The 57,500-nt window shown below is 35.4% G+C and overlaps 3 protein-coding genes and 1 pseudogene across 3 annotated transcripts; 2 read left to right on the top strand and 2 right to left on the bottom strand.

Annotated features, from left to right (window-relative positions):
- Positions 1–311: 311 nt before the first annotated feature.
- Positions 312–7,041, top strand: LOC113078343 (1,25-dihydroxyvitamin D(3) 24-hydroxylase, mitochondrial-like; the record flags this gene model as incomplete). Its single annotated transcript, XM_026250668.1, has 12 exons — positions 312–548; positions 1,197–1,387; positions 1,470–1,563; positions 1,648–1,741; positions 1,823–1,914; positions 2,070–2,181; positions 3,297–3,442; positions 3,694–3,860; positions 5,120–5,198; positions 6,005–6,202; positions 6,296–6,407; positions 6,527–7,041. Coding segments are annotated over 11 exons (1,521 nt in total), but the record flags the coding sequence as incomplete, so codon positions are not given.
- Positions 7,042–15,803: 8,762 nt separating this feature from the next.
- LOC113078344 (probable N-acetyltransferase camello) lies at positions 15,804–20,394 on the bottom strand. The gene is made up of 2 exons (XM_026250669.1): positions 20,352–20,394; positions 15,804–16,582 (listed from the first exon to the last, which is right to left on the bottom strand). The coding sequence occupies exons 1-2, from the start codon at positions 20,365–20,367 to the stop codon at positions 15,906–15,908; spliced, it is 693 nt and encodes a 230-aa protein (XP_026106454.1). The 5' UTR covers positions 20,368–20,394; the 3' UTR covers positions 15,804–15,905.
- Positions 20,395–26,752: 6,358 nt separating this feature from the next.
- Positions 26,753–29,241, bottom strand: LOC113078346 (probable N-acetyltransferase camello). Its single transcript, XM_026250670.1, has 2 exons — positions 29,135–29,241; positions 26,753–27,561 (listed from the first exon to the last, which is right to left on the bottom strand). Exons 1-2 carry the CDS (start codon positions 29,148–29,150, stop codon positions 26,885–26,887), a joined length of 693 nt encoding a protein of 230 aa, XP_026106455.1. The 5' UTR covers positions 29,151–29,241; the 3' UTR covers positions 26,753–26,884.
- A 3,313-nt stretch (positions 29,242–32,554) lies between these two features.
- The window catches only part of LOC113078345 (solute carrier family 12 member 5-like), a 120,388-nt pseudogene continuing 95,442 nt past the window's right edge, over positions 32,555–57,500 (top strand).

Genomic DNA, 57,500 nt, shown 5'->3' on the forward strand with positions numbered 1-57,500 from the left:
CGCGGCGTCGCGTGGTCTCAGTGTTTACTCAGAGAGAGGAGTTGAGGGCAGCTCAAAGCGAACCGCGTTACCTCCGTTATGTTTATTTATAAAGCGCGTTTGAGGGCATTCCTCGGTCTAATGGGGGTCATGGGCGGTCCTCACCAAAGCGGATCCATAAATGAATGGTGGGCTCGACTTCCACACACGATTCCTGATTGTCGCCGCGTCCGAGCGAGATAAACACAGCCGCTAGTATATATAGTGGCATTTAAGAGAAACTTCACGAACACTTTTACGCACGTCGTTTTACGCACTCGTCAAGATGAGAGGCACATATCCAGAAAGGTCCTCAGATTCTGGAGCTGCTGAAGAAGAAGTCTATCGGGCTTCAGCACTGCAAGCCCACATCCTCCGTGTGTGTGTTGGACTCGAAGGATGCTGCAGGGAGCGCGCAGCCCTGCGCGCACAGTCTCGACTCCATCCCTGGACCAACCAACTGGCCGCTGTTCGGAAGCCTCATCGAGCTGCTCCGGAAAGGAGGTCTTAAAAGACAACATGAGGCGTTGGTATGAACCTCTTTATTATTATACATTATGCAAAAAAAAAAAAAAAATCAACATACTAATTTTTTTTTGTAACTTTTTTTTATTATATTATATTTTTTTCTATTTACAATTGAAAAAAAAAACTACATTTATAATTACTTTAAAGTTTATTTCATAGTTAAATTTTGTTTGAAATACGGTATAGTATATAACAGTATGCCTTTATTTAATTTATTATAAAATTTATTCTTTTATTTGAATTCATGTTGGATTTTCATTTATATTTTTCTTATATATGCACTATACATTAACTTAGTTAATTTATAAATTAACTAAGTTAACAGAAGATTATTTAAACATTAATGTTTTATGGTTATTAAAATAAAATATAAATGCATGATTTTTAGGCTTTTTAGTCATGGATTTCAGTCATGTAGGCTTTTCATTATATATGCACACCATTATATAACTTATAGTGAAATTTACAGCTTTAGTTTTTTTAATAAACAAATGCATGTATATATTTAAATTATATATATAGACAGAGTTAATTTAGCTTACCTTCAAATTAGTTATTTTAGTGTCATTTTTTTTTTATTCATTCATTCATTCCTGTACATTTTTTCAGTTTTAAGGGTTTTTTCTCTGCTACTCTGTTTTCAATCTCAGATTAATTACCATAAGAAGTTTGGGAAGATCTTCCAGATGAAGCTGGGCTCTTTTGAATCGGTTCACATTGGGGCTCCGTGTTTATTGGAGGCTCTTTACAGGAAGGAGGGCAGCTATCCTCAGAGACTGGAGATCAAACCATGGAAAGCCTACAGAGACATGCGAGATGAAGCATATGGGCTGCTTATACTGTAAATATTATAGTTCAGTTATGCATGTGAGATTTATTGGTTATTTCATTATATTCTATAATGTAAACTAATGCATTTGCAGGGAAGGAAAAGACTGGCAGCGTGTGCGCAGCGCTTTCCAGCAGAAACTCATGAAACCAACCGAAGTCATGAAACTGGACGGGAAAATCAATGAAGTGAGTTCTGCTTGAGAAACATCAAGTATAATTCACATATATGCATAGATTATATGAATGACCACTTGTTGTCTTCATGAAAAGGTTTCAGCCGATCTGATAAAGAGGATCGGAAAAGCCCAAGTCAACGGGAAGATCGACGATTTGTATTTTGAACTGAACAAGTGGTCCTTTGAAAGTGAGTTTTCTTGTCACAGTTGCAACATACTGACTTGGTATAATGAACTGCATTACATTTCTTTCTCTTTTGGTCTTTTAGCTATTTGTTATGTGCTTTATGACAAACGCTTTGGACTCTTGCAAGACAATGTCAGCCAGGAGGCCATGGATTTCATCACGTCAGTAAAAACGGTAAATCGACTATCTTTTTGAACCGATTGATAGTGCAAACAGTGAGTAACACACTAAGTGCATAAGCTTTATCTAAATCTCTTCTGATGCAATGCAAAGATGCAAAGTGTTTCATAGTTCAAAAACAGATCTACATGGTGTTTTCTCACTTTCAGATGATGAGCACCTTTGGGCTGATGATGGTGACGCCCGTGGAGCTCCACAAGACCTTCAATACGAAAACATGGCAAGATCACACAGCGGCCTGGGACCGTATTTTTAACACAGGTACTAAAGAGCTCCTTAATCAGTTGAAATGTGACCCATAAAGCATTCATTTCCAGTCAGGTGATGACACATGAATTTATGGCTTTCTGCACCAACGGTAGCAGATTGGGCTCACAGCAGGAAAGAGAGAGAGAGAGAGAGAGAGAGAGTAAACCATAGTAGTAAATGCAGTGACCTGCATTACAGTGCATGAGAATCCAGCCAAATATTTGTAGTAGCAGGAGCGGAGGGAGGGAGGGAGGGAGGGAGGAATGTTGATGTGAGACTGAATTACTCCCAGTATGTTATGCTCCTTTGGCTCCATTAACAGCAGCTCACTCACAGCACCTGTCACACATTCACAAACACTTCACTTTCCCTGCAGCTAAACAACAGCAGCACGTGCTGTACCTGACTACAAGAACGGCATTCCCCACGTAGGCCATTAGCACAAAAGTGGTAACACCTTAACAGTTTTTAAGTTATTGAATAGAATAGTTACACTCGTGTACTTGGCAGATGCTTTCATCCAATATGCATTCAAGGTATACACACGGAATGCTGAAAAAACAAAACAAAAATCTCTCTCTCTCTCTCTATATATATATATATATATATATGTGTGTGTGTGTGTGTGTGTGTGTGTGTGTGTGGAATTTTCTTTTTTTTTTAGATTTCAAACATTACTAATAATCAGAAATGTTTCTTGAGCAGTAAATCAAAACATTAGAATGATTTCTGAAGGACGACACTGAAGACTGCACTAATGATATGATGCTGAAAACTCAGCTTTGATCACAGAACTATATTATGTTTGTAAATATATTACAATAAAAAAAAAACATTTACTTTAATTTGCAGTAATATTTCACAATCATACACCTTTTTACCATCTTTTTAATGAATTGCATTGGTGAGCAAATGAGATTTAATTTCAAAAACATATCAGATCAACCCCAATGGTAGTGTGTTTATATAAATAGAATGTATTTAAATAAAATTGTGCATTTATTGTTAAAAAACAAAAACAAAAACATTTATTTACTTCTATTTTCATAAAATACCACTCAAGATGTCATGTTTTAAAACTTTCAAAACGATCCAAAAACTAATCAAGTAATCCATCATTTTAACAGCAAAACTTTACATTGACAAGAATCTGAAGAAGCACTCAAACGGCAGCACAGGGAGCTTTCTCGGCGACATCTACCACCAGAGCCACCTGACCAAGAAGGAGCTGTACGCCGCCACAACCGAACTCCAGGTCGGAGGAGTGGAGACGGTACGCACTTTCATGACCCCACACAAACCCACTTGTATTTCAGCAAGCTTGTTTTTGAGTCACACGCGAGTGAGCTAAAAAAACAGTTGATTTAACTCGTCTTTGTTCTGCTCTTATCCAGGCTTAGATTGAACAACACACAGCTTAGCTCAATCAAGCACATAAGTCAGAAGAATGAGGCAGGGCAGAAGTAGCGCGCATGTACACTGTGGCCCGACTGACCATGCAAACTTCTTGTTTTCCTCTTGCAGACCGCTAACACAATGTTGTGGGTTATTTTCAACCTCTCACGTAACCCCTGCGCCCAAGCTAAACTTCTGAAGGAGATCCAGGATGTGGTGCCTGCAGGAGAAACACCGTGTGCTGAGCACATCAAGAACATGCCTTACCTCAAAGCCTGCCTGAAGGAGTCCATGAGGTGGGCAAAATATACTAGATAGTAGAACAACTGAAATTAACTGGAACTAGGAAAAACATGGATCTTTAAGGATCTGTTTATTGAAAAGTTATTTGGGCATTGACGATTCCATGAAGGATCTTTAACACAAATGGAATTTAAAAAAAGTAAAGGTTGCAAAGCATGTTATGCATTGAGCAGTTATTAAAAGAACCATTATTTCTTTTGTGGAATGGAAAGGTTCCATGGATGTTGAAGGTTTTTCATGGAACCATCAATGCCAAATAAAGAACCTTTATTTTTAAAAGTGAAGAATCGTTCCATTCCAAGAAATATTCTTTATAAACAGTTCTCAGGATAATTCAAATCTTCTTCAAGACTCTGAAAAATGAAGATTCCAAAAGAATGTTTTCACGGATTTGTCATAGAAGAACCATTTTGGGTTCCCCAAATATCCTTTCACTGGACAATTGAAATAAATAAATAAATAAATAATCTAAAGAACCATTTTCTACCATAAACAACCTTTAGTGTGTCATGGATGTTGGAGGTTCTTCATTGAATCATCAATGCCAATATTATTATTTTTAAGAGATGGAAATTAGCGAGGAAAGTCAGGAAATTAGGGAAAATGGTTCTTTTAAGTCTCTCACACACACACACACACACACACACACACACACACACACACAAATATATATATATATATTGGAACCAATTATTCCATGAAAGAAACTTTAATGTATCTTTCATGTACCTTTTGGAACCTTCGAAGGTTCTTTCGATTCTTACAATTTTTTAAGAACTGTTTGATGTAAAGAAAAATTTTAGAGGAACTAAAACATTTTCATTTATTACACTGTTGCAAAATAAAACCCCTTTAGAGTGTCTCTGTATCAGCTGTAAAAAGTTCATATGAGGTGAATCATTTCTAATAGAATAGCACTGAATTAGGCTGGTCGTTCCCAGATCCAGTCAGCTGATATAATAGTCCAGACTGGAATCCGAAAGCGCATGGAAGCTTGCTTACGCCTCATATGCTTTCATGTTTCAGGCGACAGTCATGCGTTACAGGAAGACACGGACATTAAAGCAGGATAATGCTGAAGCATGTGCTGGGAATGTTGATGGTGTATTTGTGGGATTATCTAGCCTTGACTTGCATTAGCAGCATAACGTGCCTCATACCTTTCAGCTTACGCGCTCATGCATGCAAAAAATAGGACATTTATAAGAATTCTTAAAAGTGTGAGGTTCATTGTTGTCTTTTTTCCCCGCAGAGTTTCACCGTCTGTGCCGTTCACCAGCCGTACCTTAGACAAAGACACCGTTCTGGGCGATTATACTCTGTCCAAAGGAGTGAGTATCTCATCATTAGACCTGCTCTCTACTGCCCCCATATGAACTCTGATTCAAAACCTAGTGAGCAACCTCGAAGTCTGCTGTCCAACTGGCAGCTCCCTTCTCAGACAGCATCCTAACTGAAATAAGAGCGATTTCCAAAACTATAAATTGGCAGCAAAAAATGCTCCTCTCATGATAGCACAATAGATTCCAATAGAATTTAACGTATTTCAATTTTAGCAATGTGATACTCTAAAAAATATTTAGCATAAAATATAAAATATTTAAATAGTCAGTATTTAATTAGACACTGGTTTTGGAGTTTCTAAATTATATTTAGATTTAAAAACAAAAAAAGAAAAAAAGAAGAAATATATATATATATATATATATATATATATATATATATATATATATATATATATATATATATATATATATATATAGTAATAAAAATAATAATTAATATAATTAGAATTAGAATTAACATATATTATATAACAGTAATTAATAATAATAATATTAATTATTATTAATACACATTTTCATTATAAATGTATTTTAGAATATAATTATTCATATATTAATTTGCTGTATATAATGGAAAATATATATATAAATTAATATAATACATTGAAATAAATATAAAGTATAATATACAGTTATACCTAATATTAAACTCTCATTAGAATACCAAGTATAATATATTTGTGTGTTTTATCTAAAAAGTCTCACTAGATTTTGCAAAAGAGCCACAAGACTGTAACTAGGTTGTGTTTCGTTCATCACTTATTCATCCCTATTTCTCATGATGTTCCCAGACCGTCCTGATGATCAACACTCAGGCTATTGGTTTGAACGAGGAGTATTTTGACAACGGGAAGCAGTTCAGACCAGAGCGCTGGATTCAGGAGAAAAGCTCCATCAATCCTTTCGCACACGTGCCGTTTGGGGTCGGAAAGAGGATGTGCATCGGCCGGCGACTTGCTGAGCTTCAGATCCAACTCAGCCTCTGCTGGGTACGTTTGCTAGACAATAGAAGCTTACGCAATACTTCTAGGTCTTAATATGAGTAGATTGATGTCATTTTTCATACTCTTCATCATCTTCAGATACTACGTGACTATGAGATTGTGGCCACAGATCATGAGCCGGTGGACGCGCATCATTCAGGAACTCTGGTTCCCAGTCGAGAGCTTCCTGTGGCTTTTGTCCGACGATGAGGTATGAAAATTACTTCTCATTCAAGGCCATAAGGATATTAGCAAAGATTTGATGCTCCTGTGTGCTTTCTAAAGCTCTTCTCCTTTGTGATTTGAAACCCTCTTTTTTATTCTTTGCAGATAATAACCTGAACTCCATATTAATGGATCGGACACATTGCGAGGCCTTTATCCTGCTGCTAAACTATCGAATAAATCAAGCCTACACTTATACCTCAAACTATTATATTTAGTTTTATGATACTAGTAAATAATTCTTCTATTTATTACTATTAAAATGAGCTTAAATGAAATATTTAAGTTGTTCTCATAATAGCTGCTACCTATATATTACTATAGTAAATATATATTTTACTAAAATGTTAAAATTGTTCTATGCAATATTATTTAGCACTGAAATCATTCCATGTACAGTATTATGTAAAATCTTTTTTTTTTAATACAAAAAGTTGTACATACATAAATGTAACATTCTATTTATGTACTCATTAATAAATATGTGTAATATTTTTAATGTATGTCTGTATGAGTGATGAAAAAACAATGAGTGATTGTTGAAAAGAAAATCACGAGAGTCTAGAAATTCACTGGATATTGTTCACCACTTTTTTTCTTAATAAAACTTTTAAATGCAATACTGTGGTCTAGATGTTGTAATCATTCCATTCTATAGTGGTTTACCATGGTTTTAATTTATATATATATATATATATATATATATGTGTGTGTGTGTGTGTGTGTGTGTGTATGTATATGTATAGCAGCACTATCATCAGAAATTAAGATACTACGACAAAGATATCGCTTTCTTCAGCAGACACTCAAACTCATGTTTTATATATGATATATATATATATATATATATATATATGATATATATATATATATATATATATATATATATATATATATATATATATATATATATATATGAGCTGAAGAAGGAATGCTCTATCAGATGCAAGTAATCACACTCGCTCAGTCCATCTTTCCGTCATAATACTCGACTCTACATAGTACAGTGAACTTTTAATACAGTGATACAATAAGCTTACAATGAAGAAACTCAACATCCATTTGTTACTAATGTTCTAAAGTAAGGTTTTCTAATTATTAAGAGATCTTGAGCTCAGCTGTTAAACCGTCAAACTGAGATTTGAATCCGTGGCGGAAGGAAGTTGTTCCATGCAAAAGAAGGTTTTTAAAGACACTCCATCGTTGTCTTTTTTTATTTTTTTATTTTTTTTTTATGAGATGCATAAGAAGTTAAAGCTGCAGTTGGTAACTTTTGTAAAAATGTATTTTTTACATATTTGTTAAACCTGTCATTATGTCCTGACAGTAGAATATGAGACAGATGATCTGTAAAAAAAATCAAGCTTCTCTGGCTCCTCCCAGTGTCCTATTGCCATTTGCAGAAATACATCGCTCCCGGTAAGAAAACAACCAATCAGAGCTGAGGTCCGTAACTTTTTTTTGTGTCCAAAGTATACAAAATGTATATAATAAGCGAGTACACCATGAATCCATTTTCCAAACCGTGTTTTTAGCCTGTCCTGAATCACTGGGGTACATCTATAATAAGTGTTTATATTCGGACTATTTTAGATTGCTTCGGGGGTACCGCTGTGACTCTTCATAGACATAAACAGAGAGAAGTAGTTCCGGCTACGATGTTCTTCCGCAAGACGCAAGCAGTTCTGTTTATTAACCGCTAGAGCGTCAAAGGTTCCCTACTGCAGCTTTAAGGAAACACTTTAGAATAGGGAACATATATTCACTATCTCAACAAACTTCTAATTTGCTGCTTATTATTAGTCAGTAAGTAGTTGTTAGGGGTAGGATTTCATCATCTAAAATATGTTTCAACCACGCACAATAAGGCATTAATATGTGCTAATAACCTTTATAACTACTAATAATATAATAGTAATATGCATGCTAATAAGTAACTAGTTAATTTTAAGAATTGTTACCAAACTTAATCCAACACAAAATAGTGATTAAAGGACAAAAAACGATGAGTGTCTTTAAATAAAGCATCTGATCAATATTTGAGATGTGGTCGCTATAGAATAAGTGGAATAATTGGTGAAGGGCCTTTGAATTACAAGAAAATTTTCAATAAAATTACAAGAATTTTCATTATCATTAATCCACACTTCAGTGTCACAAGATCTTTAGAAATCATTTTAATATGATTATTTGCAGCTCAAGAAACGGTTATTATTATTATTATTTTTTTTTTAAATTTAATCATTTATCATTTAATCATTTTTTTTTTTTTGATTGAACAAAAATCAGTGTTTCTTTAAAATTAGTTTGTTTTTATTTTTATTTTTTAACAATCTTACCCCAAAGGTTTGAATTGTAATGTGACACAGTTCCAACAAAAATTTTCAACACCGATAATAAGAAATGTTTCTTTTACTTTTTTTTTCTTCTGTATCTATCATCTTATTCTGTAAGGTAAAATATATATTATATATGTAAATAAGGTTATTAAAACACCATTTCAACATTTAAATCAATATGTTTTTGTTGTTGTTGTTTCCCAGTAAGTATAATGTTTGCGCTCTGTGTGAGGTGTTGACCCGTTCTCAGGGGTTTATGGGGTGTTTGGGTTAATTGGCCACTCTGAGCCTGTCAGCTGACACTGGATTGACACAGATTCAGTAATGTCATCATGTTCTGGTATTTCACAAGCTATGAACCTGATGTTTTGACAGAAAGGCACACAAAAACACTGCCAAGTGATATAACAGCAAATACTGTAACTTTAACCCCAGTTTCTCAACGTCCCTTTGCTTTGGCCTGATGCCAGTGTCGTTCACCTCGTGTCATGTAGGTTTAGAGCAAAAACAAACTCACTACACCAATAAAGCTATGCAATAAAGCCAAATGCCTGATTGCCGCCAGTGTTTATAGTAGTATAAGAAAACCGCAACTAAAGTCAAGCAGTGACTGAATCATCCAAACCTAACGTTTATTTCTTTTTCTGACTTGATCTATACTGTAAGTGTGATGGAATGGCATTACTGTAATTAAGTTGTCATGTTCTTGCCTTATTAGTTTTTCTGTGAGTTATTGTAGGATGTGTTTATCCCATAGTAGAGCTGCTTACGCAAGATTGGATTCCTGTTTGATCAATGGCAAACTAAAACTACACGTTCAACACTGAGATTATTAAAATCCTGAGATTGGCATAAATTCCAGTTCACCTACAGTATATGATGAAAAATACAGAATTCAAATACGCTGCATTAATCAACAACTCTTGAGTTTTTTGTACAATTAAATAATAATAATAAAATTATAATAATAATAATAATACTGATAATATATAATTTTAACATACATTCAGAATTTTGTTTATATATTAATTTAACATACATTCATGTATGTAATATTTAAATTAAATTAAATTAAATTAAATTAAATTAAATTAAATTAAATTAAATTAATGCATTTAACAGATGCTTTTATCCAAGCGACTTTGTGCATTCAGGCTATCAATTTTTACCTATCATGGAGATATATAAATTTTTATTAATAATTAATTCATAATAATTAATAATAATAATTAACTTTATAACATTATTTTAAATTTAGTTTTCATTTAACTGTAGATGACAGTAGAATTGGAAATTTGAGATTGTATTTTCCTGCCTTTTTTACTGTATTTTTAATCAAATAAATGCAGAATACAGAAGAGACTTCATTCAAAAACATACTGACTCCAAACTTTGAATGGTATCATAAATTACTATAACCTTTACACACACACACACACACACAAGCTGAATGAAATTAGTTTAACCTGTAGAAACCTTAAACATACCAACCTATATCCATGTTTTATATGTATTATCAGCGGTCTCCTTATCATCCGTGTTGTTTTACTGTATACAACTGCAATCAATGTGGTCTTTACTCAGAGGCGGATCTCTGTACGAGCAGGCCATTACTTCATCTAGTAGTAGGAGAAGTGTTCAAAACCATTGTGTATTTGGTTTATTCTACTATATGGTGAATTAAGATCAATCTTTCTACTTTCAGTGTCAAAAATGATCCTGTAGCCTTGAAATCATCACTGCTCTTGGAGAAACCTAATACTTTCAAATGCTTTCTGACAGGTGTGATTTTTTTGTAAAATCATTGTGAGACTGTAAAATATCAATATGTAGCTTTAAAAAAGATTTTTCTGATGTGATACGATGACTTATGATGTAACAAAACGTAATGTTTTGAGGAAGTGTAAAAGGAACATCTCTTATATTGTATTAAAACTGCTGTAACAAAGTTTTCATGAAATGATGTGCAAAAACATATTCAAGTATAGGAAAACCACTAAATGCATTACAATGCATTATTCACAGGTACCAAATGATCTAACATGCAATTTGGATAGAAAATATCCCTCTGATCCATATGAGGTCTTGTAAGCTAATAGCGCAGCAATGGATATTTTTAAGGTGGATGCCGCCCTCTAGTGTCTGTCTAGAAGCAGTACAACAGTAGAGCGTCTATTGTAGAAGCCTTGTTACTTTTACTAAAGCACACTTTAACATGATATAACTTTAAAATATGTAATATATCCTATTATGTATATATTTATATATATTTGATATGTTAATGAGGAAGCGTTAATATAAGTTATACATAAGGTAATATATTATTCTAATATGATTATTTATTTTATGTCTAAATTCTAAATACAAATACATTTCTGATATGACTTAATATATAATTGGCATAAAACAACAATATAATTCACATTCTCAAGGATTGGGGGGGGGGTGAAATGCTATTTCATGCATACTGAGTTTTTTACACTGTTTAAGAGTTGGATTCCCATTCTAAACATGGACAAAGTTTCAAAAATTAAGTTGTAAGTTTCTGGTTTGTCACATGTTTCGGAAAGTTTTTTTCGAGTATGGCTCTGTGTGACGTTAGATGGAGCGGAATTTCCTTATATGGGTGCTAAGGGCGCGTCTGCCGGAAGAGCGCGCGCTCCCGTATAGCAGAGCACTGAGAGCAAAACAGACTTCACTCATCAGAGCGAGAGCGTCGTGAAATGTCACAAAAGGAGTGTGTTTTTGGTTGCCAGGGCAAGACAACCCTGCACAGATTACCAAAGAAAAAAAAACATTAAGGGACCAGTGGATGGAGTTTATTTCTACAGAGCATCAACGGAGTTGTGCAAGTGTTTGTTCCCTGCATTTCGAAGATGCTTGTTTTACAAACAAGGCCCAGTTTGATGGCGGATTTGCACATCGTTTATTTCTTAAGGATAATGCAATCTCAACGAAAAAGGGTCACGATCGTGTGTTGGAACCGCAGGCGGTGAGTAAAACTGCTCAAAATATCTCTGTGTTGTTAACTTAGCTGTCGGCGCTTAAGCACATCAAGTAAACAACATGCGATGTTGTCATCAAACTGCACTTTCCACATGTACAGCTTAAAAAAAAAAAAAAAGAAAACATAAAGTGGAACTTAGTCATTTTCCAAAACCGCTAAGCAAATATATACAGTTTCAGTACACACCACATAGAGAAGCCTTTGCTGATGCTGCTCTTGTTAAATTTCAGCCTCTGGATCTGATTCTGGATCATAAATAAACGGCTGAATCTGACTGTTAGCCATGGTTTGTTTTGGATGTTTTTTCCTCATGGTAATGTCACAGCTTCCAAAAGCTCTCAACGCAAAAGCCTATTCGCGCTTGTGATTCTTTAGCTCCGCCCACACGTCACGCCTCCAGCCGGTCGTGTTTTTCCGGGAAAAAATTGGTACAGACTATCTTTCTCTTATGAATATAATAAAACTAAAAACTTTTTGGAGTTATGAAGGATGCAGTACTACTCTATAGGTACTCAAGATTAACAGGATATTGAGTAAAAACGAGCATTTAACCCCCCCTTTAAAGATTAAATGGAGAAAAAAAAAAAGATTGCACAGCCATCAGTTAGGTGGCGATATGCACTAAGCAGGTAAACAACTAATGGACAAAAGAAGAAGAAAGAAACAGCTTGGCACGCTTTTTCTTAGCGTCCGTTTCTATAGTGACTCGTCGATTCGTTGCTCTATTGAGAATGTCTTCTTGAGTCTTAACCAGGAACATACTCTGAGTTGAATGAACTTACTCCCGGACGGGAGTTTTTGGAAATACATACCTCGAGTCAGCAAGGTTTGGGGTTAATCAACCGAGAGTTCACGGTTCAATTCACGGTAAGTTAACCCTGCTTTCTGGAATACACCCCAGGCATTTCTGTCATTTTACAGTGGATAACTTTCTTAATTTACTGATATTCATTTATTTTTAAATAAATGTGATTTCCAGTGTACTATAAATCACATTTATAAGTGCATTTTTCTTTGTTAATGTCTGTTCTGTGTCAATTTTCGAATACACACTTTTTTTTTTTTTTTTTTTTTTTTTGAAGGAAGTCTCACCAAGGCTGCATTTATTTGATGAATACAACAGAAATTGTAATATTGCGACATATTATTAATATTTAAAATATCTGTAATTTATTCATGTGGTCACAGCTGTGTTTTCACCATCATTACTCCAGTCTTCAGCGTCACATGAACCTTCAGAAATCATTCTGATATTATGATTTGGTCCTAGTTATTATTGGCATTCTATTATTGATAATGTTTTTTTTTTTTACTTAATATGTTTGTATTAAAATATATATTAATAACAACAGAGATTTATGAATAATCATGTCACACTGAAGACATCAATGCAGCCTTGGTGAGCATAAGAAACTTATTTCAAAGAAACCTTCATCTAGGTTGTTCATTTAAATGAACTGAAATGATGCACTGGAAAATGAAATAACTTAAAGGTCCTGTTTTACGCGCTTTTTTTGAAGCTTTGATTGTGTTTACAGTGTGCAATATAACATGTGTTCATGTTTTGAGTGAAAAAAAACACAATATTTTTCACACAAATCTGTACACCGCTGTTTTCACTGCCATAAAAACGGGCTGATGACTTCCTTGTTCTATAAAGTCCCTCCTTCAGAAATACGTAAGTAGTTCTGATTGTGCCAGCGGTTCCTGTGTTGTGATTCGACAGCAGCTTACAGCACGCTGCCCTCCTGGAAACGCTAGTTTTGGAGTAGTTTTGAGAAGCAAGTGGGCAGGAGCGTGTGCTGGCGATGTATTTATAATCACAGGAGCGTTTTTACTGACGAGATGCGCATGAAAATAGCATTCGTTTTTTTGCACAATCCTAACATCTAGTTAACAAAGCTAAACAGTGTTGCCCTTTGAGTAAAAAGTTACAGAAACTGTTAAACGCACCAAATTAAATAATTAAATACACTTACCGGTTGTGGTCCATAAACAACACCTTCTCCAGACAAAGAGGGAACTGCTCCATCTTTCAAGAATAATCTTTGTGCGAATCCGGCATTAAACTGATTGAGAAAGTTGTCCTCAGCAAGCTGTCCTCAGCAAAATTTGCTGAAAATAGTTTTACATGTGGATAACAATTTTCCGGAACCGAGTTGAACATAAATCGTAACCATTAATCTCCAAGTACAGTGTCCCTGGGAAGCCCAAACAAAGATGATTGGACTCCGAGATGAAAATAACAGCGTTTCAAACGACATGGAGACAAACACAAACGCAGCTCTTCCTTCTTCTCCGTTGGAGCGCAACAAGGCCACGCCCCCTTTTTGTGAATTCATGTGGGCGGAGGTTAGTCAAAAAACTGCTTTAGTGACGTCATTACTGCAGGAACTAGAGAGATGTAGTCCAAACGGGTCGTTTTTTGTAGGCGAATTCTGTTAAATCAAATATCTCGCTTGGCATTGAACTTTGAGCTTTAGAATTTTACAGATCTTAATTACACTCTAACAACAACATTACACACTAACTAAAGTTTAAAACATGGAATCACGTAGAAGGGGACCTTTAAATAATCAAATTTAGTAATAATGCACAGATACGTATTAGAGCTGGGCGATTTTATCGATTCTGTGATATAAATTGTTTTTTTTTTTCAAAGAAAGTATAGATTTTTTGTATTGATACATACGTCCCTTTATAAATCCCACATGTTTACCCCCATTCGCATTGCAGGAAGAGCGATTTGGTCAGCCAGCCGCTAGTGTTGCTGTAGAGCAAGTTCCCCGTACTAACTTTACACAGATGCAGACGTCTTCCTGTTTACCAAGTCAGACCGAGGATATTCAGAGAATGGCGGCGAATATAAATCCGGCACCTGCCTGCTTAAAAGCAGATGTGTGGGAGCACTTTGGTTTTTAAAAAAAAAGAAGAAAGCAATGACTTGGATAAAAGCATCGCAGTTTGTAAGCTATGTGGCACTTACGTTAAATATTCCAGCAATACGACAAATTTACGAGCGCACCTAAAACGTTACCACCTGGACAAGTTTATTCTTACCGAGGACCCAAAGCAGCAGTGGCCGCGTGACCCAAAACAAACTACGCTGGACATCGATGGCGGTTGTTCCCACAAGTTTCCATCTGCTTCACCAGAAAATTACAGAGTCCATTGCCTACTTTATTTGTCAGGATTTGAGCACGTATTCAGTGGAAACCCCCGGCTTTAGGCGCATGGTGATTGCGATGGAGCCCCGCTATCCTATTCCAACCCGCGAACACCTCACCAAGGTTTGCATTCCCGGACTGTACACTCAGACAAGGGCACACGTTAAAGCCTCCCAGCTAATTATTGTCTGGCTGCCATGGTTTATTTTTTTCTGCTGGCTAGACTGGCTACCTCACATAGGTGTAGGCAGGTACGTTTTAAGTTAAATGTTCTTATAGACTTGAATTATTTGATGTTTTGGAGAAGCCATGGTACTACTGTGTTTATTTAGCTGGTGGCTAGACTGGCTACCTCATGTTCAGTTTCAAGCTTAAAAGCTTTTAGAGAAACTGTTCAGAACAGGCCACTTGCACTTTAACTCTCCATTGTTAATTGCAAATTGCAATGTTGCACTTTATTTACTTTTCAAAGGCTTGTAAGCTACAATTTGCACTGTTTCAATAAATGGAACTAATTTTCTCAACACATGTTTGATTAACTTTGTTCAGCATTTATTTTACAAGCTGTCTGATGTTTTTTGAGTTTTCATTTCAAATAATTCAATCCAAGTAAATGAAACAGTCACAAGATGTAACCAAAATCACTCAGTCCCCTTTAAATCTACCAGAAAATGATGTAAGTGTATCGAATTATATAGAATCGTATTGAATTATATCAGATCGTTGGCTGAATATCGTGATATGTATCGTAACGTATCGTGAGATTAGTGTATCGCTACAGCCCTAATACGTATTGCATGCAATAAATAAAAACTGCAACCAAATGTCAAAAGTGAAAAATCTTTAATCAATTTTTGTTACATTTATAAAGTGCAATATATAAGCTATGATTATGAAAGAAAAACAGTACATCAGTCAGAACTATTAAACTCATGTTCTGGCATTTAAGCCTTTAGATGAGAAGCTAATGATCAAATGTTCTTCTCCATGTTCAAAAATGTGGCTCTAGTCATCCAGATCATCCACTTGGGAGACTCAGACTGAGTATGAACCAGGACCAGTTTAAAACCCAGCCTAAAGTACAACGCCACGGCTGCTTTCTGTGTAGACGTTGTGGAAAGTTTGATTTTTGTGAAACGGCGTTCCCTACAGAAGTCTTCAGCTGTTTTAGCCAGCTGTAAACCGAGACCAGAACGGCGACAGCTGGATGAAACAATCATCCGGTAAAGCTCTCCATACTTTTGTCCTTTTTCACTTTTACCTTCCACAGCCACCATCCCCAAAACCTGAGGCCGGCCGTGTATCTCAGCCTCAGCAACCCAGAAGCAGTTATCTGGATTACTGAGGTAGTAACCCGGGACGTCCCGCATGTCCGTGTTCAGTCTCGCCCGAACGTAGCCGTTGTAGAACTCAAAGCAGCAGAAGTACACAAGGCCTATCCAGGCTCCTCCAGACACCAGGGCCAGAACGACAGACTGTCCACCCATCACATATGCACCGATGTAAAAGAAAAGGCTTACAGTGATGTAAAGCGGACGGGTCATGGCATAAATGAATGCAGGATTGATGTGCTCCATTATTCCCTCCCGGAAAACAGTTTCCACAGTCTCCCGGTCGGAGGGCTGATACCGCCGGATCACAGCATGCACTGGTGGATTGTAAAGAGGAATACAAATAGAAATGGATAGGCGAAAATCATTAAAATAGAAAATTATTGAAAACAAAATAAACTGTAATCTCCACACATTATTGTATATAATGTATATGGCCAACACAATAATCTATCTTTTATATATACATAATGGAAAAGGAGGCGGCGTGTCCACATGCAGCAGCTTCTCTCTGTCCCGACAGAACAGTGTTTTCGTGTTTTTTGTCTTGTGAGTCGGAGTGTTTTTGTACGTCGTCATTGCGTCTACCTGTCTGTAAGTGTGCATACAGTCGTGAGTTTCTGCTCAATGTTGGCAGAACTGCATTTTTACAGTTAAAATGCTGCGGGATCTCGTCTGCTACGGAGGCCTACACCATCACCGACCCCCACACTCCCACAGCGGAGGCACCACAAGCGGTGTGAGAAGAAGCAGAAGAGGAGGTATCCCACACAAGCCATCTATCCCCACCATCGTACTGGCTAACGTACGCTCGTTGGACAATAAACTTGACTACATTCGATTACTATGTTCTCAGAGGACTGTAAGAGACTGTTTTATTTTTGTGTTCACGGAAACATGGCTTAGCAACAGCATTCCAGACGGTGCTATTCAGCTCGACCAGCTGACGTGCTATTGAGCGGACAGAGCTCTCGTCGTGGGAGGGAAAACCTGCGGCGGCGGGCTTTGTTTTTACATTAATGACGCATAGTGCCGCGATACTGTTGTGATCTGCAAACACTGCTCACCCCTGGTGGAGTTTATGATTATTAAGTGCCAGCCGTTCTATCTGCCTAGGGAATATACTACTATACTGCTAATTTCGGTTTACATTCCCCCGATTAACAGCATCAGGAATGACGCACTTAATGAACTGTACAAGCACATCGGTGAGCAGCAGACAGCACACCCCGATGCTTTTCTCATCATAGCTGGGGATTACAACCATGCTGACTTAAAGAGTGTGTTTCCAAAAATACACCAACACATTAACTTTCCAACACAAGGTAATAACAGTTCAGACTTTGTTTACACCAAACAGAGAGGAGCTTACAAAGCCCTCCCCCTCCCCCACCTCGGAGCCTCAGATCACATCACTGTCACGCTAATGCCTGCATACAGACTGCTCGTTAAAGTCGCCAAATAAGTTCACAAACAGATTAAAGTGTAGCCAGAAGGATCATCAGAGGTTCTTCAAGACTGCTTCAACACAACTAACTGGGACATGTTTAAGCAGGCTGCCACATGCAATAACACCACTGACCTCCAAGAGTACTCAGAGACTGTCACTGCCTACATCAACAAGTGTATTGAAGATGTAACAGTCACAAAAACTATCACTGTCCGGGCCAATCAGAAGCCGTGGATGACAGGCGAAGTCTACAGACTACTGAAGACACGGAACACTGCCTTCAGAGCTGGAGATGAGGTGGGCCTGAGAACAGCCAGGGCCAACCTGTCCCGCGGCATCAGAGAGGCTAAGAGACAGCACTCCAGGAGGATAGCCCATCAATTCAACAACAGTAGAGAAATTAGGAACCCGTGGCAGAAGATATAGACCATTACGGACTACAAGCCCCCGCTACGGACCTGTGACAACAACATCTCTCTGCTGAACGAGCTGAACACCTTCTTTGCTCGCTTTGAGCAACAAAACAGCATCACTGCGCAGAAGACTCCACCCCATTCCCGGTGACGAGGTGATGACGCTGACCCCAAACAGCGTGAAGAGATCCTTCAGCAGGATCAAATCATGCAAAGCTCCGGGTCCTGACAACATCCCTGGGCGTGTACTGAGAGACTCTGCAGCAGAACTCACTGAGGTCTTCACAGACATTTTCAACTTCTCACTGAGTCAGGCTGTTGTTCCCACAAGTTTCAAAACTACCACCATCATTCCAGTTCCGAAGAAGCCATCTCCATCCTGCTTCAATGACTACCGTCCTGTTGCACTTACTCCCATTCTCATGAAGTGCTTTAAACGGCTAGTCATGCACCACATCAAGTCTGCCCTCCCCCTATCCTGGACCCCTTCCAGTTTGCATATCGGTCCAACCAGTCGACCGATGATGCCATCGCCACTGCCATCCACTCAGCACTCACACATCTGGACAAAAAGGACTCATATGTCAGAATGCTGTTCACAGACTTCATTCAACACAATCATCCCTCAACAGCTCATTTAAAAACTGGTCCAGCTGGGGCTCAACACTTCGCTGTGCAACTGGCTGTTGGTCTTTCTGACTGGAAGACCTCAGGCAGTATGGTTCGGCAGCAAACACATCCAGCACCATCACACTGAACACTGGGCCCCCCAAGGATGTGTGCTGAGCCCCCTCCTCTTCACTCTGCTGACCAACGACTGGATGCCACACAACTCTATCCTCGTTATTAAGTTTGTGAATGATACGACTGTGGTGGGTCTCATTATCAACAAAGATGAGACAAACTACAGGAACGAGGTGAGCCACCTGGCCGCATGGTCCAGTGACAACAATCTCTCTCTGAACGAGGAGAAGAAGAAGGAGATTGTTGTTGACTTCAGGAGAGTGCACACTCAGCACGTTCCTCTGACCATCAATGGTGCGACTGTGGAGAGAGTGAGCAGCACCAAGTTCCTGGGTGTGCATATCACAGAGGACCTCTCCTGGACAGACAACACCGCAGCACTGGCCAAGAAATCACAACAGCGTCTCTACTTCCTCCGCAAACTGAGGAGAGCCAGAGCCCCGCCCCCCATCATGTAAACCTTCTACAGAGGCACCATCGAGAGCATCCTGTTGAGCTGCATCACTGTGTGGTATGGTGCCTCCAACGTGTCCTTCCGAAAGACTCTGCAACGTATACTGAGAGCAGCTGAGAAGATCATTGGTGTCTCTCTCCCCTCTCTCCAGGACTTTTACGGAACCTGTCTCACTTGCAAAGCCCTCTGCAACGCAGGTGATCCCACTCACCCGTCTCACAGCTTCTTCGGTCTGCTGCCATCAGGGAGGAAAACTGTGGAGTCTCCAGTCCAGGACCAGCAGACTGAAGGACAGCTTCATCCACCAGTCTGTTAGGAAGCTAAACTCCCTCCTGAACTTGCCCCCCTCCCCTCTTCTGCACCAACCTCATTCACCATGGAACTGACGTCATTCCACTACCTCATCAGTCAGTTAAATAAAAAAATTGTTCTTGAGCCATCTGTCACTTTAATCAGACTAAATAAGCTTTTTTTTGCACTAAAAATCTTTTATCTGCACTGTTGTTCACTTCATTGATTTGCACTCTATCTGCCATGTGCCTTGCACTGCTTTATTTAACTTCATTTTTAATTTTATTATATGTCTTTTTTACATTCCCTTATTGTATAGTTGTATCTACATTTTATATTTGATCTAGATTTTTAGGCTCTACTGTTAATGTTATCTGTATGCACCGGGGGTCTGAGAGTAACACAATTTCGATTCTCTGTATGTATGTACTGTACATTTGGAAGAATTGACAATAAAGCAGACTTGACTTGACTTGACTATACTGTACCACTTCTGAATCCCTAAAGAACAACATCAAAACATCATGCATGTGAGTAAATTATCAAAGAATTTAAACCTTTTTGGTGAAACTAAAAAGCATAAATTAGAATGTTTGCATGTGTCAGTGAAAGTCTAGATAGATAGATAGATAGATAGACACGTTCTGTTTGTGTCTGATAGATAGATAGATAGATAGATAGATAGATAGAGAGAGAGAGAGAGAGAGAGAGAGAGAGAAATGTTAGCTACTTACTGTTTGATTTGGTCATTAGTATCCTTTTATTTCCAGTCAATGGTCTGTTCGTGTCTGCAGTGCACTGTTGGTCGATCACATGATGCGTGTATTAAATCACGTTATCAGCGGTTCAAAGGTCACGGACATTCTTGAATCAGATCGGAGAATTTACACACTTCAATTTGAGTTCACAGTTTCCGTATACAGAAATGTCCTGAACATAGATAAAGACAATAAAGACAAAATAAAAGTTTTTGTTTGTATAATATATGTGTGTGTGTTCTGTGTATTACGTATATGTAAATACACACACATACAGTAGATATCTTATCAAAATATTTACATGTATTTACATTCATATAAATTATATGTAAATATATTTAATATATAAACATATAATATGTTAATATAATACTATGTTTAATGTAATATATAAACATAACCTAAAGGTCCCGTTCTTCGTGTTCCCATGTTGTAAACTTTAGTTAGTGTGTAATGTTGTTGTTTGAGTATAAATAATAACTGTTAAATTGTAAAGCTCAAAGTTCAATGCCAAGCGAGATATCTTATTTAACAGAATTCGCCCACAAAAAATGACCCGTTTGGACTACATCCCTCTAGTTCCTGCAGGAATGACGTCACTAAAACAGTTTTTTGACTAACCTCCGTCCACATCAAAAAAGGGGGGCGTGGCCTTGTTGCGCTCTGACGGAGAAGAGAAAGAGCTGCGTTTGTGTTTGTCGCCATGTCGTCGAAACGCTGTTATTTTCATCTCGGACTCCAATCACCTTTGTTTGGGCTTCACAGGGACGCTGTACTTGGAGATTAATGGTTACAATTAATGTTTAAAGAGTAACTAAACCCTAAACCAACTTTTTTAGTTAATGATCTATAAGAATGGGGCTTTATTAGAGCTGTTCATTGATTCGAGTAACTTTTTTGACATTTGATTATAAAGTGTTTTAATTCTACAATATATGGTGTAAAAACGTCTGAGTGCTGCCCTCTTCAGGTTGAACGGTGGCTACTGCAGTTGATTTTTCCTATTGGATGTTGCGGTGGCAAGTGACGTAAACAGTTTCCAGCTCACCACGCCCCTTGCTACGAGCTACCACGCCCTTGGCAGTATAAAACCATCTTGTTCCGTCAAAATCACTGTAGTGAGTCAGGAGTTGGAATTGCGAGTATTGAAAACGATCATGATAGACTATTATAGCATCTATTTAGCATTTCAATTATATAGTTATTTAGATCTTCAAGATTTATCTGTATTTAGCACAGTGGTCAGGATGGTACGTAGGTGTTTTGCTGGTTGTGACAGCACTGCTGGACTGCATAGTTTTCCAGCAGACTTTAAAATAAGGCGCCAGTGATTGCATGCACTTGGCCTGGAAGACCGTGAGTTCCCGCCTAGAGCTGGAGTGTGCAAACTGCATTTTACACGGGATTGCTTCTCAAACGCAATGGAGGTGGAAATGGGCTTCTCCACACAGCTCGTGCTGAGTAAAGACCGCAGTTTGACCCAATTGCTAGAATTGATATGAACAGACACCTCGACACCCTCCACTTCAGGTGAAGGTAGGTGAGAAAAGTCCTCTACTTCAAATGATCGCTCTGTTGCAAAGCTACTTGCGTCATTACAGTCACTCTCCATTTTAGCGTCTCTGACAGCAGCTGTCAATCAATTCGGCACTGCGGGTCTCGTTCACACCACTCTCGCTCAGCCCCGCCCTCGGTTCGTCCCCTCGTCCCCTCTATCTCCGCTCTATCTCCGTTCGTCCCCTCTATCTGCCCACTTTTCAGCATTTTTTCAAATATTGTCAGTGGGTGGAGTCAGGCTCTGACCAGGAGTTTAGTTACCCTTTAGCTTAGTTCCCGAAAATTATAATCCACATGTAAAACTATGTGCAGCACATTTTGCTGAGGACAGCAATCTTCCTCAATCTCAGTTAAATGCCGGATTCGCACAAAGATTATTCCTGAAAGATGGAGCAGTTCCCTCTTTGTCTGGAGAAGGCGTTGTTTATGGGTCACAACCAATAAGTGTATTTTATTATTTAAGTTGGTGCGTTTAACAGTTTCTGTAACTTATTACACAAAGGGCAACGCTGTTTAGCTTTGTTAATTAGATGTTAGGGCTGTGCAAAAAAATCTAATGCGATTTTCATGCGCATCTCGTCAGTGATTATAATTACATCTCCAGCAGTTTTCAAAACAAATCCTGCCCACTTGCTTCTCAAAACTAGCCCAGTCGCATTTCAAGGAGGGCAGCGTGGGCTCAGCTGCTGTCGAATCACAACATAGGAACCGCTGGCACAATCAGAACTCATTACGTATTTCTGAAGGAGGGACTTAATAGAACAAGGAAGACATCATCCCGTTTTTATGACAGTGAAAACAGCGGTGTACAGATAGGTGAATTATGTGAAAAATACTGTTTTTTTTACACGCGAAACATGAACACATGTTATATTGCACACTGTAAACACAATCAAAGCTTCAAAAAAGCGCGTAAAAAGGGACCTTTAAGGTTGGGGAAGTTGTGGCTTAGTGGTATGTCACGTCGCTTTCACTTTAAGTAAATATATACATGCATAATAAATACACACAGCACACACATATATATATATATATATATATATATATATATATATATATATATATATATATATATATATATATATATATTACGTAAACAACAACAACTTTTATTTTGAATGAACGATTAATTGTTTGACAGCACTGGTTTGAATATGAGTGTGGAATATCCTGCTTTCACTCATCTCTGCTATTATTAGCGCCACCTAGCGTCAGTGAACCATTACTGATGAGATTCACTTCACTACATTTTTTAAGTGATGTGATCAAAGTGAAAGTGATGTGAAATAAAGCCAAGGATGGTGACCGATACTCAGAATTTGTGTTCTGCATTTATATGGCGTTATTTTTTAGTCAAAAGTTATGAGCGTGTAAGACATGCTCACGAGCACATTATGTTATGTCACATGCACAAAAATGAACCTTCAGCTGGCATGATAAAAGTACTCGCGCACAAATTCAACAACCGAGAGGTGTAAAAGTAGCTGCAAGCGAGCGCCTGGCATACTCTCATAGGTTAACTCTGCTTGTAAAGAGGAATCCTGCTCGTGCACAGCGGGCTTCTGTGTCTGGCGATCAGCATCACAAGTGTTGACTAAGGCGTTAGCTACAGAACGAATAGGCTAGCTTGTTGCCCAAAGACTTTTATACGTGCAGAGACATTTTATGTATATTAGAAGACTCATTCTAATTCATTCCCACTCTTCTTCGGTGGTAACTTAACCCAACTTAACCCAACTCTGTGCTTCCTGTAATGAGAGCTGTCAATCAAGGTACAAGGATGTCCGTGTGTGAAAGTGACCAATCATAAGAGGGTAAGTGCCCTCCTTGGTTTCCGCCCCCAAATTGTCAAAAGTCATGTAGACTCGAGGGAGCAGAAATCAGCTGAGCGAGCAGAAATCCACTGCGCGAGCAAAACAGTACTCCATGAGCAGGAGCCCGCTGCACAAGCAGAGTTAACCTATGAGAGTATGCCAGGCGCTCGATCACAGCTACATGTACACCTCTTGGTTGTTGAATTTATGCGTGAGTATTTTTAACATGCAAGCTGAAGGTTCATTTTTTGCGCTTGTGAAATAACAATGTGCTCGTGAGCATGTCTTACACGCTCTTAACCTTTGACTAAAAAATAACGGCATACATTTAACCCATCCAAAGTGCACACACACACACGCACACAGTTGGAATGGTTTTTATTCTGTACAAACTGTATAACTCCACACACCTGGAGCAGTGGACAGCCATTTATGCTGCAGCACCCGAGGAGCAGTTGTAGGTTCAGAGCCTCGTAACGGTTTGAGTTAAAAATCTTTGTTTGTGTTCTACTGAAGATACAAAGTCACCTACATCTTGGATGCCCAGGGGATAACAGAAAAACATAAATTTTTGGGGTGAACTATCCCTTTAATTCAGCTTGCCACAATTTAAGACCTTAAAGTGACTTAAATCTGAGCAGAAAGTCTTAAATTCATAAATTTGTGTCATTAAATAATGCATGCATTGTTTATGCATTGTTTTCCCATACAAATATCGGTAACACTTTAGAATAATGATCCATTAGTTAATGTCAGTTAATTCATTAATTAACGAACAAACAATGAACACAACATTTATTATTGTATTTATTCATCTTTTTTAATGTTAGTTAATGAAAATACAGTTATTCATTGTTCGTTCATTCTTATTCACAGTACATTAATTAATGTTAACAAGCACAACTTTTTATTTAAATAATGCATTATTAAATGTTGAAATTAACATCAACTAAGATTAATAAATGCTGTAGAAGGATTGTTCTTGCTTAGATCATGTTAACTAAAGTAGTTAACTAGCATTGACTAATGGACCATTATTCTTATGTGTTACCCAAACGTCCTTAAATCAAGATGCATTTACTTTATATTCAAATGTAAAATTAAGTCTTGAGAAAAATGAGCAAAATTAAAACAAGAATTAACATCTGTCAATAGGATATAAAACCAGTGTCCATTTTATTTAAGTGTACATTTGGTTCTTGTTTTAAGCGTAAACTTAAAAAGTTTTGTAATAATAATAATAATAATCATAATAATAATAATAATAGTAATAATAATAATCATAATATATAATTTTAACATACATTCATAATTTTTTTATATATTAATTTAACATACATTCACATATAATATATATATATGATTTTTATTAGTTAGATTTTTATTAATAATTAATAATAATTTATAATCATAAATAATTAAGTAAAAAAAATTATAACATCATTTTAAATTTAGTTTTAATTTAAATGTAGATGACAGTAGAATTGGAAATTTGAGATTATATTTTCCTGCTCCTGAAATACATTTTGAAAAATAATTTGGTTTATGAATGTTGAAACTAAATTTATTTAAATAAATAAATAAATAAATAAATGTAAAAAAAATCTGAAGATCATGTGACACTGAAGACTGGAGTAATAATGCTGAAAATACACACACACACACACACACACACACACACACGAGCTGAATTAAATTAGTTTAATCTGTAGAAACATTAAACATACCAACCTATATCCATGTTTTATATGTATTATCAGCGGTCTCCTTATCATCCGTGTTGTTTTACTGTATACAACTGCAATCAATGTGGTCTTTACTCAGAGGCGGATCTCTGTACGAGCAGGCCATTACTACATCTAGTAGTAGGAGAAGTGTTCAAAACCATTGTGTATTTGGTTTATTCTACTATATGGTGAATTAAGATCAATCTTTCTACTTTCAGTGTAAAAAATGACTCCGTAGCCTTGAAATCATCAATGCTCTTGGAGAAACCTAATACTTTCAAATGCTTTCTGACAGGTGTGATTTTTGATGTGCAAAAACATATTCAAGTATAGGAAAACCACTAAATGCATTACAATGCATTATTCACAGGTACCAAATGATCTAACATGCAATTTGTATAGAAAATATATCTGATCCACATGAGGTCTTGTAAGCTAATAGCGCAGCAATGGATATTTTTAAGGTGGATGCCGCCCTCTAGTGTCTGTCTAGAAGCAGTACAACAGTAGAGCGTCTATTGTAGAAGCCTTGTTACTTTTACTAAAGCACACTTTACCATAATTTATTTTTAATTATTACTGTATATCACTGAAAAACAAAAAAAAAAACAAGTCAAGTTCAAAATAAGCTCCAGGATGTTTTGATAGCCATATTCTTTCTTTGGATATTTATAAATTGCATTTGCTGGTATTTCAGACATTTCTGTCATTTTACAGCGGATAACTTTGTTCATTTACTGATATTCACATTTATAAGTGCATTTTATTTATTAATATATTTTTGGTGTCAAATTTTGAACATTTTTTATTTATTTTTTTGAAGTTAGTCTCACCAAGGCTGCATTTATTTGATGAATACAATAGAAACTGTAATATTGTGACATATTATTAATATTTAAAATATCTGTAATTTATTCCTGTGGTCACATTACACATTACTCCAGTCTTCAGTGTCGCATGAACCTTCATTGTGATATTATGATTTGGTCCTTGGTTATTATTGGCATTCTATTATTGATAATGTTTTTTTGCTACTTAATATGTTTGTATTAAAATATATGTTAATAACAACATAGATTTCTGACTAATCATGTCACACTGAAGACATCAACTCAGCCTTGGTGAGCATAAGAAACTTATTTCAAAGAAACTTTCATCTGGGTTGTTCATTTAAATTAACTTAAATGATGCACTGGGAAAAAAATGAAATAATCAAATTTAGCTATAATGCACAGATACGTACGTATTGCATGAAATAAATAAAAACAGCAACCAAATGTCAAAAGTGAAAAATCTTTAATCAATTTTTGTTACATTTATAAAAGTGCAATATAAACCATGCAGCTATGATTACGAAAGAAAAACAGTACATCAGTCAGAACTATAAAAGATTTAGATGAGAAGCCAATGATCAAATGTTCTTCTCCATGGCCAGAATCGTGGCTCTAGTCATCCAGATCATCCACTTGGGAGACTCAGACTGAGTATGAACCAGGACCAGTTTAAAACCCAGCCTAAAGTACAACGCCACGGCTGCTTTCTGTGTAGACGAGGTGGAAAGTTTGATTTTTGTGAAACGGCGTTCCCTACAGAAGTCTTCAGCTGTTTTAGCCAGCTGTAAACCGAGACCAGAACGGCGACAGCTGGATGAAACAATCATCCTGTAAAGCTCTCCATACTTTTGTCCTTTTTCACTTTTACCTTCCACAGCCACCATCCCCAAAACCTGAGGCCGGCCGTGTATCTCAGCCTCAGCAACCCAGAAGCAGTTATCTGGATTACTGAGGTAGTAACCCGGGACGTCCCGCATGTCCGTGTTCAGTCTCGCCCGGACGTAGCCGTTGTAGAACTCAAAGCAGCAGAAGTACACAAGGCCGATCCAGGCTCCTCCAGACACCAGGGCCAGAACGACAGACTGTCCACCCATCACATATGCACCGATGTAAAAGAAAAGGCTTACAGTGATGTGCATCGGACGGGTCATGGCATAAATGAATGCAGGATTGATGTGCTCCATTAATCCCTCCCGGAAAACAGTTTCCACAGTCTCCCGGTCGGAGGGCTGATACCGCCGGATCACAGCATGCACTGGTGGATTGTAAAGAGGAATACAAATAGAAATGGATAGGGGAAAATCATTAAAATAGAAAATTATTGAAAACAAAATAAACTGTAATCTACACACATTATTGTATATAATGTATATGGCCATCACAATAATGTATCTTTTATATATACTGTACCACTTCTGAACAACATCAAAATATCATGCATGTGAGTAAATAATCAAAGAATTTAAACTTTTTGGTGAAACTACAAAGCATAAATTACAATGTTTGCATGTGTCAGTGAAAGTCTACATACAGTGGGGATCGAAAGTTTGGGCACCCCTTGCAGAATCTGTGAAAATATGAGTAATTTTCAAAAAATAAGAGAGATCATACTAAATGGATGTTATTTTTTTTATTTAGTACTGTCCTGAGTAAGATATTGTACATAAAAGATATTAACATTTAGTCCACAAGACAAAAGAATTGCTGAAATTATTAAAATAACCCCACTCAAAAGTTTGTGAACCCTTGGTTCTTAGTACTGTGTTCTGTTTCCTGATGATCCTCGACTGTCTTTCTGTTTTGTGATGGTTGTGCATGAGTCCCTTGTTTGTTCTGAACAGTTAAACTGAGCAGCGTTCTTCAGAAAAATCTTTAAGCTCCTGCAGATTCTTCAGTTTTCCAGCATCTTTGCATATTTGAACCCTTTCCAGCAGTGACTGTATGATTTTGAGATGCATCTTATCACACTGAGGACATTTGAGGGACTCAAACACAACTATTAAAAAAGATTCAAACATTCACTGATGCTCCAGAAGGACACAAGATGCATTAAGAGCTGGGGGGTGAAAACTTTTGAACACGATGAAGATGGCCAAATTTTTCTTATTTTGTTGAAATATAATTGTTTTCCATTTAGTTCTGCCCTTCGTAAGCAACAGAAGATACTTGTATGTTTCCCGGTACACAAATTAAGTACAATTTACCTTGATCTTCAAATTCCAAAAGTTTTCACCCCCCAGCTCTTAATGCATCTTGTTTCCTTCTGGAGCATCAGTGAATGTTTGAACCTTTTTTAATAGTTGTGTTTGAGTCCCTTAAATCTCCTCAGTCTGAAAAGATGCATGTCAAAATCATAAAGTCACTGCTGGAAAGGGTTCAAATATGCAAAGATGCTGGAAAACTGAAGAATCTGCAGGAGCTTAAAGATTTTTCTGAAGAACGCTGCTCAGTTTAACTGTTCAGAACAAACAAGGGACTCATGCACAACCATCACAAAACAGAAAGACAGTCGAGGATCATCAGGTAACAGAACACAGTATTAAGAACCAAGGGTTCCCAAACTTTTGAGTGGGGTTATTTTAATAATTTCAGCAATTATTTTGTCTTGTGGACTAAATGTTAATATCTTTTAAGTACAATATCTTACTCAGGACAGTACTAAATAAAAAATAACATGCATTTAGTATGATCTCTCTTATTTTTTGAAAATTACTCATATTTTCACAGATTCTGCAAGGGGTGCCCAAACTTTCGATCCCCACTATAGATAGATAGAGAGAGAGAGAGAGAGAGAGAGAGAGAGAGAGAGAGAAATGTTAGCTACTTACTATTTGATTTGGTCATTAGTATCCTTTATTTCCAGTCAATGGTCTGTTCGTGTCTGCAGTGCACTGTTGGTCGATCACATGATGCGTGTGTTAAATCACGTTACCAGCGGTTCAAAGGTCACAGGGACATTCTCGAATCAGAGCGGAGATTTTACTCACTTCAATTTGAGTTCACAGTTTCCTAAACGTATACAGAAATGTCCTGAACATAGATAAAGACTGGTTTGAATTAGTGCTGTCAAAAGACATATCGCGATTAATAGCGTACAAAATAAAAGTTTTAATTTGTTTGTATAATATGTGTGTGTGTGTGTTCTGTGTATTATGTATAGCCTATGTAAATACACACACATACAGTAGATACATTTTCAAAATATTTACATGTATTAACATTCATATAAATTATATTATAAATAAATATATTTAATATATAAACATATAATATAAAACATATGTTTAATATATAATATATAAACATAACCTGTTTTAAGGTTGGGGAAGTCGTGGCCTAGTGGTTTGTCACGTCACTTTCACTTTAAGTAAATATATAAATGCATAATAAATATACACAGCACACATACATATTATGTAAACAACAACAACTTTTATTTTGAATGAACGATTAATTGTTTGACAGCACTGGTTTGAATATGATTGTGGAACGTCCAGCTTTCACTGATCTCTGCTATTATTAGCGCCACCTAGCGTCAGTGAACCGTTAAAAAGTGAAAAGTGAAAGTGACATTCAGCCAAGGATGGTGACCAGTGGTGGAGGAAGTACTTAAGTTTAGTACTTAAGTAAAAGTACAACTACCCTGCAAAATATATACTTAAGTAAAAGTATAATTACTACATCAACATCTTACTTAAGTAAAAGTCATAAGTACATACTTTTAAATTTACTTTAAAGTATATTTTAGAAAAAGTACAATCAGTTGTCTCAATGTCTGGGCTGTTCAATTGTAACAATCACAAACAATATCTATTGTGTACTGGAAAGAGTTGTTGTGCAGTACTGACACTGTAAAAATCTGGTTATTTACTTATTACTCATTAAGTAATAATTAGGCTAAGCCAATTATGACGTACAATTTATTTTATTATGACATACAATTTATTTTATTTTTACTATACTATTAAGAGCAGTAAAAAAAAAAAAAAAAACTCAAAAGTACACAGGTGGGTGTTATTCTGAACACTTTAATCAAATTTGTATGACCAGTTTATTCTGCACAATATTATTCTGCTCAATATTACATTTATTTCTGTATTTTTGATCAAATAAATGCAGGCTTGATGAGCAGAAGAAACTTCTGTCAAAAACATTAAAAATAGTAATGTGTCCAAACTTTTGGCCTGTACTGTATATATATATATATATATATATATATATATATATATATATATATATATATATATATATATATATATATATATATAATATCATGATATTGACGAAAAACAACTGTCATAGTTCAAAATTGTTCAAAATCGAATCAAACCAAGATATAGTTTTGCCTGCATGCTTACTTGTGAATGTCAACTAAATACCCAATGTTGTATGGTAAAGAAGCTAGGAGCCGACCCCGTATAAATAGTTTGAACATTTTTTCATCGAGTCAAAACAAACAGCTATTTTAGCCAACTACGAATGTACAGAAAACTGTGCATTTTTACTTTCTCAAAAAAAAAAACTCATTCTGTATGATGTATAAACGTTTTGAAAATTGGGGACATGGGTTATGTCCTCATAAGTCACCCTCTCCTTGTAATACCTGTGTCATACCCATGTCATTATACAGAGTTGTGTCCTGATATGTCACAAAAACAAGAGCACACACACACACACACACACCTGGAGCAGTGGGCAGCCATTTATGCTGCGGCACCCGGGGTTGTGGGTTCAGAGCCTTGCAACGGTTTGACTTAAAAATCTTTGTTTGTGTTCTACTGAAGAAACAAAGTCACCTACATCTTGGATGCCCTGGGGGTAAACAGATAAACATCAATTTTTGGGAGTGAACTATCCCTTTAATTCAGCTTTAAAATGACTTAAATCTGAGCAGAAAGTCTTAAATTCATAAAGTTGTGGCATGCATTGCTTAAAAATTATCTTCCAGTCATTTTTATTTGTTTTCCCATACAAATATCTAAATGTCCTTAAATCAATATCCATTTACTTTATATTCAAATGTAAAATTAAGTCTTGAGAAAATGAGCAAAATTAAAACAAGAATTAACATCTGTCAAATAGGATACAAAAGCGCTGTCCCTTTTATTTAAGTGTAGATATTTGTTCTTGTTTTAAGCGAAACTCAAAAAGCATTGTGAAGCTCTGGTGAATGTATGAAGAATCTTTATTTGAACTGGAAAACAAGACAACAACACTAAGGAAGAGCTTCACCTTTCTGCAGTCTGATCATAGAAGTTTATTTTATTTCATTTTATTTTATTTTATTACTTAAATGTACCTTAATAAACCCTGCAAACCCTGTAAATATGAATATTTAACTTGAAAGAAACATGAATTTTATGTTTTTAGACATGTCTTGGCAACACCATGTTATTCTCCGAAGTATGATGGAGTATCATGAATATATATGGTGATTTAATTAGTTATGGTTTTGATTGGTTTGTGGTTATGATTTTCATATTCATGTATGTTTTCAAAGGATGTGAGGGTCCTACCATGATACATGTTCATACAAACATAAGGTAATATCATGGTACCATATTTACCACCATATTATTATTATTTTAAATTTTTTTGGTATTAGTACCGTACATTATTGCAATACTATGCTTATTAGGGTATAAAGTCCAGTTTTGCAGCAAATTATATGTACACATTTATTGGTATTGTTTATTTTTTCCATTTATTCACTGTCAAAAAAAAAAAAAAAAAAAAAAGAAACAGGCAAGACAACTGTTTGGTTTACAGTTCAGAATATTTTAAATAAAACTAAAAACAAAGTATAAAATGAACATATAGGCTACGTAAACATAAATGTAAAAATTAAATAAGAAAATAATAGTTCGCATAAATTTGAAAAGCTTTAGAATGGTTTTTATAAGTGCCTTGTTTTGTGTTCTCACGTGAATGTGTTTTTGTTGTACATTGTGAGATCAGTACTAATATACGGTATGAATGTTTGAAAGTTAATCTTGTCTTGGGACTATAATACTTTGCCACAATAATTAATAAAGATAATGTCATTTTATTTATGTGAAAAAAAAAATATGGGTTTGGAAAATAAAGCTCTTGTGAAAAGAAGAAGAAGGGCACAAAATAATATAATTATTATAACACAAAACAAAATAATTATCCTTTTTTTTTAGATTTAGCTACTGCGATCTGTGAATGCGTCTTAGTGTTTGTGATTGATCGAGCGCACGCGCATGCGCATGCAGTGAGCCTCAGACACCGGTTGATGATCCGCTCTCGAGACTCATTCAGTGTCTGCTATCAAAGAACAATAAAACGCACGTCTCAACCGTACACGTTACACACGTTTATAATCTTTTATTAACACTAGTCCTCGTACTCCTCTTCCAGAAAGCGTCTGATTACCGCGGATCGGCGCTCATCGGCATCACCGGAGAACTCCTCCAGCTGGAGCCGGTGAAGAGAGCGAAGCCGCGTTCATTCGTTCCAAGTCGGTCTGTTTCAGACCACCGGCGACAGCATGAGCCAGAGGTTCACGGTGACCGCCGGTGACATCCAGGGCGAAGTGAACCAGCTGTTCGAGGGCGACGAGGAGACGCCGAGCGCGTCCGACGCCACGGGAGCGGAGCGATGCGGGAAAGGTGAGCCAGATTTCTGACGTTTTGACACCTGTGAAGGATAAACTCATCCAACAGCTGGGAGTGTGAGACTGCAATATTAATATTCAACACTCCACCCTCTGATATAACCATCAAATTAGACTAAATTAATAACCTATTTTATAATGTGCATGCATATATTAATTATATTTAAATTATTATATAATTATCTAAACTAAACGTATTTTTATTATTTCATATCAATTCATGTACTGTTTCACATATACTAGGCCTATATGAATATATTATTAAATTAATAAAATATTAATATTTAATATAGAAGTTACAAATCCACATAAAACTTTCCATTTGTAAATTTCCAGGTTATGTAAATTCCCTTGAGTTATTATTATTATTATTATTATTATTATTATTTTATATTTGCAAGACAGTGCATTATAGTTTTTATGACTATAAATGAACTCAGGTTATTATTTTTCTTGTTTTGCATAATAAATCATTTATCTTTTAATAATTTTCAGTGCATATAAATATAGTCTATGCAGATGATCAATTATATTAATATTCTGATATATTCTTATCGTATTTCATATATAGTGCACTGATTCATATTTCATAAGCTTTCACGTAAAGCATTGTGAACCTTGTTTTAAGTATGATATTTTACATCAAATTTTATATTATAACATATTCATGCAATGTTATATAGACTATAGTTATTCTATTTTAATTTCATAAGGACTAAGAAAATCTGTATGCCATTGCTTTAATGTCATTAAATACACTGAACATTGAGTTTTATTTGTCTATTGCATATTGTATTGTATGATTTCCTTCCTCAAGGTGTCATATATTGCGTTCATAACCTGTACATCTTTGAGATTTAATGCTTCTTTGTGTCAGGAAAGAGAATCTGCTTGTTTTTATTTGTTCATCAGTATTGCAGTGCCAAATCTGATTGAGAGAGGCAGTTGTGTGCAATATTCCAGATAGTGATGGATGAACAAATGGATGCGGTATTACAATGAACATGTAGATTCACTTCAGTAGCTGGTCGAAATGGTTACAATGTCTTGCCTTGTCTGTTAGCCTGAAGTGGGCACGGTTGTCTTCACATAATCACACTTCTGACAATATTTGAATATTTAATGAGGCGAAATGCGTTTAAGGCACACTGCGCTGTGTGACATACAAGAAGTCTATTAAATACAAGTCAGGCGGTATTATTCAGCTGTAATCATTAGCCTCTTGATGTTTTCTGTGATGAGGCTTGCTGATTTTCACTTTGAGAATTTGCAAGTATGAAACAATTATGTGATTTGATGAGTGTAGAGAAATACAACAAAGAAGTCAGGCTTTATTATTATGACAGGTAATTTGTCTATGCATACTGAAAGTGAAAACGCAGTGCGATGCATCAGAACAAGTTTGACATTAGTTATGTGGAGCAGGATTTTGGAGCAGTGAAATGGAGCTGTGCATGGGAATATTTAATATGACATGACTGAAATAGATACCATGTGGGCCACTAAATACTAAAATACTAGTATAGGTCTAGTGTTGGTGTTTTTTGCCATGATTGGCTTGTTATTAAGGGTTATAAGGCATTATTTTATTAAAAAACTGCTCTGGAGCGTTATGCATTCCAATACTTTGGATTGCACCATTCATAGTTCTTGTACACGTGACAGGACTCGGAGTGAAGTTTTATGAATACCTCTCTACGTGTCCTAGTTTCCTCTGAATAGCAGCATGATAGGATGCTCTGCTCCAAAACCTAGTGAGCTGCCTACCTAGGACACATTTTAAGGATCTATAATCACATATAGGGGTGTAAATCTTCAGGCACCTCAAGATCCAAGTCACAATCCAATTCCAAAACAATTCTTTGTCTACATTTTCTTTTCTTTTTTCTTTTTTTATGTACATTTTTGGAATAATATATTTACTAACAGAATGGAGCTGTGTTTATTGCAAAGTTTTCTAATCTTGTAAAAAAAAAAGGACTTTATCCCAAAACTTCTGCATTTGCATTTTATATACATTATACACTTTTCATTTAAAAATAATTTATTTTAAAAACAATTCCTTGTAAATTTTTAAATACATAAATATAAATAAAAAAATTTACTAAAGTGATTGAATATTTAATAAGACAAAATGTGCCTTTTTCTTATTTATTGAGTTTACAGATTTTTTTTATATCAATTTGTGCATTTTTATTCAATTTTCTTTGTACTTTTTGAAATCGATAACAAATTAAAAAATAAATTAAAACAATTGCACGTTAAGAATTTTTAACCAAATAAATATAGCTTTTGATGCATAGTCTGTTCCAGAAATAGTTGTTATTATATATAATTTTAAAATTCCATCTTTAAGACAAATATAACTATCCCAGAATGCATTGCTCAGTGAAAATAGTCTGATTTTAATACATATTTTATTCAATTTTGGAACAAACTAATAAAAAGGGGATTACTTTAACCTGTTTAATGTTTTTAAATGATATTTGTATTTATGAGACTGAAGTCTCACATACACATGATGTGGAGCACTATTTGTGCAGCATTTGAAGTTATGTTATAATGTTATAATATAATGTTAAGCAACTTACGATGAATAATTTGGTTAGGTTACTTCCTTAGAAGATGCCAGGTTGGATCACAAGATTGTGGAAGAGAGCTTGAGACATCTTTTCTGATGAGTTCACTGCCAAACATTGATGTTTTTGCCGTGTGAAATCCATTGAAGTCACAAATTGAAGACAGTTTCCAAGAAGGTGTAGAACATCAATCTTTGGTGTCGTGTAGAGACGGTACAAACTTGGATCTCTCATCTCTGGTTCAAGTCGCCACAACGTTTCCATGACAACTGCATCCTCTTTGTGCCATGATTGGTGTGTGGGGAGGGAGTGCAGAATGTGATGATAATAGCAAAACCAAAGTGACTGCTCCCATTATACACACACTAGCAAATAATGCTGCTTTATCACCCCCTGTGTCCATAAACGAAGCATGGATTGGCTGAAAACCCACTCTGAGTGTTTTTTTTTAGATGTGCATGGCTGTATATTTGTGTAAGTGTCTGTATATATGCATGCAAGCATAAACAATAAAATAGCAGAGTATTGGTTTTGTAGTCAGTCCACGTACTGTATGTGAGTATTACAGGTATGTTCATGAGTCTCATGGGTGTTTGGTGAGAAAGACCTCAACAAGGATGATGCATTGCTGCTATTTTTCATGCTGTCGCTGATGTTGTTTTTATCGATCTGAAGAGATGCTGAGATCCCAACCATGTAGAGGTTCATTGGACCTTGAATGTCTCCAGACGGTCAGAAAGATCTAGCCCAACTCTACACGATGTATGAAGCTAATAGGTGATTAAAACATCCTGGATTCAGTTTAAATCATTCAGTATCTGATTCAGTGAGACCCTTTCTTGTAGTAGCCTCTTTTTAGTAGCAGACATTACTATAATAGTCTTAATATTTGCTGTAAACGGCAAGAATAGTCATATTTAATGATATCATTGGTGTAAAAGTCACTGACGCAGTGCTAATTTGGTTGTCAATATAATCTCTTCATTTGCCGATTTATTAATGTTTATATTCTTTTATAATTATATACTTAATATAACTAAGATTTATCTATCTGCCTGTGAATAATAAATTCAGTAACATAGAAATAAATTGCAATAATTAATAAAAAATGTATTAATTAAAAAAATTAATAACAATAATTGTTTCTTGTCTTTTTATTAAATGATTCATAATTGTTACCCAGTTAGATATGAGACAGTATTTCACCCAATCATTTTATCCACTAATTTTGGTGTTTATTGTATTCAATTTATTGTAAAGTGTTTGTTTGTTTGTTTATTGGTTTCAATCCATTTTGCATAAGAAATTTATTCCCAAACTTTTCTGTGAAGAGTTAATTTTACATTCATAAATGTACATTTTCAAAGAACATACCTTCTTTTTCTATTTTCAAGATAGGTGTTTGATATATATATTTTAATTCTTTAAAACTCGAACAATTAAGTTGCTTGTAAGAACTTTCCATGGTGTAATAACTAATTTAATTAATTTCAAAAATATTGATTTGAATGTATTTATATATTTGTTTATTTATTTATTTTTAATTAAATTTTTAATTTGGTTTGTTTGTATAAAAACCATTGCAGTATTGGTATTAATACTATTTCCAGTCCTATTCCTATCCCCTACTTATGTGGTGTGAAATGTAAAATATATAGTTAATTTCTTAATTTTCATCTATTGTAGCCCGCTTAGACTATTTGTTAAACATGTGGACGACTTACATGGCTAATCACACGTACTATTTTCTATCAAGCAGCCAGAAATAGTAGCCTGAGTGCCAAATACAGTATTTCGTCATTGCAATAATTGGCTTAATTCACACACCAGACAGAACCAGGGCCATAAGCTGTTTTTAACCATGTCAGTAATAACTCATACATATTACACTGCTGCACAAGAGCTGTGTTCTCCATCACAGACGTGCAGCGTGGGAGTTTTGGCTGCTTGGCAATGAGCTTCTACTGGAGGCGCCGTGATGGACAAATTCGTCTCGATTTAGTAATTGTTTGCACAAAGACAAAGAGTGCATCTTTCGAGAATAACGTCCTGCACACAGCGCTTTTAAAGCTGTTTGGGAAAGTGTGTCACTTCGTCCCACGCTGGAGTTTTGGCAGAAGTAAAGGAGGACTTTGTATGTTGTGCATGGGAACCAAAGCTTTGACAACAGAACTTGTTTTGTGTGCTAAAAACACAACAGGAAAATGCCATTACTGTATGCATACTGTAAGTAGTATTAATATGCACAATAAACATTCAGGCATAAACTTATTTCTTTTATTTGTATTTTAATATGTAAACAATTACTTGTTTTCATAGCTAGCTTCATTTTACAAACTAAATTGTTTTCTAAATTAATTATAGTTAACTAAAGTAACACTGAAACCATTAAAAGAAAAAAATGCCCCAAAATGAAAATTCTGGTATGAAACCAAAAAATCTGGATGCACTTGACTAAAATCCAAAAAAATGCTTTTTAATAATTATTCATTATTTTATTAAATAATATAAAATAATTTTGTAAGACTTTTAATTTAACAAAATAATTTTAATGGCTCTGAATTAAAATATTTAAAGCCAATAAAATAACCATATTGAAAGTAAAACAATAAAATTGTACTGAAAACATATTAAGATTAAATATCAATATATTATTTTTATTCAGTTCTATGCAGATTCCCTAGAATTTTCTAAAAATGATTGATGCAATGATTGATTTAATTCATGCAAATATTTATGATAAATATAATAAACTATGCTGCGATTCTATGCTATTGAATTACACCAATATATATATATATATATATTAATATATATATATATATAAAAATTCCCCAGAGATCTTCATGACTTGAAATTTTTGTTTTTTTAACCTGTTGGGACAATTTTCATATTAAGCAGGTCCTAATTTCCCTTGTTAAACACTATATAGTGGCAAAATATCCGTCCAGTGCAGTAAATGTGGCCAGAACAGCTTCTATTGTTTTAGCTGATAGCTATCATTGTTGTCATTGGCTGCTCAGCTTGGTTTCATCTGCATAATGCTTTGAGTCAATTGCTGTCCAAATTCGGCGGAGGCCATTAGCGTATTGGGATATGCAGATCGATTCGCTCTCAATGAGCAGTCCATCCTTTCTTCATGCTAGCACATCGAGCTGTTTGTTTCCATTCTGTGAGAGACATGGAAGCTTTCTCACCATTTTAGCATAATGCTGGACTGGTGGCACAGTTTTTGTGTCTATTAGTCTAATCCGTCTCTCAGTCCCACCAGCCGCTGTCAGGTAATAATGTGGTGATCACGAGCTCTGTGGGATTTACAGAAGGACAGGATTCACTCGTTGTGGAACGTCGTCCATCACGCTCTTCTTCTGTGTCTATGTAAAAACAATTCTTTTTCAGCCTGAAATACTGTATTTTATTATATAAATAACATAAATAACATTATTTGTTTATAATATTAAATAAAACATTAAATAGTTAAATATAAAGTGAAAACATCTGAACGCTAAAGTGAACACCTTTCATGCATGATTTATACACACACACTCACATTTTAATATTATAAAAAAATATCTAATATCCACACATTATGCATATATATATATGTGTGTGTGTGTGTGTGTGTGTGATATTTATTTGTAATATTAAAATATTAAATTACCAAATATAAAGTTAAAACAATCCTTTTCAGCCTAAATTAAACTGAAATACACATCCTTCATGCATGTGATATTATATGTCACATGTAAAATATGCGTATGTCTCAGTCTAGCTGAACTCATGCTTTATATAATTATTTGATTTGATTGTTGTTGTTTTTGTTGTGATTTTTTTATTTTATTTTTTTACCTGAATCGTTTTTGTTTTACTGTTAAAGTCATAAAATGATAACTGAATTACCCTTTTCCTGAAAGGACAAGTCAGAGATTCGGCTTGGATCTGCCGTTACACACACACTGCACGGGCACATGAACACCAAACGTCTGATAGATATTGATATTACTGTCAGATCACTCGTCTGTGCTGTAATGTCATTGTATTAGTGCATCTCTTCACATTGATTTTAATCTCGTCTAGTCTTGAGATAAATGTTGCTTATAAACATCAACGACAGGCCTTTCCTCGAGGTCATGGTTAGATATGAGTGCTGGCTAAATTATATTCCTCATATTAAATGTCTGCTAAATAAATCTGCAGTGCTAGAGATCAATTTTAAAAGAGATGCAATAACATTTCTACACCACTAGATTGCACACCAGTAATAAAATAAGACCTTTTTTTTTTGTCATGTCTGCTTGAACCTGACTTGTAGTATTTCTGAATGCTTTTTTTAAGATGTTACCCATAACTTCTCATGCTGCAGATGCGATTGTAACTTTCACTAAATTACTGATGAAATTTATTCCAAAAGAAATATGATTCTGAGAGAATATTTTGCATACAAAAATAAAAAAAAATTTTATTCCGACTTTAGTGCATTTTAGCTCCCAAAGTTTAATTACCGTAATAAAAAGAATAAAAAAATGCAAAACAAAAAATCCTTTTAATGTTAAAAGAATTCAGATTTATTAATTGTTTTTAAATATATCTATTATTTACATTTATTTAAATATATGTATATAGTTAATATGTAAAGTGTGCATCATAAAAGCATTTTATATTTGTATTAAAAAAAATAGAAACAATTGTGCAAACAGAAATTTTCAAAATGCATTCTAACACATGATAGTATTTATGCAAATTATTTTTATAATTATTAATTTATTTTAGTTTATGGTTTATTTGTGAGATTATGAAATTGAAGATGTCAGAGGAGAAGTATTGTGACTGTTTTATAACTTACCTTCAATAAATATTTAAAAAGCATAAATAATAGAATATTTTGCATAAAGAAAATTAAGGCTCCTTTTACAACAGTTGAATTTATTATTATTATTATTATTATATATATATATATTTCTTTACATTTTAGCACTCCAATTTTTGCCATAATCCAAATCATTAAATTATCATTATAATAATGTGCACTTAATTTTTTTATATTATTATTATTTTTTTATTCATTTATAAGTTTTTGTGCATCATTAAATTCATCATTTAAATCAGAATTTTCATTTTTATTTATTTACATTTTAAATACATTTTATAAATTTGTATAAATGAGAATTGCATCAAGTGTAATCGGAACTACAAAAACAAATGCTCAAAAAATAGAAGCCTGGATTCATTACTTTTACTTTAACACCGGAAAATTGAGGGGAAAATTCTTCATGCAAATATATTTTTATATTTTATATTCATATTTAATTTTATATTTGAATGCATTTTTTTTTTTTTTTCACATTAGGATGCTCACCTGTATTCTTATTCCTGCATTCCTATATTCAGAAGTGCACGTTGATGAGTGTAATGTATGTGAACTGTAGAGGGCAGCTGTGTTCTGCAGGAGCATCACTTCATGGTTGGTTGTAGCGGGGTAGAAGCAGACATGAGGTGGGGGTCGTAGCTGTGTAGATGCTGCTAGCGTCATCATGCAAAGCCTTCATAGGCTTGTTATGTAACACAGCGTCTACACACAAAGAAAGGATGAGCAGAAATAACCGCTTGAATCTCAAGGAAGAGCAGAGAGGACTCACGGTTCAGCTGCATCAAAGAAAAGACACGCTGTAATGATGTTATGATTCACATCCAGGATCTTACCGTATTGTTATGATCCAAAAGGCAGCGGCAATCGTTCTTGCACTGATATTACCGCCTTGAACCATTTTTGAGCCTCCCTGCAGGAACAATGTATAGTTTGAATTATTAATCATGACTGGCACTAAATATTAACCTAGATTTAATCATAATAACTTTCGTATGTGGCCGTAATATTCTGAGCTCAGTCCTATTGGTTTAAATGAGAGCACTGAGAGAAATGTGGTGGAAAAGAGTGGATCTCTTAAGCTAATAATTGCATATTTATATGCAAAATTTGTTCTAATGTTAATCCGGATTGGCTTAAATGATGGAGCATGAGCCTACTGTTAGTAGTTAGCATTATATGTGCCCAAATCATCTCCATATATAGCTTTTTCCGAACAATTCCTCATCATTCTGTAGACAGAGAGCATGAGCTGGAAGATCTTCCTCCGGTCTGGCTGATTCAGTTTGAAATGCATTAAAGCATGCGTGATAATTGCACATCTTCACACTGATAAGCACAAAATGTTCACGCTCTTCATATTATGATGGTTGTTTCAACTGCAGGATATTGGAAGTGAATTTGCCTTGATAGATAACTTTACTGCAGTTGCATGGAGAGCCGTGACTTTAGATGACATGCTGGTGTGATCTGGATTTTCTCGTATGCTAAAGGACGCTCTGTATCATGAGCTGTTGCCTCTGGTTTCATCATTGTCTCTGGGGCTGATGATGGATTGTGGTGGCAGGCAGGAGCTGTGTGTCTCTGGGTTTCTCCACACCTTCATTTGCCATTAAACACCAGAAATAAAGCTGCAGTCTTTAAATACAGACCACATCGTTCTATCTATCTATCTATCTATCTATCTATCTATCTATCTATCTATCTATCTATCTATCTATCTATCTATCTATCTATCTATCTATCTATCTATCTATCTATCTATCTATCTATCTATCTATCTATCTATCATTCTATTGTTCTATCTATCGTTCTATCTATCTATTCATCATTCTATCAATCTATATATTCCGTTCTGTCATTTTATCTATTGTTCTGTCATTCTATATATTATTCAATCTATCATTCTATCGTTATATCGTTCTTTTAGTCTGTCTATTGTTCTGTCGTTCATTCTTTTTATCTCTGTCATCTATCATTCTGTGGTTCCTTCTATCATTCTTTATATTTGTCTTCCTCTCATTCTATCTAGTTTTCTGTCATTTGTTCTATCCATCTATGGTCCCTATCATACACCAGGCGCATTTGTTTTTGCTAGTTTTCATTTTCCCGTCCTGCGCATTGTTTAATTATCAAATGCATTTGCATCCATTTGTGCGCCCATGGGCGTGCTGGTCAAAAAAATAGGTGTTTTGCCGGATTGCTATTTTGAGGAACTGAAAATATATTGTGCCATAGACCAACTCAAAAACACAATATTTTTTCTTTGTTATTTAAAGAACATGTTAGTAATATGCACCTATCGGCAGGTGCACAACATACACTTTCAAATGAAGTGTTAACAAGAAACTAATTGTGATTGAGAAACAACTTTACTAATTAAAATATTAAACGCTTCTTCCTTACATTCAAACTGAAATTGCATCCTGCTTCCTGTTTGCAGTAGAAAAAGACATTCTCATTTGGATTCAAACTCTTTCTGTAGCTGCTAGACTGAACTCTTCTGTTCTGAGCGAGAACTGGTCACTGTATTTTTCATAAGGTTTAGCCGTCAAATCATTAAAAAATAATCATGGCGCTTGGTTTTTGCTCTGCGTCCTTGAAACTCGATTGAAATCGTAATGTAGCATATGTTCTAGTGTTTGTATTGTAGTGTATAGTATTTAGAGGTTGTCATATAAGACTCAGTTCATGATCTTTCTGTGGAGGAGCTGTGCTGTTTAAATATGAAATCTGTCTCCAAGAAATCATGCAGCTGAGGGATATGATGTATAGAGCTATGTTATGGCTGCAATTAGCTTCTAAAGCAGCCATTTCCCTCTGTTCAATGTGAAGGAGACTGACCTTCAGTTGTGTTTTTTCATTGAAGGAGGTATAAAAGGTGCCTGTGGCAAAACATTGCAGGCTATTAAACATTGAGTTTGAGAGGAGTTGATGGTGAAAAGTATGTGATTGCTTTTGGTGAGTCATACCACCCAAACACACACACACACACACACACACATCAACATCAGCTTAATAACTTAATGTCACAGTCAGATGCCCTCCATCCAGGTCGCACTTTAACTTGTTGATACCCCAGCCAGTGATGGGTGAACTGAGAATATTTTCTGGGCATGAAACTGTATTTTGGATTGTGTCAATATAATTTTTCTTCCACTGACAAAGGAAATATTCAGCAGTTTTTCGCTAGTATATTTCAGTGCAGAACACAGGCTACTGAATAATTAAAACCTATATTAAAACCAGTCTCTTGGTCACAAACAAAGAGATCCATCAATGTTTTGATCTTCAGTATTTCATTCTGGTGGCTTTGCCAAAAACAAAAAAAAGAGCATGCATCAAATATATTTTTTAACAATTTAGTTTAGACTGACTTGAATGGAAGCCTCTTTCCTCTCTGTGCGTGTCCGTAGCTCTGGGCTCTTTTATAAATGGACTGTGATATAAACGTGTTGCTCTGAAATCTCGCCCCTCCATCAGTCCCTATAGTGGTTCAGGCTCCCCAGCGAGCGCAGTTCACGACCCGCCCTGTAGGACCATCCCATTTATCCCGCTGATCTCAGCTAGTGTCCAGCAGTTATCACGACTAATCGCGGTCCCTCAAGAGCCTCGGATTATTTCAGACCAAGGAAACCAAACGCTGCAATATGAACCAGCTGCACAAAGTCAAAAAGGTGAACAGCGTTTTTTTTTTCCTCACACTAACAGACCTCTGTAGTTCCCTGCCACCAGAGTGATTTGTTTATCGGCGTAGTATATGATTAGCCTGGGAGGAGGACTTTAATGATAAAGAATGAGTCTGGAAATTCACATCGAACCGTGGAAAAAGTTGCAGTGATGAATAAGTCTTGGCTCACATGGACTGAGACACGAATGAGTCTGTTGACAGGGGTTCAAAGAGCTTAGGGTTCAAGAAGCTGCGTTTAGTATTTTATACATGCTGAAAAGCCACAGCCACTCTGATTCACTCTTTCATTCACTCCTGGACTAATTCATCAAAGCTGTCGTGTGCATAAAAAATCCATTATTTCAACAACATGAATAAGTATTTGGGAGTGTTTGCACTGTTTTTGCTCATGTTCCGGGTTAGTGAGTTGAACAAACCTCAGCTTGTAAGTCGTCCTGCAGTATTTATCAGACAAACACAAAGGTGAGACACGAGCCATATCTAGAAAATTAATGGTTGAAGTTTCATCAGTAAGCATCTGGATTTTAAAATGCATCCATCTGGTGCAAAATTAAGAGCTCCAAGCTCATTTCAGAGACCAAAAAAAAAAAGTGTTATGCATTTTCCAGATGTTTTTATCCAAAGTGACTTACATTGCAGTCAAGGTACACTATCAGTTCTGGTTTTGCCTGGAAACTGAACCCATGATCGTGTTGTTGTTTTCACCATGCTTTACTGTTTGAGCCACAGGAAGGCTGAACAGTTCTTTAAAAAAATATATACCGCATCTTACACTTTTTTCATAGTTTGGCTGTTCCTGCAACTTATAGTCAGGTGCGACTTAATTATCAAAATTAATTTGACATGAACCAAGAGAAATGAACCAATAGAAAACATTACCGTCTCCAGCCGCAAGAGGGCGCTCTATGCTTCTCAGTTCTCCTGTAGTCTACACTGAAGACAAAGAGCGCCCTCTCGTGGCTGGAGACGGTAATGTTTTCTATTGGTTCTAAATAAATGCAATTATAGTCCAATGTGACTTGTATATGTTTTTTTCCTCATCATTATTTATTTTTGGACTGATGCAATTTATACTCGGCTGCGACTTATAATCCGAAAAATACGGTAAAATAATTTGCATTGCCTTGTAACAAACAGAATATAATAATAATTATAATATTTTAATAAAAACAATTCAATATTTTATTCAAGTAAATATTTTGTTAAAGTAAAGAAACTTTATAGTATTAGTATTAATTTTAGTTTTTGTAATAATCCTGTTGCTAGGGGGTTACTAGTCTAGACTCCAACCTCATTTATTTGTTATTAGGGTCTACTGTAAGTCTCAATACATTCACCCTGATGTTTTCAGGAAAACATGTTGGATATCATAGTAATTATTATATTATTATTATAACATACAATTGCTAATAATAATGCAAATTATAGTATTTTTAATTACTTTTAAGACAGAAATGTTACTATTGCAATAAATGTGCAGTGTAAAAAATAAATATATATATATATATTAATTATTTTTACTTTGCAATACAGTTGTGAATTAAGAATATGTATTAATTTCTTTGCTTGCAAGTGTTAAACCCACAAGCTTTAATTTTGATGGTGAACTGGAGTTTCTGTGGTGACAGGTTTACAAATGCTTTTTTCCATTTGTATGATTTCTAACATTTTTGTTCAAAGAAGTTTACAGATTTTTACTAGATTTATACAGAAAAGCAAACCTGGTTGCATGTTGCTTTCCAAAATGCATGGTAAACTCAGAGTTCAGAGATGCCAAAAACAAGCAGATCATGACCTCTACATCTTATTTAATTAATCACAGCCTTTTGATTTGATAAGTGCATTGGATAATCTACTAAATCTATCAATATTTCAATTTTAGTTCGATTGACAGATGCTTTTCCAAAGCAATGGCATAAAACACAATATTAGAGATCTTTTATGTTATTATGAGAAGTGTACAAAGATTTTTTGCTTATTATGAAACTGACTGGAAAAGCACAGTCCAAGTGAAACACTGCTAACATTGTTGGTAAACCGTTTGAAACACTTTGACCCAATTATAGTTTGTCAAGCTCAACAGCAGTAATAACTTGTGCGTACAGAACAGCGAGTCTGTGTGGTATCATCACATCTGGAGCAGTTATCACGCTATCGCTGCAGGAGTTCAGTGTGTGCTGAGATGGATGAGTGAGTGAGAGTGTTGATACAGTTGTGGTGGTTGAGTATCTGCTGTAGGTTTTTAATCAGTCTGTTGTTATCTGCCGCACACCCACAAGCTTAAAGGTCAGCGCTGACAGTTCAAGGTCCCCTTTATCTCCGTTTAAACACACACACACACACACACACACACACACACACACACAGCCAGACCAAGGACTTCACAGTCACTGTTTGGTGTTACAGCATTACTTCTGGTTAAATCACCCTTCACAGGTGATTCTTAGTCATTGACTAGTTACATAAAATACACCATGAGCATCCTAGCAATTACTAGTTGCTTTGTACTGTAACAGCATATTTCTATGTAAAGGTCAGATCTGTTGTTAAGAAGACAAAACATTGTCTGAAAAGTTTGGAGAAAAGACACAAAGCAGAATGTGAATAACAAATGTGATAAATTTACTGCCAAAATGTAATTTTTGCTGCAATTTAATTGGTTTCAAGCAGCTAACGGAGCAACCAAAAGTCAGAAATCTATAAACCAGTATTATTTTTATGCTATTGTAGTATTTATTAATATTTTAATTAGCTTTTATTTTATATTTTTAGTTTGTATTCCAATTTAAGTTTTAGTAAATTTGTTATTTGCTTTCGTAATTTTTTTTTATTTTTTTATATATATTAAATATATCTATATAGCTTTAATTTTGTTGATTTTTTTTTATTTCAGTTCTGGTCATTTTAGTATGTAGTAATTTTATTTCAGTTAGCAATGTTTCTGATTTTCATTTACAGTTTATATCTATTATTATTTGTATATTATGTTTGATTTTAGCTTTATTTCAATGAATGGAAACGATTTTTAGTTTTAGTTAACACCATCGCTAATACATTTCTCATCAAACTCTCTTACTTTATGACATCTATTTCTCATTTGTGTCTCATCTCGACTCATTTGTGTTTATTGTTTTGGAGTTTCAGGTGTATCAAGACAAAATTGATATCCATAAGAAACAAAACTGACATCTCCATTATGTCTCCTTGCATGTAAAGATCAACATATAAGCAATAAAATATTATTTTGGGAAATATTGATTCCAGTTCATTCCGGTTTCTTCCGTGAATGAATGCGTAAGTTTAAGAAATGGTTTTGCTTTTCGAGCAGGAAGTGATGTGTTTATGGCTTGAGCCAGTGATTTGTTTCAAAGTTGCTTTGATATAATTCTTAATAATTGCATGCAAATGCAATGAATTTTCCTGATGTAAATGGTTTTATATAGGTGATAATTGTTTCTCGAAATGAATGGAAAGTAATAATAATGATTATGAAATAATGGGAATCAAATGAGCACTTAAACGCCCCCAGCCCTCCTCGTTCAGTTCAAAGTACAGAGGCCAGATGCATGGCTAATGTTCAGTGACAGCCTCTTCCTTTCTCCTCATGCTATTTCTTCCATTTTCTCATCTGTCTGCAATATCCGGTTGTTGTTTTTTTGTAACAGAGCTGTAACCAGCAGATTTACATATCAAAAATTATTTACACGCTGCTAAGCGAGGTGAAATAGAAACGACTCTCATGCATTTGTTCTGTTGTGTATTTGCATACGAGCCACAGAGTTATCAGCACTCCCCGATGCCGTTCATCCTTCTTTGCATTTCGAGAGAATTTGACTAGTGCTTTCTCTGTCTTGAGCAGAATGGAGATGGGATGATTTAGGCATCTTGTATCTTTTGTCTGTTTGGCCACAACCCTGTTTATCTGAAAAGTGTTCAGATTTATTATGGAAGCTGCTGCTGGAACGTAACCCGATGCGGTTGGAAACAAGTGTGGCTCTTGAATGGGTCTCTTAGAGACCTTGAGCTGAATTACGACCGGTTGTAATGTTTACAGGCCGAATGATTCTAGGAATGAGGAGGGAAATGATGGTACGCAGTGCTGTCGAATTATATTTCTGACCTCATAATGTTTCAATGTCTTTTACTTTTCTGGTGAAAATTTTATATATTAATTTATATATTTATATTTATTGCAATTATAATAATAATATAAATTATTATTATTATGATGATGACCATTCCATTGAATTATTTATTGAACATTGGTGTCAATTATATTATATTATATTATATTATATTATATATTGTTATTATTCCATTTCCATTCATTTATTGAACATTTATTTACACTTTTCACCTGTTTATGTATTTATTTAAATCGAATATAATAAATTGTATTATATTTATTTTATATTATGTTTAATTTATATTCTATAGTTATTTTATCCCCCCGATGTATAGGCCCTATATTTACATTAGTATATTTACATTTATAATTATTGCCCTTATGAGCAATAAAATGCTAATAAACTTACACTTCCTAAAAATTATTGTAATAATAATTATAACTTAATTATTTATTAAACACTGTTTTTCTTTTTTTTCATGCTGTTGTTTTCATGCTTTTTTTTTTTTTTTTACAAACGTTCCTTCATCTTCACTCAGTGTTCTGGACTTGATCCTGTTGCACATTAATTAAACGAGTTAATCGTCTTGCGGTAACATTCAGCTTACAGGCGAGGATTTCCTCACGCAGCAATTGGACAAGAGGTCAAAAGCGTAACCGTCGGAGTCGGACTGTTTTAAAAACACAGCGACTCGTTCCATTTACAGGAGGAAGTCAAATGCTGTTTCAGTAGTGCTGCCACTAGTGCATAATCTAAGCTATTTTTGTTCAACCCTCCCACGCATGAAAAATCCAAGGCATCCTCTCCCATTTAATATTCCATGCATGCATTACGTAACGCTCTTTGTAGGAGGGGGATGGGGAGAAACGGAGGAAGAGGAAGGAAAATACTCGTCCCGTTGCACGTGGACTGTTGTCCCAGGGCTCACACGTACGCACATACACCACCTCAGTGAGTCACTGACATTGGCTGTGACAGCGATTGCCCTCGAGATAAGACAACAGAGCTCCGCTCTTCCCAGAAGAGCCGTGCACAGCCTGTCCATACACAGAGGTGTCAGAATATATATCACTTACAAATCCTGTAGGTGCGAGCTCGTGTGGGAAGACCGGCTGATGGTGATTGAATTTAGACATGTCTCTTCGTAGGAGGAAAGTTGTAATTGCACAAGTCAAAATCTTGTCTTCCCTTGGTGAGCTCTGTATTCATGCATGATTGAGCATTCATCAGTTACAACTAATCAGAGCCTGTCGAACTAAATATGTGCGTGTTTGTTCCCAGAGGAACGTTTTATTGCTCTGTGGTTGCAGCATTTATTGATGCATCATGTTGGTCTCAGATGGTTCTTCTAAAATGTTTTGGGAGGATTAAAACTAGACACAGATGAGACAAAAGTTCTCCTAGGCTAAGAGCACAGAGCAATGAAGAGCAGCTTAGATAGGACAAACTATAAAAGCTTCAAAAGTCTCCATTTGTTCTCAGTGTTGTTTAGGAGAAACATTTGAGGCAATGAAGAGATCTCATTTGTGTTTTTCTTCAGTTTCACACTGATGAATAAAAATGTCCTGTACAGATGTTGCTCTTTTGTAGCTCTAGGGATTTGAAGTTCTTAGTTATCACTTTTGTCTCAGATGTGTGTCTTAAAGTGCCTTTTATTAACATCTCAGTGCTGTCTAGGATGAAGAATTGAGATATAAAAGAGATTTCAGTGGTGTGTCCTATGCACAGATGAAAATTGTAACTCTTTTGTTGTTTGTGAGAGTTTTTTGTTATGTTTCATTGAAGTATTAACTCCTAAAATCCTGAAGGAGCAATAAAACAGATGTGAATGAGTACATAGTTGTCATACAGAGCTATAAATTAATTGTGGAGAGCAGTTCAGGTCATTTGAGAATGTATTGAAACGTGTTTGAGTTCATAATGAGATCTTTATGTCCAAGAAGAAATTGTTGAGATTGCTTCTGAAACTTTAATGTTAATACATTTGGGGTCTTATTCTTCAGAAGTATTCAGCAAAAACCTCAATTTGTCTCAGATGTTCAATGATTTATAAAAGAACATGCAGCTCAGATCAGTTTGAGTTCACATTAAGATCTGAGTCAAGATTGTTGAGATTTCTTTTTCAGAAGGGTTTAGCAAAAGTCTCCATTTGATCTCAATTTAATCTTAATGATGTCTAGGAGAAACAAGTGAGGTATTAAAGAGATCTCATTTGTGTTTTTCTGTCATACTGCCATAGAAAATTGTAATTGCACAGATGCTGCTCTTTTTGTGGCTCTAGAGGTTGCTTCATTGAAATATCAATTTTGACTCAGATGTTTCTCCTAAAATAAAGACACAGTAAGAGTATAGAGCTACAGTATAAAATTAATCCAAAGATAAACTCATCTTCATGTCATGAAACTCACAGTCATCTTGAAGAAAATCTGAGAAGCTGGAAAGTTCTGCAAAGAAGAAAACAGTGGGATATTAACGAGATCTAATTTCCATGCATGGAGATAAAAAAGCCATCGAGTAAGATCTGAAGAACTGAACTTTATTTTAACCCTCTACCTTTTCTCTTTACCGCATCACAAGGGACTTTTTCAGGACAGTAGTTGTTTTAATTAAAATCGATTTTGTCTGTGACGAGGCAAAGCAGTGAGAATAAATAGCTCAGTGGCTTAGACGAGAGCCCTAGATTTCTAATAGTGGCCCGTGTCTGGAGTCAGATTGAAAGTAGCTGTGATATCCTACAGGGAACAGGGTGTAGATGAGATGGCTCGCTAAGAGAACATGCCATGCACAAGTTTCCCATTCACCTTGGCATCCAAAACCAACTCGGATGCACTAGTTGTCACATTTCACCTCTTCCTCTGTGAACATCTTCCCAGGTCTTTCCACATATTACACGTTTACATTTCCCGTTTTCCTCCCGTTTCGATTTCTCACCTCCTCTTCTTTCCACACAGACAAGTGTGGGCATGCAGTGCAGATTTCCTTTCTCATGTTGAGGATGTACAGTAACTCTTGTGTATGGGTGTGTGGGAAGACAAGCGCTTGCTCCCTTTCTCTCCATCAGTCTCTTTCCCAAAGCGGAAGCAGCAAATAGCAGCATTCAATGGTTGTTCGGCAGCATCGCTGTCAATGTGTCATTAGGAATTGAATGGCCTGCAGTCGGCTTACCTATTAGCGCTCACCTCTAATTGAATTTGGCCAGGCTAGTTGAAGCAACAGCTGCGCTTTATTGAGTCGCTTTTGCTGGTGAATGTGTCGATCACATTTTCATCACATTCGAGGAAAGGAAGCTTGTCGCTATCGCTGTCTTTCTTTTGTATAAGATAGGGCTGTGCATTTTGGTTGGTATTCAACTGATAGATCAATTTTTGCTCATGTATTTTTTCATCCATTGGTCTTTGGATTAGATGGACATCTTTTTTCAACTTTAATGCTGCACTACAAACAGCAAACAGAAAGCACTGATTGTTTTTTCCAGGCTTGCATGGAAAATAAATTAGTTTCTTCCTTGCTTTTTTCTTCCAGCATTGAGGCATTTGATTCATTTTGTTGTGTCTACTTTTGCCTTGACATCTTTTTCAGTATTAAAATAAGGGGAAATCAAATGCAGCAGAGTTGTGTTGAAACGCCGGGGTATCATTTAGCTGTCTCCATCTCGTTTACTCATAGGGCACATTAGCATAATCCATCCCACTCTGCATTTATCTGGACACGCTTTGGAAAAATTATTTTATCAATCCAAAGAGCAGGGGATCACACTGTGAGAGCTTGAAGGTGAATTAATTGAGTCTTTTCATTAACGGCACTAAAATGGGATTGCAAAAAATAATGACTGTTTCTAGACAGGTTTCCAACACTCATCCTCACACTTCCTCGTCTGCCATTGGTCAGCAAATCAGGTAGCCCCACCCCAAACTCGTCAAGTACCACCCTGCTAGAAAATCCAGTTTTAACTAGTTTCTGATAAATTATGTTATTTTTTATCCATGAATAATCATTAACTTCATAACAATATTATTTAAAATTCCAGATCAGTTGGATGATGGGCTTCCAGCTTTTGCATTTTTATTGTTAACTAAAGCTAAAGCTATAAAAAAAAATAGTTTTATTTAATTTAAACAAAGCTGAAATAAATAATAATTAGATGAAAAACTGAAACTTGAATATTAGAAAGCTTGCCTTGGCAACTAACTGAAATAAAATGAGTCTAAGTTGAATTACTAAACCTGAAATAAAAATAAATTAAAGCTAAGCTGACAAAAGTACATAAAATGACAAACTTAAGAAAACTTAAACTATGAAAATAAAAAAATAAAAATGTAAAGCTATTTCAAAATAATAATTAATACTGAAATACAAGGTTGACCTGTTGATCATATTGACCACCTTCAATGGGTAAAATCTAGTTTTTCCAAGAGCAAGTTTAAAATTGTAGGTCTTCTGTTCCTAGTATGCAACATAAATACCAATCTTGGTGAAGAGACCATTTGTGAACTGTGACATCAGTCACATGTGTGGATAAACCGTTCCTTCTGGACTCTGTAAGAGGCTTTAGCATTGGTGCTTCCATTGATTGGACATCTCAGGTGCTCCTGACAGTTTTACTTTCTAATCCTTTTGGGAAAATATGCTTGGCTGTGAAATTAGATTAAGACATGGGTATGTTTCTTATGGCCACGTCGAATGAGCAGTCGCCAACATCTGCCTGAGATTGTCTTGGCAAATGATTTCACAGAACTGTAGCTGTGCTGTGACATGAAGGGCAGAGGCAATTTAGCCTTCTTTGTGTAGCCTGAGTGCTAATGCATGTCATTAAAATGCAATATTTTCCTGAAAGCCAGAGCTTCGCTCACCAAGCACTTCTTGTCTGTTTTGTTATTTAAGATAGTCATGTTAGAATCAGTTGGTGTTTTAAATTTGTATTATTATTATTTAGGTAGAGTTTTCCCAGTTGCATCAATACTTGCAACAATTCTTGTTTTTTATAATAAACTTTGCTATAATCAGTCAATATCCCTTTAAGTTAGTGTCTGATGATGTCCTAAATATTTAAATAAGTTCATGGTGTTAATATGTTGTGCATCCCTGCCCATATTGATAAAAAAACAAAACATTCTCTAGTTTTTTTTTAAGCATTCATCATTTAACAAAATGATTTATTTGCCTCTCATTACAATATATTGTGGTAATAAAGTCAGAGGAGAACGCAATGTTGCTGAGATACTGGCAAAAAGTCATTAGAGTGTGAAACAAGTGATACATGCAGAAGCCATCAGTGCAGAAAGTGCATTTGTATTGAACACATGACTTCATGTAGAAGCGAGTCTTGTGCCTGTTGGAGTACAGATTATGTGTGCTCCTAAATGTGAGTCTTTATTAATCAAGTGCTTGTTATGAGGCAGACACTTACATGCGACTCTAAAATAATAAATGAATTCAGTACCAGGGTGTTGTATGTTGTAATGTGTGTCAGACTCACTATATTGAACACGTCTGTTCTGATGGTTACAGGTTCTTGTGATAATGGATCTCAAATCTCTCTCTCTCTCTCTCTCTCTCTCTCTCTCTCTCTCCCTCAGTGATTGATGTCTGTTCTCTCGACTGATGAGAATTGGGCTTTTTTGGATTTGAAGAGAGCATACCTGTAGATCTCCTGCGAATGAAATGCCACTAAAGTTGGGGTCGAAGGCAATGAATGATATTCATATGTTCAGTTTTTGCTTCCCTTCTTCCCTTTTAATGTATTTTACCTTTTTTGTCAGGGACAGTGAAGTGATCACAGCATAAAAGGAGGAAATGGGGTTTGGACATATCATAAACTGAATTTATACACATTTTATGGTTAAATTCAGGTCCTACCAATTTTTCATCAATGAATATCCAGTTTCACTTAGACATACATTGAAATAATTGGTTTAAGTAATTTTCTTTTTTATTATTATTAATATTTATTCAGCCACGACACATTAAATTGATCAAAAGCAATATTAAAGCTATTTATAACGTTACAGTGTATTTCAAATAAATGCTGTTCTTTTGAACTTTCAGTTTATCAAAGAATCCTGAAAAGTAACATTTTTGACAGTTTCGTTAAAAATATTTGTCAGCACAACTTTTTTCAACACTGATAATAATAAAACTTATTGTGCAGCAAATGCGTATATTTTCATGATTTCTGAAGATCATGTGACACTGGAGGAATGATGCTGAAAATACAGCTAAATCACAGGAATAAGTTACATTTTACATTATATTCACATAGAAAACAGTTATTTTAAATTGTACAAATATTTCACAATATTAGTGTTTTTATGTTTTTTTTTTTTAATGAATGAAATGCAGCTTTGATGGTCATAAGAGACTTTTTTCAAAGCATAAAAGCAAGAACTGTAGTCCACAGTTTGACCTCTATCAGAGTTCACAGACTCTTCAAGTTCAGTTTATTTCTGTATTATTCACATTAAAACAGAACGTAAAGGTGAATCTTAACAGTCTGGATCCTGCAGTTGAATATGTGCTGGTCTGCTGTCTGGTGACCTGTGTGTGTGTGTGTGTGTGTGTGTGTGTGTGTGTGTGTGTGTGTCTGATAAGGGCTGGTGTCAGTGGAGTGGAAGAGGCCGGTCTGGCGGTTCTGAACCCAACAGAGTGTAAAAGAACAGCATGTTGTTTCTCCGAATGGACAGAGAGAATAGGCAGAGAAAAAGTCCAGGTACGAGGGAAGAGAACACAGATAAGACACTACAGCAGCACTTCAATGATTTCACAAACACTGTGCACATACATTCAAGTCCATCACAAATACAAATAGGATTATTTAACACATGGAGTAAATAATGCATGACATGTTCATATTTATGAATGACATGATCATTTGCATTCACAAAATGTGTTCTAGGTCGTTTTCAGGGTATTCTAGATGGTTGTTAGGGTTGTTTTCGGGGGAGAACAAAAGAAAAATTTACTTGGACACCACAGCAAAAACCAGGGTTTTAACGATATATAAATAAACTAAAGATCTGGCTTTCCTTGTTCCATTTAAAACTGTAGGCAATCACTGCATTTTAATCACAATCCAAACAAAGATGATAAATGCATGTTATTTAGCTTGTAATTAGATTGGATAATTTAGAAATTTGAAGCAAAAACAAAATGGACTGACTTCAGCTTTGTGAATTTCATATTGCTATTCAAGATAGCCCTTCAGGTAGTGTTTCCCACAAGCTCCAGGACGCCCGGGTTAGCGATTATAAGAGCACTGCTTAATATGTTGTAAAATTGGACATAATGTTACACAGAAAAGTACAGTAAGCTATTTTTCTAAACTTTTTAAATAGTGAGTATTTTAATTTGCTTTTGTTATTATTATTATTATTATTAGTCTTTTTTTTCCATCATTCTAAATAATAATAATAATAATAATATTAATAGTAGTAGTATTTTTGTAGCATAAATCCTAATAATACTATTAATACTTATAATAGATATTATTAATAATATTACTAATAGCAACGTGATTGTTTATTATAATAATTATAATAATTATTATTATTAATTATTATATAATTTTATAGAAAAAAATAGGGAAAAAATATTAATGAAAAAATAGAAAACAATATTACTTGATTATAATTATTTTTGATGATGATGATGATTAAAAAAAATGGACTAATATTAAAATAATAATTGTATTTTTTTCAGTAGAAGAAGTTGACAGTGCTACACATAAAAAGGTTAGTAAGCCATTTGTAGCATTAAGTCTAATAAATAACAGTTCTAATAATATTATTGTGATGCTGTTATTATTATTAAAAATAAAAAATAAAACTACTATTAATACTAATATTAATATTACTAATATAATTTTAACAGTTGACAGCGTTAAACAGAAAAAGTTGAAGCATTTTTCCGTTCAGTTGAAACAATGAGTATTAAAAAATGTATTGGTTTGCCATATTCTCTTTTTTTTCTACATTTCGACACAAAAGTTGTGGATTGTGCTCAGCCCGTGTCTACTGCAGGTAAACAACCTTAGATTTTACCCCTCAAACGTGCAGGAAGCACACGAGGCGTGAAATTCGATGTGAAGGTACGTCCCGCAGGGGATAGTTCATCAGCGGGAAGACGAGGCCGTGTCAAAAACACTGCATCTAGACTCCATCTAGAGGTTCCTCACTGCTTGAGATGTTTGGTCAGACCTGTGGTGTGAATAGGAGAGGAACCGATAGAAAGAGGACTACACTGATAAGTAGGGCTTGAGACGGGAAGGAGGATGTCAAAAAAAGAGAAGTGTCTTCTTAGAAGCCTGCTGCTCACTATATTGGAGAGGAGTGCTGTTGCCAGGGCAACCAGCGGGACCCGTGATTGGTATTTGGAGCAGCGCTCCAGTGGAATCGCTTCGGAGGCACACATCTGGCCTCGACATTTCCTCACATCTCTTCTCCCGTTTTCCAGATACAATGCCTATGTCTTCATTACAGCCTACACCATCCCCTTACCGTCAAACACCCCAGGGGACGGCGGCCAGGCTGCTTTTATTGCCTGGTTCTTGTTCTCCGTGAGCCGCAGGCTGTCACTTAACGTGCATCAGATGCTCTGGGTGTCTTCCCTTCGGCATCTTCACCTTCGGTCCTGTAGCGATCATCACTCCTGTATCATGCTTTCATTTGCTGTTCTTACACTGCATTTACACTGTCAGACTATATCTTGGCACAAATCTGATATTTTGACATGAATATGTTTGTCTCGTCTGTTTACATTTACTGGAAACTGTTATGACCAGTTTTGTGACCAGTGCCAAAATTGATAGAAAAAAAAAAAATATTTATTTTAAAAATATATAAAACATATAATAATAATAATAATACTAGTATTTTTATTGTTTATTATTATTATTAGTATTATTATTATTAGTCATTTTACATTTATTCTAATAATTGTAATAATAATAGTATTGCTAGAAATACAAATATTATTTTAATTGTTTGTTTTTATTATTAGTCATTTACATTTATTTTAATAATAATAATAATAATAAAAATAATAATGTTTTCCTTTGGAAAAGTTGATTATTCACCATTTTTACAATACAAAAAAATTGCATTGCTGTCAGACTTATTACTTATTTGCCAGTAAAAGTTGTGTGTTCTCATGTGGTGTCGCTCAGCTGCAGTGTTGTGTGTTTGGTAACCAGTCTGAAATCTTTCATCAGTGGATTTGCTTAGGCTAGCATATTTTAATGTCTGTATTTTCCCCCGAATCCGTGTACTAGATGCATTGTTTACAAGGAAAAAACCCCT

The sequence above is a fragment of the Carassius auratus genome, unplaced genomic scaffold, assembly GCF_003368295.1.
Source record: "Carassius auratus strain Wakin unplaced genomic scaffold, ASM336829v1 scaf_tig00025400, whole genome shotgun sequence".
Classification (NCBI taxonomy): domain Eukaryota; kingdom Metazoa; phylum Chordata; class Actinopteri; order Cypriniformes; family Cyprinidae; genus Carassius; species Carassius auratus.